This window comes from Arvicola amphibius, chromosome 17 (genome assembly GCF_903992535.2).
Source record: "Arvicola amphibius chromosome 17, mArvAmp1.2, whole genome shotgun sequence".
Classification (NCBI taxonomy): Eukaryota; Metazoa; Chordata; class Mammalia; order Rodentia; family Cricetidae; genus Arvicola; species Arvicola amphibius.
The window spans coordinates 12,915,913-12,988,001 of record NC_052063.2 but is presented as its reverse complement, the minus strand read 5'-3'; the positions used below and the strand labels follow the sequence as shown (position 1 = coordinate 12,988,001).

General features: G+C 38.7%; 1 protein-coding gene across 2 annotated transcripts; it reads right to left on the bottom strand.

Moving 5' to 3' along the window:
• Positions 1-22,755: 22,755 nt before the first annotated feature.
• On the bottom strand, positions 22,756-60,041 carry Dcn (decorin). Of its 2 annotated transcripts, none has more exons than XM_038314682.2 (8): positions 59,694-60,041; positions 55,805-56,056; positions 45,022-45,134; positions 37,286-37,499; positions 36,333-36,446; positions 31,209-31,302; positions 27,318-27,456; positions 22,756-23,448 (listed from the first exon to the last, which is right to left on the bottom strand). In XM_038314682.2, the coding sequence occupies exons 2-8, from the start codon at positions 56,022-56,024 to the stop codon at positions 23,254-23,256; spliced, it is 1,089 nt and encodes a 362-aa protein (XP_038170610.1). In that variant the 5' UTR covers positions 56,025-56,056; positions 59,694-60,041; the 3' UTR covers positions 22,756-23,253. The 2 variants fall into 2 exon arrangements, with proteins under 2 accessions (XP_038170610.1, XP_038170611.1); XM_038314683.2 differs by lacking the exon at positions 59,694-60,041 and adding an exon at positions 56,839-57,010.
• Positions 60,042-72,089: the final 12,048 nt, after the last annotated feature.

The following is a 72,089-nucleotide window of genomic DNA, read 5'->3' as shown; positions in this document are numbered from 1 at the left end:
CACTCTAGTTAGCAGTGGGACCTGGGGACTAGAACTGATAAAGTCTCCTGTATCAGCCAACTTTATTCAGGGCATCAGCCAATTTATACTCTGAGGTTTAAGAGGAGTCACGTGAGTAACGAGTTTAGTCACAAAGACAAGCCGCACGTGGTGGGCAAGCCTCACTAGGCAAGAACATGTTTATCCATAGAGGCATAGAAACAAATAACAGACAGTTATAATAAATAATCAGAAGTAAACTCACTCCTACCTGCTACTCCTGGCAGGGGTATGGAAGCACATTCCAAGAAAATATCTTAGTGGAAATATCTAGTCTAGTCTTATACTTGTGGGGTGGGTGTTCTATTTTATAACTGCTCTTGCCCATATTGTGTCCTATCCAAGTATCGTGGCAGTGGAGTCTCTTATAAAGAGTGGTACTGCTGGGCAGCCTGAGTTAAGCAGAAATAGAGATGGGCTGGAAGGAAAGGCTGAAGGGATGATGGGAAAGAAATAGGGAGAGACTGGAGCCACACAGAGGGACAGAATCCCTAGCACAGTGGTTCTCATCCTTTCAAATGATGTGAACCTTTACTACTGCTCCTCATGGCGTGGTGACTCCCAACCTTAAAATTATTTTTGTTTCTACTGCATAACTGTAATTTTGCTACTGTTGTGAATTTTAATGTAAATATCTCTCTCGCTGATGCTCTTCCGCAACCCCTATGAGAGGGGTTGCACCAAAGGGGTTGCAACCACAGGTTGAGAATCACTTCACCAATGAAAAGATATGGGCTAGGATGAGGGGGGCCTGACAGCTGGCTGCAATAGGAGTAAGGTTAGGCTTAGAGATACTGGAATGGAGGTCATGGAGTACCACCCAACAAGTCCAAGACCACACTACCTGAATCCCAGCCTAGTGTGGCTTTTCCACAAAAGAGAAGTGATTGCTAGAGAGTGGTTCTGAACATCAGCAGGAGACTCCAAGGATTGGAGATAGGATAAAAGAAAAGGCTAAAAGAATATCTAGAAAGATGTGGAGAGGGCCATGGGTCAGCACCAAGAGACTAAGTCCCTAGGGGATACACACCTAATAATGAAACAAAATAAAATAAAATGAAAACAGACATGATGGTGTCCTTGGACTAAGGATTCTTTCAGCATCATGATTTTACATAAGCCTGAAACCAAATGAAACATGTAAGGATGATCAATAAATACTTCAAATCAATAAATAAAAAAATGCAGGTTCAGGATTTCTCTTGCAAGCCATTTTGTAATTATGGGTTCACCAGCTCATTCTGTTCATGTAATTTCTATTCAAACTAGAAGTAGAGAGACTATTTTAGAAATCCATTTTATCTGTGAATTTTCTACAAATCATTGAAAACTTATTTTAAACATCTGTAGTTACTATAGTAGTTTGATGAAGTGCAATTACACTTTTTCATCCAAATATGAAAACAGCCCAGTGGAAAGTCTTAAGTGTGATTCTAAAATGCCCATGGTATAATCATATAGGGGGTTAAATACTTTTGTGCACCCTGGTCAGCATTTCACAAGTATTCATGCCTGTGTTTATTTTAAAGAACATATCTGGGTTGCTCAAGATTCCTTATCTTGCCTTCAAAATCCACTGTGTTACATAAATATACGGTTCAGTGATCAAAGAAAGATTTTCAAGTTTTTCATTGATGACAAGCTCCAGCAAAATCTGCAGTAGGAGATCTTTGCTGTAGCTCTTCTTAAATTTGCATTCCACGTCACCGCAGATCCCACTAGGATTTTTCCAAAGACTAAATAACCCACTAGTACACACAATCCACTTACTGCTGGCAGGATGGGGTTCTCCCTCCTGCCGCTGCTGAGAAGAATGTGCTCCACCAAAACTGCAGGGTTCTGAGTACAGAGCCAATCCAAAGAATTGCATTTGACATTTGACTCTCTGTCTCTTCTCTCTCTCTCTCTCTCTCTCTCTCTCTCTCTCTCTCTCTCTCTCTCTCTCTCTCTCTCTCTCTCTGTCTGTCTTCTCTCTTCCCTCTCCCCCCTTTCTCCCCTCCTGTTCACCTTTCTCTTCCCTGCATTCCTCCCTCCATACCTCTCTTCATTCGACCTCTTCCCATTTCTTGTGACCTCTCTTTGGACACTCTTAGCAGAATGGAAGCCATCTTGCTGAAAGCACAAGTTTCCATTGGGAAGCATTCACTGGTGCGGTGTCACTTTGAGCTCTGTCCATCCCCTAACCTTCCAATCCCTCCTCGATGCGCCCGCTCAGAATTTAAGTAACAAAACATTCCTTGAAGTCAACTTTTACAACTCCATTTATCCCAAAAGTGAAGCACTGGAAATAAAGACAAATAGCTCACACAGTTTTGATTAATAATTGCATACATGTTGAATTCTTGTCAGAATAAGTATACTGACTAAAAAAAAATCCCTTTATTGTTTAGTCATATCCTTAACATTCATTTGTTTATTTATTCAGCAACGTTGAGTTTCTAGCTAGAATCATTCTACTTTTGCCAACACAACAACCAAAACAGAAAATATCTCTCTCCTCAAAATTTATGTACGGGGAAGTAGAATGGTAATTAGCCAGTAAGCAATATATCTTGAGAAAATAATAAGTAATGCTATGAAAAATAAAATAGAATGGGATGGTTGAGAGGGGTTACCCAATTTATCCTTTATAGTTGAATAAAGCTATTTGGTAGAATAGGGAAGTACAGAAATTAGGGAATGGAAATATCAAAAAATATCATTCTAAATATTTCATAGCCTAGTTGAGAGACCACGGTGTTAGACAAAATGGTGGTAAAGCTAATAAAGACAAAACAAAACCCACTAAGCAAATTTTCTGGCTGATATCTGAATAGTATATCTGAATATACTTACTTTTGGATTATTCTAAAAAGCGTTTCTTATTACACATAAATAAATAAATGATACTGCATTACATAGAAATGCAAGAATTTATGTTTATTTTTTTATTCTAAGATAATATAAAGAACTATTATCTATGTTTTATCAAATGGTCAACCTTGGAAACATGCATGCAAGTAATATTATATAGACTTAACAAGTTATATTGAAGAATAAATATGCATATGCCTATCGTATATGCAAGCAATAACAATTAATAGATATGGGGCCATGAATTTAAAAGAGAATAAGGAGATGCATTTGGACATGTTTGGAAGGAAGGAAAGGAAATGAGGAATGCTATAATTATGATCTCAAAAATAAAAGAAAAGGTAAAAAAATAAATTGGTATTTTTATAAGCACTATTATATTTTCTTTGCCAAACAAAGCTAAGAATGTTAATAATGATTAGCCACAAGCAGAGCTGAATGCCAGGCACACTTCAGCGTTTAAAAATTGATGGGAACCGGGACGCATCCATTCCTTTCATTTCAAGTGACTGGCTATTTTTCAACTGATTAAAAATATATGCTTGCTGGGTGTTGGTGGTGCACCCCTTTAATCCCAGAACTCTGAAGGCAGTTTTGATATAAATCTTTATTCAGGCATTTTGAGTTAAGGGCAAGCGGTTGTTGTTAAGTTATATAGTTTATAGTCTTTTATGTTTTTGTAATCTATGTAGAAGAAGGTTTTTTATATTTTTAACTTAAAAAACAATTTTAAGAAGTTATAGGCATTTATCTTATTTTCATTTTATTTTGTAAATCAGTAACAATGATATACTATCCTTGAGGCACAGCTATAGCTGAAGGAAGCCCTGGTCGAAGCGCTCCCTTATCATGCAGTTTCATTAATGGCTCTCAAATCTTGTAAGAGCCTCCATTTTGCCGGGCGGTGGTGGCACACGCCTTTAATCCCAGCACTCAGGAGGCAGAGGCAGGCGGATCTCTGTGAGTTCAAGACCAGCCTGGTCTACAGAGCTAGTTCCAGGACAGGCTCCAAAGCCACAGAGAAACCCTGTCTCGAAAAACCAAAAAAAAGAGAGAGCCTCCATTTTCCTGATTTCTTTTTTATTACAAAAATTGGTGTATTATTAATAATTCTTGGATTTTTTTAAATGGTCTTTTTAAAAATTGGTTTTGAACTAAAGATTTTAATGTTTGTATTTCTTTTGTTGTTAGGGGTCATCCACACGGACTGGGTACATCCACACAGACTGACCATTTTTTCACTGAATGCTTAATGCCAGTGGCCCCTATGAAAAATTTTGCAGACTCAAAGAGTCTGATGTAACTAACTTTGCATCCATTTCTTCCACAATATCTCTTCCCCACAAGGAGAAGGGCAAAGAACTTATCACAGAAGGACAAAAGTATCCTTGTAGGTCTTAACATTCTCATTTTAATCTTCTTATACTTTTTACTACATTATTAGCTATTTTCAATCCTGGTAAGGTGCATAAAGCACTGGTAACAGGCCAAGCAGAAATAAAATCTTTGCCTGCTGTACAGGATCTTTCTGTTCCTGTATCTAAAAGTCCTTTTATAAGTCTTTTATTAACTTTAGGAATGGGGTGCTTGGGATATAGGAAGGGTGGATATGGGAGCAGGGAAGCATATATCTTAACATAAGGAGCTACCAGAGGGTTGTCAAGAGACTTGACCCTAGAGGGGTTCCCAGGTTTCCAGGGAGACGCCCCCAGTTAGTTCCTTGGGCAGCTGAGGAGAGGGAGCCTGAAAAGGCCAGTTCCTATAGTCATACTGATGAATTTCTTGCATATCACCATAGAACCTCCACCTGACGATAGATGAAGAAAATGACAGAGCCCCACATTGGAGCACCGGACTGAGCTCCCAAGGTCCTGATGAGGAGCAGAAGGAGCGAGAACATAAGGGAGAAAGTCAGGAACGTGAGGAGTGCGTTCACTCATGGAGACGGTGGGACAGAACTAATGGGAGATCACCAACTCCAGTTGGAATGGGACTGATGGATCATGCGACCAAACCCGTCTCTCTGAATGTGGCCAACAGCGGGGGCTGACTGAGAAGCAAAGGACAATGGCGCTGGGCTCTGATTCTTCTGCATGGACGGGCTCTGTGGGAGCCTTCTCAGCTTGGTCGATCACCTTCCTGGACCTGGGGGGAGTTGGGAGGACCTTGGTCTTAGCATAGAGTGGGGAACCCTGATGGCTCCTTGGCCTTGAGAGGGAGGGAGGGGAGGTATGGGTGGAGGGGAGGGGAGGGAAGGGGGAGGAGGAGGGAAGGAGATGGAAATTTTTAAATATAAAAAAAAAAACATGGGAAAAAAATAACTTTAAAAGGCTTTTTTTCTCATTTTTTATTAAAAATTTCCATCTCTTCCTCTCCTCCTCCCCCTTCCCTCCCCTCCCTTCCACCCATACCCCCACTCCACCCCTCTCCAAGCCAAAGAGCCATCAGGGTTCCCTTCACTATGTTAAGTCCAAGGTCCTCCCAGCTCCCCCTAAGTCCAGGAAGGTGAGCAACCAAACTGACAAGGCTCACAGTGAGCCCGTCCATGCTGTAGAGTTCATGCTCATCGCCGTTGTCCTTGGTTTCTCAGTCCTCCTCCACCGTCAGCCACATTCAGAGAGTCCGGTTTGGTCCCCTGTTCCATCAGTCCCATTCCAACTGAACTTGGTGATCTCCCGTTAGATCTGTCCCACCGTCTCAATGGGTAAACGCACTCCTCACGGTCCTGACTTCCTTGCTCATGATCTCCCTCCTTTTGCTCCTCATCAGGACCTTTTTTGGTGATTTTTTTGTGTCCATGTAATTAATTTTATAGGGCCAAACCCTTTTGGCCCTCTATATTCCTTTAGCACAGGATTGGGCAGCTTTACATAATTTAATAACAATATTTGTGTTGTTTTATGATCCTTATGTAACTGAATAATTTCTTTTAATGGTTGAATCATTACTTTTATAATGCCAGTATAATCGGAATCTATTACTCCTGGTAGAACTTTAAAGTTTTTTTATAATTAGAACTTTTGCTAATGATTAATCCTTCTAGCCCATCAGACAAAGATCCTTGCAAATGTGTGTCTACTAACTGTGTCCCATTTGTCTGAGATAAGAAATAACCTTTTATTACAGCTTTAAGGTGTGACCCTAGGCAAATCAAATATATTAAAAGCTGTGTGCTTTAGAATTAAGGCTAGATGCCCTTTACTCTGTATACCCTCATTCTTCTGTGTGGCTGAGGGCTTGCCCCTCTTCTCGTTTTTTGCATCATCAACTTTTTTGTGGTTACTTTACAAGTTGTCTTTTGTATCAAACTTTGATCTCCATTCTTTTCTCCAGTGCTTTCCTTTCCTGCATCTACTGCATAACCCTGGTGGATCCTTACTTTTAATTCCTTTTGGTGAAATATTCTCATTGTTATTATTACAATTTTTACTCATGTGTCCTGGTTGGCCATTCCAGGAGAAGCATACACCTCCAGCTTGGGTTTTTTTTTAAACTAAATCCTGATATATAGGTACCACTGAACATTTGTCCCTTAACTGTGCAGCATAGGCCATACCTTGATCCATTGCTGGGGGGGGGGGCATCATTACATGCTTTAATATAATCTTGTATCGTCCCTGTCTTTTTAATAGGTTTTATAAGCTCTTTGTAGAAGGGAAGTGGCATTTTTCCAAGCTAATTGTTTTAATAACATTTTAGTTCATTTTGAAGAAGGAAGCATTCTCTTCAAAACTTTTTTTTGGTCTAGCCACAAAATCCTCATATGGCTCGTCTGCTTTTTGTCTAATACCAGCAAGAACTGTGGTCTTGCCTTCCCCTACTTGTAATTTTCTCCAAGCTGTAACAGCTAATTTTAAAACTTCTTTTAAAAACTGTTTTGGTATTTTGCTTTGAGCTTGTAAAGTAGCATATTTTCCTTAGCCTGTAAGCATGCCCATAGTTGGTTTTGCTCCTCTCTTTGGGAGAGATTTTTGAACAATATCCTGTGCTCCACCTTTATATTTTGTTTTCCAATATTGTGCTGGAGACAGGATTGATTTTGCTGTCTAATAACAATCATATGGTGCTAAGCATATACTTCCTATCATATCTAAAATCTGTAGAGTATTATAGGAGGGTCCTATAGATTTAACTGACATCTGTAATTCCTTTAATGTTTTTCAGGGCAGGAGTTCGCATTGTGGTTGTTCATCATCAAATGCTGTAACTGGGAAACAGAAAGACATAGCTCCAGTCCTCCTTGCCTCTTGCACTGCTCCCATAAAGCCAAAAGTTGGAGGCAATGCCCTCCTTCTTTCTGTTTTTTTTTTATTATTATTATTATAAGGAGGGGGAGCAGAGGCTAGTGAATGGAGTTTTTGGAGGATCCTGATCATGAAAATGATCTCTTTCCTCATCTTCCTCATTATCCTCATGGTATCTAGCTGCCTCCTCTTCTAAATCCCAATAATTTATTTTTTTTTATTTTGTTATCTTCATACCCATCCTCCTCGGGATTTGCTTGAAGCAAGTTTGTCTTACTACCTGTATCATATTTAGTCATAGGGGTTTCACAAGCCTTTTTTTCTTTTTCTTCACCTTTCTGATAAGTATTCTTATTAGACTCTTTGTCTTGCTCCAAAGAAGCTTCCTCAGCTAAAATCTCCAGTTTCGGTTTATCAGTTAACAGATCTTTTATCAGGACCCAAATAGAAAATGCAGGGTTAGGGACTTCCCTAGGGCCATGCTTTAAATACTATCTTCTTATTTCCTTTCCTACTTTTTTTCCCCAGTTTTATAGAGAAGGAGTCCCCTCTTCTGGAAACCAAGGACTCTCAAAATAAAATCATAAAAGTCATTTAATGTTTTTTTTTTAGAAACTTTTCTTCCTCTGCTTTCAAGCATATGACTCAATACAGAAAGGAACAGATCTTTACTTTTGGAATGAGAATGCCCCATGATTTTTCTGTTTTACCTACTTCCCGTCTTAAGCTGGTGATCCTTTACCGATGAGCCTGAAATGCTCTAGCAAGGTAATATCCTTACCTGAAAATTTTTGAAAAAAAAAAAAAAAGAGGAGAGATAGCTTACCTATCCTGAGAGATGTCTGAAGAAATCACAGCTGTTGAGCCCCATGTTGGATGCCACCTGCGATGGGCCAGCTCAAACTGGAGCACTGGGGCCTACGGGACAGGGTCTCAGGAACAGGTGGGTAAGGAGTCGGCGAATGACAAACAGACACAAGACGCAATGGAATTGGATCTGGTTGCATCTTTACTAGGCATGGGGATCATCCTTTATACAGAGGAGATTGCTTAACAGCATGTATTGTTTTTCATATGGTACAGATTATTCTTAGAATCATTATATCAGATATGTCAGGATAGATTTTCATCAGACAGATGTACCGGTGTGAGTCTGCAGTTGGTCATGCTAGACATGACTTGGCATTAGTTTTGATATAAATCTTTATCTAGGCTATGAGTTTATGGCATTTTGAGCTAAAGGCAAGCAGTTGTGGTTAACAGTCACATAATCTATAGTCTTTTTATATTTTTGCAATCTATGCAGAAAACCTTTTTCTCTTCTCCTTCTCCATATTTTAAACTCCTTTTTAAACCTTTCCCAAAACCAACTTCAAGAAGTTACAGGCATTTATCTCTCTCATCTATCCTTATCCCATCTTTTGCTGAATCTGTCTTAGTTGCTTAATTAAGTTTGCCTTTTGTTCTTTATTTACTAAGCACTAAACCTGGAAATGTTTTTTTTTCCTTGAATGTTAACCCATCTTCCTCCATTAGCATCATATATGCCTGTATATGGCAATAACTCATCAGTAGACTCTGGAAACTGAAACATACTATCTTCCCTCCCAGAAGAAACCAAACTCCATTTCTTAGAACATAAGCAGGTAAAGCCTAAAGTTCAAGGGTTCCAATGCAGGAAGCATAGTACACACATAATTCTCTGCGGGCACTCTTCCTAGAAGCTTGTGCCACATCTTACGTGAGAGACCACGCAGACGCTCTGCAGGAGGTGGCATAACAATTTATGCTTTCTGGTTTTTCAACCATTACTTTGGCACGTCTATTGTTGCCATCCTTGTTCTACTCATGCTTGGGCAGTCATATTGGTAAGAATTTCTGCACATATATTCTGACATAACTAGGTCCCACAACAAACTCCCAGATCCACTAGCTGTTAATGCCTCCTCTAGCAAACAAGATTATTGCTAAAAAGAAAAGGCTAACTAAGACACAATTTGGCATTTGAAAGGGTTTTGCTACACTAAAAATTAACCTTAGATTTTTTTTTTAATTTATTAGTTTAGCTAACCAGTAAAGTAATGATGGAGTAATTCAGTGGTAAATATGAACCCTTAAATAATGTCCCATGTGCTGGTTTTGCAAAATGCTGTTCTATATCCTCTCTCAATCATCTTTATAAATGTGAACCTGGTTTGGGGCAAAATTTCTGGAATCTGATGGGCTGTTCATCAACAACATAATTTATGGTGTTTTTGAAAACTTGCTGCTTCTGGTAAAAAACCCATGAAAATTTATGTTTCTCTCTGAAATTCAATTTCTATTCTTGCCTTCAGCAAAGAAGATGCTACAGCTAATACACATCATGATAATATGAATGGCAGGAGTGGTTGCCATGTCCAGGTTCAGACATGTAGGAGATGGAATTAAATTCCTCACATTGTCCTTGACAGTGTGAGTATAAACCATGAATGTCCATCAGGGAATTCACCTATTCCTTCTATCAGTGAAAATAGTCAGGGTCTTTATTTGCAATAGGGGGAAGCAGTGGTACAACAACCTCGACTATCCATTTCCACTACTTCGTGAGCAAGAAATGTGTATTTATTCATTAAATAAATGGTCAGAAGACTTTCTTTTCTTTTTTCTAAAGTAACTGTCACCTTGTTTAGCATTTCACTGAGAAGCAGTAGAAGGTCAAATCAAGTGTTTTTTACTATGCAATGACTTTCAAAAGTACCTCAGAATGTATTATAAGCACCTAGAGTTTCTTCCTTTCTCTCAGCATTTTACACATGGATTGAGGAATACAACCCTGGACAACTTCAACTACATGACAGTCTGTCCCTAAATGTTTCTATGAATCTCTATGTCTATCTTGCACTTCCCTTTATAGACCCCACCAAGTCCTCTCCCCTTCTAAGTAAGCAGTTATACTACTGATGAGTTCAAGCTATTTCATGAAAGATCATCTCACGTTGGTTATGTTGGAGCATTAGGTTGAGACTAAAGAAACAGCTTTGATTAATAAGGAATTAATGCTACTCAGGTGAAACTTTCTATGCTGCACAAGAAGGAAGGTACCTTCTTCTTCTTCTTCTTCTTCTTCTTCTTCTTCTTCTTCTTCTTCTTCTTCTTCTTCTTCTTCTTCTTCTTCTCCTCCTCCTCCTCCTCCTCCTCCTCCTCCTCCTCCTCCTTCTTTCCTTCTTCTACTACTACTACTACTTCCTCTTCTTTTTCTTTTCTATTAAGTTTTTAATGTATTTTAACATACCAACAACAGTTTCTTTTCCCTCTGCTTTTCCCATTCCCTCTCCCCACCTCCACATACCCCACCCCCCACATCCTCTCTTTCTCCATTCTGAAAGGGGTAGGCCTCCCACGGGAGTCAACAAAACGTGGCACATTAAGTTGAGGCAGGGCTAAGCTCCTCCCCCTGCATCAAGGGTGAAGAAGGCATCCCACCATATGGAATATGGAATAGAAAACTGGTTGTTTTCAGTGTAAATGTTTTCTGTCTGCATATGATGTCATCAGCTAATGGACACAGATTTACATTTTTTTGCCCTATTTTTATTTTTCTAGTCTGGTGTACTGCTGAGGACTTTTGGATCAATGCTTAATGAAGATGGTAAGATTAATAGTTTAGTTATTTTCTGATCTTAAAAGATAAGGCTGCCTTCCTTTGTTTACAAAATACGCTAACTTGTCTCTACTCTGCATGATGGGCACCTTTATAACACTCTTAAAATTAAGATTGTGAAACTAATAACACATAAATCATATAAGCAGACGAAAAGACAGGACCTGGTCAATTCAGCCACAGCCATTTTCTCCTAATGACTCTTCTGCACCAGCCCAGCAGAAGCTGAACCATATCCAGCAGCTACAGTTCAGGCTTCCTCTCAGGCTCCTTGATCTTGTACCAATTGCATACCCTTCCTCTACTTCGAGTCTGCACTGGCCACAAAGCTGGACCTGATCCTCTTTACCATTCATATATCAAGGCTTTGCCTTTGTGGCAAGTCTGAGATGGAATGCAAAAGTAGGAGAAGGGAAGGTAAAGGAGTAGGAAGCTAGAAGGGACCCAGGAAGACTAGAGCTTGGAAAAGATCTATTTTCTTCACCAACATTTGTAGCTCCTCAGCTGCTTTCCTTGTAGCTAACAGAAGAAGCCTGCATCTAGCCATATAGCCACATTCATAAGTACGTCAACGCCCTTGCCAATCTCTCAGTCCTTGTCTCCTTTCCTCCCACAGTAGTACTTGGTTTCATTATTGAGAAACAATGAAAATGCTCCTATGAATACACTTGTAAACTGAGCAGAATCACACAAAAGGCAGAGTGTAGCACTTGATTGATGTTCTAGTTTACTCTGACACCCATTACCCAATAGAAGTTTGCTGTTTTTTAGGGTCAGAAGTTTCAGTTTTCCAACAATATTGTTGCAAATGAGATGTTTCTATTCTTTTTACTGCTTGTCTTCCTACTCAGGTATGATAACTCATACCTGTAATAGTTACATTTGTGAGACTGGCATGGGAGGACTGCCATGAGCTCCAGGCCAGCCTGGGTTCTCCTGTAAGATAATAAAACAACAAAAAAACAGGCTAAGGATTCCATGGCATATAAGGGAATAGAGTTGCAATGTTGTTGTCTTAACTGATGTAAGCCAGACACAGAGATGCACAGTCCTGCAGGCTAAGCTGATCTCATATAAGATGAGAGCAGAAAGGAAGCTGTTGCCAGAGCTGGAGAAAGAATGAGAAGTTGAACAGTATGTACTAACAGATAAAAGTCGAAAGTGCTGCTATGTTATTACACAAACGATGACCACAAACACCAGTAACAAACTGTATATAAAAAGCAAAACTGGGAGGACTGCGAATGTCTTTGCCATGAAGAAATGACTACTATTTGAGGAGTTAGATTTGCTTAAACTGATGTTTTTTCTTGTTTATTCATTTCTTTGGTTTGTTTTTCTGAGATGGGGGTCTCACTGGGTAGATCAAGTTGGCCAGACTTCACTGTGTAAACCAGGCTGGCCTTGAACTTATAGCTCTTCCCTTGCTCTTTCCTCCCAATGGCTAGAGTAGCAGGTATGCGTCACCACAGTCAACCAACATTTTTTTTTTTTGCAAATTGTACATTGCAGATGTGAAACAAAGTATCACACGACATTGCAGATGTGAAACAAAGTATCACACAACATTGCAGATGTGAAACAAAGTATCACACGACATTGCGGATGTGAAACAAAGTATCACATGACATCGCAGATGTGAAACAAAGTATCACGTGACATTGCAAATGTGAAACAAAGTATCACACGACATTGCAGATGTGAAACAAAGTATCACACAGTATCTCCTTATTACTTTCTTGTGTTTTGATACATCCATCAAAAACATAGAACTTACTAAATAGAACAAAAATCAAAAGGGCTTTAGCAACCCGCAAGACACTCTTCTTTGCATTTTTACACCTGTAGTTCAACCAGTGTCGAAAGCAGTTTCTGTTAGAAATAGACATTAACATCTGGAGAAGACATCTGCTCTGTAGAAGAGACAACAGCCTGGGAGCTGGAGCTGAATCACAGTTACCAACTTAGCTTCAGAAAACCACTACTCTATCAGCATCCACCTTTGCAAAGCAGAACTCCCACCAGGGAGAGTTGTGGAATCTCAGAATCTTGGAAGGAATAGCTTTCGAAATCGCCTGTCAATTCAGATGGTGTGAGAAGAGTTTTAGTTTAAAGGAGCACCATCCAGAAACACCTAGAGGAGTGGCTATGTTTGTCCTTTCCTGGGTCCAGGTGAAGGCCATCTCTTGACTCAGAGGTTGCCTAGCATTTTCTACAGTGTTCCAGATGACTTCCCTGAAGTAGGTTAAACCACAGGAAATTTATATAGCATTATCCTTTATAATCGCCAATGGCTATGCTATGCTTTTGACTTTCATTTCCTCTGAGGACCTTTTTAGATACTTTCACTTAATTTGTTTTTAAAATTCATTGCAGCTGGACGTGGGGCTGTGTGCCTGTAACTCAGGCCCTAGGAAACTGAGGTAGGGGGGTTATAAGGTCAAGATCAGTTTCAGCTGCATAGCAAAATGCCCATCTGAAAAGAGAAAGAAAAGAAAAATGAAAGAAGGAAGGAGGGGAGGGTGGGAAAATATTCACGTACTCTCTCAAATTTCAAGCCTACCTGTTAACCCAAAGAAAACAGACAGGTTTTATTTTTATTTTCTTGACATTTAGCACGATTTCTGCAATATTCTAGGGTCTCAATAAACACGGAATTAATTAAATAAATGACTAAGTTGTCAGACAAAGATTTAATTTCCATTTCTGTCATAAAACATGTTCTGACTAGAAGAGTCCACACCTTGCCTACAAACGGGTATCCCTTCTTTTACAGAAAGAGAAAGAAAAGCAAATTATTTCAAGATTTCTTTTTCTTTATTTCTGTTGCTAGATCAAGTGATCGTATGTGTTCTTTATAAGCCAGCTATTAATGTAAGTAATAAAAGAATCGTATAAACGTTCCTTCTAGTTTTCCATTAGAAATCTCTTAAGTTGTGAAATTCACACATTTTTATGGTTTTATACACATGGTTGCATAGTTAGAACCTGAACCCGATTGAGACCACCTACAGTTTTAGGAATACACTATTTTATCTTTAAATATTATTTATTTGTGCCTGTGAAACCACTAGCAAGTTATCAAGCAACATTCAAGACAGCTCCAGTAACGCTTTTGTTAATGGGACTCTTGAGGGAACAGAAACTAGAATACCTTTAAACAATTTGAAATTCACAAGAGAAAACCACTTGATGTTAAAGCAAACAATAAAACCCTTAATCAGGAAATTTTTCTTTCTTGGTGTGGTCCAGCAAGGCCAGTTTGGGAAATGCTGACATGTTGACAGCAAAGGCATCCAGAGGGACGCATATACTGTTTATTTATCCTAGCAACCACGGGAACATAGCAGACAGCCAGAACTGGCCCTGTAAAATGTGTTACTAACGTGTACAGAATGACTGTTTAGTTTGGATAAAGTCAAGTTGTTTCTGTGCCGATAAAGAACAACCATGGTTTCTATTTTGTCTTTGCCAGGATTTTTAACTATAGCGAAAGCCCAACATCCAAGTTCCCCTTGATAAATCCACATGCAAGTTGAATCTTTGCCTCTAAAAGCATAGATTCCAAACCAAATGTCTGGCTTTCAGTCCTTCCATCTTAACCTTCCCAATCTTTTCCATCTCTGCGTATGGTTACTCCAACCTTCCAGTGACTCAGGCCAGAACTCGGAGTCATCTCTCTTCCCATGCCCCTTCTCATAGGTCAGCCAAACCTGTCATCTTCATTTTCCAAACACATCTGTGCGCTGGCCCTTTCAGCACTGTTTCTGTGCATATCCAAGCCAAAGTCACCGTCATCTCTTGCTCGACAATTTGAACAACAGTCTGCAGATTCTTCCTCTGCCCATCCCTGTGACCCTTGAGTCTGGACAACTAAAGGAGCCTATCAAATGCAATTTTTATCAAGTCGCCCCCCCCCCCAGAGGCCACTTGAAATGCTTTTCATCTTGCCCAAAGTATATGTGAATCATGGGGCTGGAGAGATGGTTCGGCTGTTAAACATGCTTGCTGCTCCTGCAGAGGGTCAAGAGTGTGGCTCGCAGTACTCAAGTTAGGTGGCTCACAACTGCCTGAAAACGCCATCTGCAGAAAATCCTATGCACACAGCAACCAGCTATGTTTCTTTTAAAACTAAGCTGTACGTAGCATGGATTAGATAAATTTGCTTTAGTCTTTAATAATTTGTAAAATTACATATATGTGTGTGTCTGTGTACCAAAGTATTATTTTATATTTCTTCATGATTTATTACCAGTGAACGTTAGCTTTGTATATCTGTGTTATGTGCCTCTATGCCCACTATTCTGTCAAAATGTCTCTGGTTAAGAGAGTTCATGCATGAGAATGCTGAAGAAGTCCTGCCCTGCAGAAATGGCTCCAGCCATCTCTCTAGCTTTATGTCTTGTCTTTTTTGCTCACATTGCTGGGCTCACAGTTTTCTTCTCTGCGGTTTATGGAGGCTTATAAGCACCTTCCTAAACTGAGTGTCCCAGTCTCAAGTCACCCTTTCCATCCTCCATATTTTTGCTCAAATTTCACTTCCAATGAAAAGGCAGTTCTTCCCCCATTGCGCTAATATAGGACATAGCGAGCCCATCTTCTCTTGCTGTGTATTATTCAATCCTGCCTTTTGTCCCTCCATTCCACATCTATGATAGGATGGTGTTAACATCTTGTGTATGGTTTAAATTGATTTGTTCTCCTATACTTGTTGCTGATGACCTGGAAATATGAACTAAGCTCTTAAAGTCTCCAGGGAAGTAAGTGTCTGAGGAGACTACCTGATGACATTGTTTGGGTCTCATACACTCAGATGAGGCCTTACGCTGTCCTATTCTGGTTATTTATTATTGGGCTCAGAGACATATATATATATATAGCTAGATAGCATTTCATGTCATTGAAGGTTAGTTAACTTTGCAAAATATTTATGATTGGGCCGGGCGGTGGTGGCGCACACCTTTAATCCCAGCACTTGGGAGGCAGAGGCAGGTGGATCTCTGTGAGTTCGAGGCCAGCCTGGTCTACAAGAGCTAGTTCCAGGCCAGGCTCTAAAAAAGCTGCAGAGAAACCCTGTCTCGAAAAACCAAAAGAAAAAAAAAGAAAAAAAATATTTATGATTGGATGTGAATTTGCTAATAGTGTGTTGTAATATCCTTTGATTATACTTTGTTCTCCATTGTTATGCATGGTAGTTTGAAACTTGCTCTTATAAGCCTGTGAAGTATTTTTGACAGGTGATGTGTTTGCATACGTAAACAGATTCACTAGAAGTGTTTTATCAATAAGGGTGGAATTCTCAAAATGATGGCAATGGCCCCCTCAGCAGCTTATAATCCCTGTTTTATAGAGATTGGCCTCTGAAGGACAGATAGGACTTATAAAGTCCAGAGTGGCAGCCTAGAAACAGGCATGCTTAGAGTTGGGGATGCATGAGAAACAGATGGGTAGGATGCTTTTAGTTTACTCAAGGGATTAGATGTTTCGCCCTTTCCAAAAAGATAAGAGAGCTATGTCCTGCGTCTGCAGCAGCAGTAAACTTGTGGGTGGGAAGGGGTCCCTTGGCACAGTGTTAGGAGGAAAAGTAGGAGGGAGAATGAAAGAGGATGATGATGACTCAGAGAAATGAACGCTCCAGGTGGAACGCAGAGACCTGGCTAATCGTAATTTTCTGTGATGAATATGACATAGCAGCATCCCTTGCCAGGTCAAGGTCATGGATGAAAAATGCATTAAGAGATCCTGTGAGCTGTTTTCTGGAACAGTGTGGGTCCTGTGAAACAGACAAGACGTGATGCAGAGTAGTGCAGGACATGTGTGAGACCCAGCAGTCAGAGGCAAGTGCACGGTTTTCAGCTTTTCTAGAAACCATATGTTAATCCAATTGAATTGTTAGTAAAACAAAAAATAATTATTTTTAAAATTAAAATCCTTGCTAAGAGTTGATCTGTGTATCCTCCTAATGATATTTAAGATTAAGCAGCACTGCCTGGAGCTACAACATCAGTGGATGATGGTGTCTGCAGATGTGATCAAGCGACGGTGAGTTCACACTAAGTCAGAGAGATCTGTAGTCCAGTACTGCTCATGGGCCTATGTGAGCTAGAGATAAAACCAGCCAATGACAGTCATATGAAGAGAGAGAGAGAGAGAGAGAGAGAGAGAGAGAGAGAGATTGTAATCAAGTTGTCTCAAAAGTCCTAGAACTTGAAGAAATGAGGATGGGTTAATTAAAAACTTTAGAAGGAGCACAGCTAAGTCATTCCGGGTTCTATTACTGTAACAAACTACCTATCGTAATCAGTCTATAAAGAAATCGAGATCTATTCTTAATGACATGGTAGAGAACATCAAGAAAATCATGATGGTAACATGTTTTCATCAAACCGTTTATCTCTTGATTTGAACATAGAAGGTGGTAAGAAGGAGACGGGCTCCCATAATCCCCTTCAAAGGCAAACTGCTGTGGCTACAGTATCCCACTAGGCTTTGCCGAGGAAAACTTCCATTTGCCTTACAATTGTACAAAGCTGAAGCTAGATTCCTCTTTGGAAAGGGACAGTCTAGCTCCAAATTATCACTTTGGTTGAACCAACACTTTTATTTTCAATGTTTGTCCTCTGAAATCATAATAGAAGAGGAAGAGATTTCTGTCCTAGCTTGGACTGCTCTGTCACAAAAGGCTTTGAAACCCCAGTAGTGGAGATTTTATATATAAGGGGACAGGAAGAACTGTTCCAACAGGAGCCACGAAAACTTCCTGTTGTCTTCTTCCTCAAAGGCTAAGAGTAGAGCAATGACTCTCAATCGTCCTAACACTGCTACCCTTTGATACAATTCCTCATGTTGTGGTGATCCCCAGCCATCAAATTATTTTGATAGCTCTTCGTAGCTGTAGTTGTGCAACTGTTGTGAATTGTAATTTCAATATCTGTGTTTTCTGACGGTCTTAGGCAACCCCTGTGAAAGATTCCTTCACCCCTGCCAATGGGATCACAGTCCATGGTTTGAGAACTGCTGGCCGAGGGCATCAGCATTCCTCTTCTTATCTCAAATGCAGAATCTCAGATTCCAACTGAGGTCTGGACAAAGGAATTTCCCTAGAGAGGACTGAAGCCCAAGTTATGTGTCTGGAGAAGGAGAGCAGCAACCTCAGCAAAGTTCTCTGCATTTTCCTCATCTTCAGGATTCGGATACTCGTCTAAACACTGCTTGAACTTGGTTGTGCCACATACCACACTATAAACAACTGGGAAATGAAACGCTAAAATGTTTGCTTCCCTCAGACGTGCAAACGTGGAGTTTGGAAAGGTTGGTGATGAGTTATATTGCTCTTCATTTGAAAGAACAAGAAAGGAAGTTGGCTGGCCTATAATGATGAGTTCTCAAGCGTCAAACCCTTCACCCCCCCCCCCTTTTAAGAAACAAAATTATAAATAGCTATAATGGTAGGCGATATGTGTTAGATAATTTTATTTTAATGACAGTCCAATTCTCTTCTCTCCCTTCTATCTCAATGCATCTCTCACCTAGTTTTCAGCCAAGCAACGGGGCAGCCCTAGACTTTCCCCCCGATAAGAAACAGGCTATAGCATGTGGAGAGGGTCATTCAATTAGAACATAGAACAGGAAGCATGTCATTCAAGGTCCAACTTTGTGACAGATATGGCTTTGAATTAAATGTCCTCGAAAAAAAAAGTCTCTTTTCTCTCCCCTTCCTTGGAAAATATTTGGACATTCAGAGAGAAGGAAAGTGGTGGCTTCTCCTAAGGCCATTAGATCTATCTCAAATGCAAATGTGTGTTTCTTTAGCTTCTTCAGAGGATAGAGAAGTTGAGTATGGCCTTTGTATTAGTTACTGGTCTCATAGCTGTTGCCAAATGCCTGAGACAGAAAAGAAGGGTTTATGTGGCTCATAGTTTGAACACCCAAGACATCTTGGTGGGAGGAAGCCAGTGGTGGGAAACAGCTCCTGGCTACTGTGGCAGGGGCATGAGTTTGCTCACATCAGGGAAGATGACAAGGAACAGAGTCACACTATAAACTTAAAGGTTTGATCCCTAGTTGTATGTTTCTCCTAAAGGCTACAGGACCTCCTCAAACAGCAACTAGCTCACAAGTGTTCACTACGTGTGCCAACAGGGGACATTTGACACCAACCCTAACACTTTCCTTTGGGCCCAACTGTCAGAGGGACTTGTTCAGGTATAGTGTTTTTTTCCAGATGCCTCCTTTCAGCTCTGAATAGCCTTTCCCCATCCAACCTCCTTGATGAGGCACTATCAGCTGCCAATCATCTTGCCAACTGCCAGCTTCCCCTTGACATCTGCCACGTTCCTTTGTACTTCTGCTGTGACTGGTAGAATGTATCAAGTTCTTCTTGGTCACACTGTGAGTCAGTAGATCTCTATGAAGAAATGTGTCTTGATACATTACAATCACTTTCTGTATGTCAAATATATTGATAAATAAATTCCAGAAATTCATTCTGTTGTATTCAGTTATTATATCCTCTATTAAACTACTATGGCCTTAACTTCAAGTGTCACATTTTATTCATTTTTTGTATCATGCGTCTGACATTAACATAGTGAATATTTTTCCTCTGGCTCAAGATCCACTCCTTAAAAGTGGTATTTAAAATCACTAGAATTTCCTGACTATATTTACCCAAGCCAATATGATGTCAATTAATTGTATGTTCTTATTTAAATTTAAATTCAGGGTTGGGGAAATGGCTCAGTGGTTGAGGTGCTTGCCGAGCAAGCATGGGGACCTGAGTTCAAATCCTCAGCACCATGTAAAAAAAGCCAGGAGTGAAGTTTCTCTTTCATTTCTGATAGACACAGTCCCATGGAAGATTCCCTGGGCCTCTGACTTCAACAATCTCCCTGGTCCCTCTTCTGCAACATCCTTTGAGCATTAGGAGCAGGAATTGTACTGTAGATAAATTCACTGGTACTGGGATCCTTCCAATCAGTTGATCTCTGCATTGTAACCAGTCCTGGTTTTCTGTATCTTTTTTTTTTTTTCTGTTGCAAAAAGAAGCTTTTTCCATTGCTACCTACACTTGTCTGTTGGTATAAATGCTTATAAAGTTAGGAATTATGCTGGTTTAGTAAAGTGGTAGTAGTAGATTTTCCTCTAAGATATATGACCTCACATGTCCCATGTCTTCGACTAGATTTCCAGTACTCAACATGATTTCCTTCTATTATATGTTCCTAAGCTCCAGACAGATGCTGGTTACAATTAAGAATGAATGCCAGCATTGCACATTTAAGGACATCTTGGAATCTTGATCATTGTGGTTTGTGAGGTTCACAACTGGGTAGGACTTGGGATTGCTTCCTTCCCTTGGTAGCTTCCATAACATTGTCTGGGGCTATGAAGGTTAGTACACAGTTTAGAGGCTTTCCTGTCAGATACAGCCCTGAGCCTCCAAGTCCTGTGCCTGAATACATGGATTCTTTAGCAACAGGGATTTATTTTTAACTTCTGGGAGGCAATCAAGACAATTTATTGTTTTGGTTGTCTCATGAATTATCCTAATCAAGTACATTAAGGAATTTCTCATGCCTGGTACTGAGATTTTTATTAGATAGTTTGTGGACCTTGAGGATAACATGGTCAGTCCAAGAGGCCTAACTTTATTTAGATATATATGCATATGCTTTTACAAATATTTATTGTAAAGAAATTAAGTCTAAATGGATTAATGACATTAATGTGAACTCTGAAATATAAACAATATTAGGCAGGACCCTGATGAGATACAGGTGTAGCAAAAGAATTTCTGAACGGGTCTTCATTTACTTGGGAATTAAGGCTAGCAATTAATTGTTGGGAGCTGTGAACCCCCAGATCCTGAATTCTTGTAAACAACTTGTTTTCCTCTGTTCTGAGACAACATGCAGCTGCGCTGAGCACGAGACCCTCAGGAGTTCCTGATGGCAGGAGAGTAGTTTCTGGTGCGTTTGGCTGGGGTGTGGTTATCAGCTAAGGATTCCTAAATAAACTGCCCCTGGACACAATAAAAGGGCATTCCTGTTTCAAGGATGACCGTGTCTCTGTCTGTGTGCCTTTGTATGTTTCAGTCTCCAGCCCATTTGCCTGGTTCATGAACTGTATGGTACCACATGGAGCGCAGATGGGCGTGGTGTGCTACAATTAATAAGTGGAACCTCATAAAAATAAAAGGCTTCCACACAGCTACAGAAACAGTCAGTTGAGTGAAGAGGAGGCCCATGTAGCAAGAGACAAACTTTTCTAGTTCTACCTCTGACCGTGGATTAACATTCAGAATATATAAAGAACTCAAAAAAACAGTAAAGCGCTAAATGACCGATCAAAATTGGGCCATGGATTTGAACAGAGAGCTCTCACAATAAGAAATAAGATGGCTAGGTGCTATAATCACATCTGTACTCCTTGCATTTCCTCTTCTGCAGCTTGTCCTTGCATGTGTTTTACCAAATGAAGAAATCAGTGGGAGGAGCATGTGAAGTTGGGATGGAACAATATGGAGGAAGGATGTTTTTATACTGATTATGTCCTTCCCTCCACTCCTACTAGGTAAGTGGACTCTGCTCTCTTCCTAGCGTATGCCTCAGTGATCTTTGCTGAATGAACACGGGATTATGAGGTTGATCACTGGCCTGCTCACCGGGTCATTTAGACAATAGAGCCATCTATCTCTGGATTTTCTGCTTGGAGCTTGGAATTCAGATTCAAATTCGGCCGTGATGGCATACACCTATAACCTCAGCATGTAGAAAGCAGAGGCGGGTGACAAGTTTGAAGTTATACTGGCCTCATAAGGATACTTCATTGCTCACAAAGCATATGCAAAGCAGTACAATCATAACAAAACTGCACACACACACACCACCACCACTGCCACCGCCACCACCATCACCACCTCAAAAAAAAGACAGAAAGTAAAAAAAAAAAAAAATAAGGGAGAGAGGAAGGGAGGGAGGTGAAAGAATGAAAGAAAAAAGAAAGAAAAAGAGAGAGAAAGAAAGAAAAGTAGCCAAGAGTTATTTTCTTTTCTTTTCTTTTTTTTTTTTTTTTTTTTTTTTTTTTGGTTTTTAGAGACAGGGTTTCCCTGTAGTTTCTAGAGCCTGTCCTGGAACTAGCTCTTGTAGACCAGGCTGGCCTTGAACTCAGAGATCCGCCTGCCTCTGCCTCCCGAGTGCTGGGATTAAAGGCGTGCGCCACCACCGCCCGGCCCAAGAGTTATTTTCTAAAAATTATCCTTGGTGATTAAGAAAATGCAAATTAAAATAACTCTGAAAGTTCATCTTAGCACAATTAGAATGGCTAAGATCAACAAAATAGCTGAGAACAAATGCTACAGAAGATGTAGAAACGGGAGCCCTCATTCCTTGTTTCCGGGATTGAAAACTGGTGCTCCTTGTGCTTAAAGCCAGGTTTAAATTACTGTCTTACGATTGCTGATGATAAGACATCTATTCTGTAGCTGACACAGACTGTTCTCCCATCCTTTCCCACTAGGTATTGCTAGCCCAAACATTCCAAGTCATAAATTCTCTAAGCCCAGCCGTCCACTCCTGAGGCATGCTTAATTGCCGGATTCCATAGCTGTTTCAAAATCTAACTCGAAAGAATGTTTTCACTGAAGTCAGAGGCTAACTAAAGGCTATGTCGATTTCCAGGACATCAGTAAATGTAGAAATGTCTAGACAGTAGCCTGATTGTGCTCATAGTTCTCTTAAAACTGATTTCATAAATGCGTTCGGGAAATAGGAGTTCTCTATGCTAATGAAACGAATCTGTTCTGTGCTTTGCAAGATTAACACTGAACGTAGAGACTACTCATTGCCATTCCCAAACGAAAGTATAAAGAGTAGAGGAAGTGTTAAGAATTTGAAAATACATACCATTACTATCAACTGCCCAGAAATTTCAGGAATAGTTAGGATTAAATATTTATAAAATATCCGTTTTGAATGCATTTTCAAAGTTTTATTTTTTCAGTACAATGGCAGTGAAAATTTTACAGAGCCTGTATTGACTTTACATATTCAAATGAGGCGTTACCAATAATAAAGGAGACTAATACATTGCTAGAGTTTGGCATTTGGCTTTGTGTCAAAAGAGTTAATTTAGCTCTATGAATTACAAAAGACTTTATAGTTGGTTCCTTTGAAAGCTTTACTAAATGGTTGACCTCTATGGTTACATCAGATTTTGATAGCCTAGTTTACATCTACAGAAACCTTTAAAAATAATTCTGACTATTGCAGGCAAAATACTTTTATTGTAGGCAATTATTCAATCTGCGTATTTGGCTTGATGCATAATAGGTCGTGTGGAAAAGGCATTCACAATATGCTTGAGTTTCCATCATCTAGCTTGCTTTTATTTTTTTCCTTTTAGTAATGATATTGACAGATTGGATTTTGGGGCTTTCTTTGCCAGATTATATAAACGAGACTTTTCGGGGAGTTACTTGTAGTTTCCGAGCTGAATGGCCGAGCGCACATAGACACATCTGAAGGTGGAGGGCTGGATCTCCCAGTACTGGACGGGGTTGCTGAAGAGACTCACTCCGGAGTAAGAAGCCTTCTTAGTGTTGTAGCCCGGTGGGCAGAAGTCATTGGAGCCCACTGCAGAGATGTTGTTGTTGTGCAGATAGACAACCTGCGGCATTAAACAGTGCAGAATGGTTAGCCTCCGTATGTGTGCTGAGGTTCTTCACATAAATATTATTTTTAATTGAACCTTTTGGTGGTATGCATGCGTCACGACTCCTTGAACCAAATTTTGATTCCTGCCTTCCCTTGAGAAGTGGCTTTTCCTTCCTCAGCATGTCACACTCTGTAAGTTGCACCTCAATCCTTCTAGATGCTCAGGTTAAAAACACTACAATTGCCCTTGCACTCAGCTTCCTCACACGCTCTCTACCTCATCATCCTGTTTAGCCCTCATCTTCAAAGTGCGTTCATCGTGCGATCCTCCTAATGTTTACTCCCACAGCTCAGTCTAAGTTTCCAGGGCTTCTTCCTCAACTATTGAAGCAGCCGGTTGCTCCTCCTAGGTTCCCTTTTCTTTTTTCAAAAGTCCTTTTTTTTAAAAAAAAACAATTACATCCAAGATGAACTTCAAAACAAAAGAACAACAACAACAACAACATAAAGGTGAGAACAAAAATAAATTTAAGAGAATATCCATGTCACAGAAACAGAAGCAGGTGAAAATTATCCCTTGCCTTTTCCTGGAGGAAAAAGAACAACAAAAGTTCTCACCAGGGCCTGCCCATCCTACAGTCTGACACCATTCTGCTTCACTTCCTCATAACATACAACCCTTCTCCCAACATCCCAATCTATATTAGATATGCTTTTAGCATATACTATCTTTATGGGACATTAAACATTTAGAGCAAAAAACCAAAATATTAAACCACTTAATAAGAATATATAGAAGGAGAAAATAATGTATGATGAATTAAACCAAAAAGAAAAATGTATGAATTAGAAGTTAAATAAAAACACAAATTCTTAAGTATACTTAAGTATTGCATTTACTAAAGCAGGCTTAATAAGGTTTTCCTTTTATTTGTTATTTTGTTTGTTGGTCTCTGGGATGGTCTTTCTGGGTAGTTCAAGTTGTCCTCCAGCTTTAAATTCTCCTGACTCAGCATCTTCAATTCTGGGATTACAAGAGAGTACCAACATAATACTCTGCCGATATTTAGTTTACAAACTCTATTCTAAAAATATTAAACTTCAACTCACCAAAATGTTTTATAAAATACATTTTGTTGTCATGCTTAATAGAATGGCAATTTGTTCCTAAATTTTCTTAGTGTTGCTAGACACAAGGTTTATTTAACAACTAAACAGACATCAACCAGACATGATGGATATACTCCTATAACCCTAACACTTGGGTGATGGGGCAAGGGGCTCATTTTTTGAGTTCAGTCTAAGCTATATAGTGAGATAATGCAAAATAAATTTGGCGTTAAGACTTTGGAAACAAGATCTTCAAGTGATGTTTTGCAATCTGTTTCCAACAGGGAAATCCATGTCTCTGTAGTGTTTAAAACACCCTTATGCCTGTAATTGTTTAAAGGGACAATGGCAGATAGCATTAGAAATCAGAAAGGAGTATTGTTAAAACCAATGCAATAGTTTTTTTGTTGTTGTTGTTTTTTTTTTTTTTGTTTTTTTGTTTTGTTTTGTTTTGTTTTTCGAGACAAGGTTTCTCTGCAGCTTTTTTAGAGCCTGTCCTGGAACTAGCTCTTGTAGACCAGGCTGGTCTCGAACTCACAGAGATCCGCCTGCCTCTGCCTCCCGAGTGCTGGGATTAAAGGCGTGCGCCACCACCGCCCGGCCCCAATGCAATAGTTTTGATAATTCTTTCAGGGTTTGTACATTTTGAAAATGTTGTATTGTTATTACTGTCCTCGATTCTAGCAGAACTTGTCAAGAAAAGTGAGTAATACTTAGTAATAATTGATAGATCGTGTTGAAAGTGAGAGAATAAGTCAAGGAATATGGCAAGCAATAAACTGTGAACAAAAAGTAGATGCCACATCCTACCAGGTAGGTGTTTTCTAATACCAAGGCCAGATTGAAAACTTAAAAGAAAATTATAGTCTAATAAGCACAAAATTTTAAATATTAAGTGAAATATTAAGAAGCTATATTTCACAATATACAGAAAGAATATATACTATTTCCAAGAATGATTTGTCTCAAGAATTTAAAGCTGATTTAACACCTTGTAATGAATTAATCTAATACACTATACGGACAATGAAATACAAAACGTCATCTCAAAAAGCACAGAGAATTATGCCAAGAAAGAAAGCGTTCAAAAGTGCAGCCAAGCTAGATACAGAGGGGGCATTACATAACTTGATCGAGAGCACTTGCAAATCAGCTGCAGCTAGTGTCTTCCTTAGTGGTAAATGTGAACAGCTGGCCCTTTTTAAGACAAGAAAGTTACCTCCCTCTCTAAAACTGTGCTGTAGTGGTTTTATGACTGTATAGGTCTCTGCTGAAGTGCTGGGATGACTATATATGTCTGTGCTTAGTGGTCATATGACTATACAGGTCTGTGCTGCAGTGGTCAGTTGACTATATATGTCTGTACTGTATGTACTAAAAATTATAAAGAAAAATCTGAGAATGCTACTTTCCAACGATAGGTTCCTGCAGAATTATTTCCTTAAGTTCAACAGACTTCAAAGGGTCATGTCTAATTATCTATCTCTGCAACTCACAAAACAAGTGGGCTACATCTTCAAGCTCAGAGCAGAAACATATGAAGCAAAATTATAGGAGGTGGCATCAAAATGGACAAATGTTTCCTAACGAAATGCGTTTCATTCCTTAATGTTCCTGGTGAAACAATTCCACGCTCTCCATAGTGTGTGCTCATTTGATGAGAAAAACAGGAATAAAGAAGGTGAAAGAGGGGTCAAAAAAAAAGCACAATGAAAACCTTACCAGCAAGAAGTATAGCTAGTTTTATCAAGTCTAAGTTTCATATATATATGTGTGTGTGTGTGTGTGTGTGTGTGTGTGTGTGTGTATGTATATCCACTACCACCCTACTGAAAGCAATACTCCAGAAAGCATGTCAGGCTTCTTGTTCACATTTATGTCAAGCACTTACTAAATCCATTTAATGTCAAATTCGCTGTCAGTTGGACTTGTACTTGCCTGTCCTGGAACTAGCTCTTGTAGACCAGGCTGGCCTCGAACTCAGAGATCTGCCTGCCTCTGCCTCCCGAGTGCTGGGATTAAAGGCGTGTGCCACCACTGCCCGGCACATATGATTATTTTTGCTACTACTTAGTATGCATGCTTTTCATTTTTAGATACACAGAGGCTATCACCCACTGAACTACTGGGTCCTGTATTCCTATCTTTACTAAGCTATGTAATTTGATAATTTGCATCAACTTAACACAATGCATGACTTTTGTCAGCTGTGACTATATAGTTAAAATTAGTTTCTTCTCTCGCTCATTATGCTCTCCCTGCCTTATACAACAGGTACTGTTGAACTGAGGTAGGATGAGAAGCCAGCCTAGCTCATAAGAAATATTTATTTAGCACTGAGTTTTATAGTACAGTCAAGGTATCGTTATTTTAAAAATTAATAAGTCAAGCATGTTTTCTATGCAGTAAGACTGTATATGCAAAATATTAAAAGTTCCTTTCTATGTAGTGACTTTGTATATACCCCAATTCATGCCATCCCAATAATGTGGGGTGAGGGAATGGGCCTTTGCAAAGTGGCCCTGCTCAAATTGGGATTACTGTCCTTACAAGAAGACACTCTTTCTGTCGTGTGAGGCTGAGAGCTGACATTAGGGGTTCAATATCCGGTTGAGGCCCTCACCGCAACCTAGCCATGCTAGTGTGGGATTTTGTTCTAGCGGAGGGCTATGACACTGAAAACTATTCTCGAAAAGAGTTCCCTTCCTCCCAGAATCACACTAGGAGATTGCGCTCCAGGCGGTTCTCACAAGTACGACTGGCTTGCGTTACCTGGATGTACTTGTGCTCTGCCAGCCCGCCAGGCACTCGGATGAGTTTGTTGTTGTCCAAGTGGAGTTCCCTCAGATGAGGAGTGTTGGCCAGAGAGCCATTGTCCACGGCAGAGATGCTGTTGAAACTCAACCCCAGCCTGCAGAAGGGAGCAGAAATTGAGAAACTGGTATGCACAGCTGTCAAAATTTCCTTTCTTAAACTGTAGAAAATTGAACTATTTAAAGATACAGTTCTTGCTTTGGCATGGACTTTTCCTATTGAGTGTTTTTTTTTCCAAACTTTCCGAGTCTAGACCAAAACTATTCTCTTTGTGTGCATGTGTGTGCACGTGTGCAGATGTTTGTGAAGTTGCAAGAGCATGTGTATCTGTGTGTGCATATATGTGTTTGTGTGTGTGTGTGTGTGTGTGTGTGTGTGTGTGTGGCACAAGGGTTCAGAGACCAAATATTCACACTGGTTTTCCTTGTCCTTAATTTTCCAAATAAGCTTTTGAGACAGTCTTTTACTGAACCTGGGGCCCACCAAAGTGTCAAAACTAGCCAGTCAGCAAGCACCAGGGATCCTTTTGTGTCTTTCTTCCAGGGTATGTGACACAATGCCCAGGCTTTTAAAGTAGGGAGTCTGGGTTCAGGTATTATGATTGCATAGCAATGATGTCACCAACAGAACCATCTCCATCACCCCAAAAGCCTACTCTTACCATCTGAGCTCAGGATGACCTTCATGAAGACTCCTGGATGGAACCTCTAGCAAATATCCTTCTGTAGCATAATGAGATCATCTTAGGAAGTGTAAAATCAGTGTTCTAAGTTGATTACTCGAATACCTCTCCTTTGGAATAGCAACTGTCTTGTAGCAAATCTAGTTCTCACAAAGAATCAGCGTAGACTCTGATATAGTCCACAAATAATCGTGAATTGATTTCTCCATTTAATAAACATGCACATTCAGTTGGGAAAGGGCAAAAAGAAATAGGAGGAGCCTTTTAGTCTCTTTGGAAATGAAGCAACTGTTCACTTATCGTATACATTTAGTCATGGAAATTAAAGATAAAACATTCTAAAATGTCAGGTAAGCCTACTTTCCAGAGCAGTAAATAGAATTAGTGTGTTATATTAGATAAAAAAAAAAAGGGTTCTCCAGTAACCCTTTACTTGCACCCTGGACCAGTTTGGTATGTGCTTCACTTCCTCCCACTCAGACATCTGACTCATTTCTCTGTTTTATAAGTTTCATTTGGTTGAGCTCTTGGTTCATATTTCTTAAATTAAAGACATAACAAATGAGGTTTCTATGATATTAATGGGATTCCAAGCCAGAAGAATTTGCTTTAGAGGCATGACTAATCCAGTAAACATTCTAGGGATAAAACCACCCAAAGCAGAGAGATGTTAATCCATAGGGCAGATACCAGGATGAGGCCACAGCATAACAGAAGAGAGCTAACAGCTGCAAGGAAAGAGGGGAATGTTTATCAAGCATCTTAGCATGCAAAGGGCTGGTCTGGATGCTGCAGAATGGTTTCCCTAGCCTTCAGGTAGGCCCAAGGCTTGATTGAGCAAACTGGACCTCAGACGCTGATCTTACATAAATAAATTCTTCCAAGTATAGTCCTGGATGTATTTGAAATAAAGGTTAAAATATGCCGATTTTGGAACATGAATAGCATCGCTGATAATCTTAACTACTGGTTACTAACTTGTCATTTGTGCTAAAACTGTTTAGATTTCACCTTCATTTTACATGTCCATTTATTATTTATAGTCTTTTGTTTTTGACTTCATAATTATGTCTCCTATACCTTGTGACATGCCAAGTCCCAGTTATCAATATTGCAATAGACTATTTCTTAGACTATACAATTCCTAACAACTTTTTCAAGATTAATGTTTTTTAAAGCACTTGTTTATATATCCAAACAATAAGCATTTTGAGAATCTATATTTCTCCAGGAATTTAAAAGAACAGTGACAAACCTCAAAAAACACATTTACCATTGCAAAAATATTTCTACTAATAAAGGACATGATGTCATACATATATTTGCATATGATTGTATATATGTACATATACATATATGCATGTACATATACATATATGCATATATATGACTATATGTGGGTGTGTAATGATTGCTTATATTCTGTACCTTAGAAGAGGGCTGTGTGGTAATTTCTCCTAACACAGTACTGATAATAAACTGAAACTCTGCCATGAAAATTGTTTCTGGTTTCTTTTCACAGGTTTTATTGTTTTTTAATTTTCAACACTAACACATTTATTGTGTTCACACATCACTGAATAATAAGGAACACAGCGATTTGAGGGTTTATTGAACAATTTTCTCTGGATTTGATTCCAAAAGAAATGGATTTGATACATTCAAGAATTATGAAACTTGAACCACAGATACAGTATTTAAATGGAATTCAGAATCCACTTACCATGAAACCTGACTTTTTATTAGCTTTTTCAAAATTTATTAGTACCTTAAGGTTCTGTTTAAGACAGCACATGCAATCAATATCAATGTTTAATATGCCAGAATCCCTTTACTGGTTTTTATAAAACATAAGCATCATTTCTTAAGAAACACACATATTATGAATGATTTGTCATTCTTAGAGGTTTAAATTATTTCTTCTCACAATATTGCTATTAACCATCATCATAATAATACAAAAATAAGGTCTTAATTACAAATAAATATAATACATTTGCAATTTATCTGCCTACATTCTTCTGCAGCTAGAAGGAATTAATTGATAAGGAAAGATAGAAGATGCATGATGTAAATTACTGTGAACAATGATTTCTGTATCAGAAACTAGGGCTAAAACTCTAGATGGTATATATCTTACTATTTCAAATACCAGGAAAACATACCTATATTTGCAGTGTTGTATTTATTCTTTCCCTTTCCCATCTACTGGATCACTTGGACACTACACATAGAAACCTTAGGAACCTTTATTGACTTGGTCACTGATATTTCTCAATGATAAAGAGATGTGCTCTGTGTATTCATTCTTCTATCACATAGACTTGACATAAGGCTACAGCAGTACATTCTCTGTAAGAATATTCAGCTATATACATGGCAAGGAAGTATTCCTTGCTTGATTTTTCTTATGTAACCAAGTTTAAATACAGGAGGGTTTGAAACCAAATTAGAAAGTAACACCTACCGATGTACAAAGAAAAAATACAGTTAAACAGAGCCACAAAAATAAAAAAAAAATTTGTTTGTGAGTCTGCAGTATATGTGCAATGACATATTCTTTTAAATTCTTGAGAAACTAGGGGTTAGATGATTCCTTTACAGCTATTCTGAAAGTAGTATTTCTATGTCTATATAGGTGCCATTTGAATACATTCTCCAATATGGATTGAATTGTTACAGATTTCTTAACTTTCTCCTTGATGACACTAAATTAGAATATATTTAATGGGCATTTAAATCCTGTTTTAGTTGAACACTTGTACAATTTGTCTATAAACAGCAAAATATCCACCAAATATTTTATCAATCTGACTGTCTATAGTAATTATAATAGTTCATTGACTTTTGTCAAGAATTTGTCAGGTAAGCTGAACTGTTTCTTTGAAAACATATTAACTTGAGATAGTTTAAAAAAATAAGTAGAACAGCCAGGTGGTGGTGGCACAGGCCTTTAATCCCAGAACTCGGGAGGCAGAGGCGGGCAGATCTCTCTGAGTCTGAGGCCAGCCTGGTCTACAAGAGCTAGTTTGAGGATAGGCTCCAAAGCTACAGAGAAAACCTGTCTCTAAGAGCCAAAAAGAAAAAACAGTAAGTATGACGTTGTGTTTCTAAAGATGAATAATACACCCCTCATCATTTTGATAGAAAGCAATAAATTATCTTACTTAGCCAAATTAGTCAGTCCTTTCAGGCTGGATGCATCTACTTTGGTGATTTTGTTTCCATCCAGATGTAATTCAGTGAGAGAAGGAGGGAGACCTGGGACATGAAATTAGCCAAAAAAACACATTATAAATACAAATTTTCAATGCGCACCCATGCTGTCAATTTGTAAAAGTCATTCCAAATAACTTTGGCTTTCATCTTTTTCTTTTTTTCTTATTATAATAACAATGCACACTTTCAAGTGATGTGAAACTTTACTGCTTTTATCTCATAGGGACTTATGAGCTTACAATCACGAGCTCTTTACCTCCTGTGATAGATTTTTGTGCTGGCACCCATAGAACGGAAGTCAAATACCGACACCCCCCCCCCATTGTTCTTTCCACCTGCATCAGTGGGCTTCCACTGTTGCTGTTTTATAAACACTTCATGATGCAAAGACAAAACAAGATGATCAATGGAACTGCAATGCAAGGATCGTGTATCCAGGTATCATCTAAGTCTGTATGAAAATGCAAGCCGGTATTTCATTTACATGTATTATTCATAACTTGCACTAGTGTATTGTGCTGATGTTGGCGGTTAGACTTGACGTCTCTGTGAGAGCATTTGTTGCCTCTACACCATGGCTGTGCAGCAATAGCTAATGCTTATAATATAAATTGTTTTCAATCTTCTGAATTAATACAGTTCCTTGTGTTGCATTAACCCAACCATAACATTATTTTCATTGCTACTTCATAAATGTAATTTTGCTACTGTTATGAATTGTTGTGTAAAATCTGTGTTTCCAATGGTCTTGGGTGACCCCTGAGAAGAGGGTATCATGACCCACAGGTTGAGAATCTCTGACTTACACGGCTGTATTAAATTCAGCTATTTTAGTAAGAGGTGTTTGAAAAATCCTATAATCAATCAACTTGACATATGCAGAGCACCTGGTTAAAATAATCTAAGACCCAAAGGGCCCACTAAACTCTCAACAATACTTCTTGAATAGCTATGATTTCCAAATATTTAGTAACATAAGTAGTAATCAATACTAGAATTTATTTTCATTTCTTCGTGTCTTCTATGTGTTTATGTAGGACTAGGTATAATATATGGCCGTTAATAATGTAGTAAAAAATAGGAGCAGCTACAACGATTACAGTGAATGGATGCATGTTGACTTAGTTCCTGGTTGGAGCAAATTTTAGGGTTTTTTTGTCTATAAAGACTCATAATTAGGAAACAGCAGATTTCATAGCTATGAAATTTGCATTGCAACCATCAAATTAAGTTAGTGATTTTATTTATTTCAATAACTCTTCTATGTTGGTTTTAAAGTTATTATGTTTCTTCATAGATGAATGTTTAGAGTAGCAAGTAACAATGAACATATGAATAGATAGATAGATAGATAGATAGATAGATAGATAGATAGATAGATAGAGAGAGAGAGAGAGATAGAGAGATGATAGATGGATGATATATAGGTAGGTGGGAAGATAGAGAGATTAGATAGATAGATGATAGATAGATAGATAGATAGATAGATAGATAGATAGATAGATACTTCCCATATCTTTGTTATGTACAAAAAATTGACCATGTTACTTTCTCAACTACATTGACTTTCTCAATGTGCAAAATGATGCAAATAAATTCCTGTTCTTAGTAAAGAAACAGAGACTCAAAGTTATAAATTTGCAAATTTTAAACAGGAAGTGTACCATGCTCCCATCTGGACAACAGAATTTGAAATAACATTCTCTAAGCCAGAGGAAATTAAATAATAATTGAATTTTCTCATGAATAAATATTAGGAAATCACAACTACTCTTGTAATAAAATGTTTTAACCACTGACTTCTTCTAGACATAACAAATAAAAATTTAGAAGTTTTCCTGGAAGTACAACAAAGGTGTATTTCATCAAGAAATTTTGAGATGCCTCCTTCCTTCTATAACTAAATGAGTTTTGTTGCTGGTTTTTTTTTTTTTTTTGCCATCAGAACACCAATAAACAGTTCCACTATTACTGCTTACTGGCTGCTAAATGCCTCTCTTTCCAAGAGCACAATTTCTCACAAGTTAGCGCCAGGAAGAAGTTTGTCTATAAAGGAAAAAGTTGCATTATTGAAGAGGAATGAATTAAAAATGATCTTCATCATCCTTCCCCATGGTTACATTTGTCAAAAGAATCTGTTCCCTTGTGACATGCTTTTTGTTTTCTCTACCTTTTTATTTTAGAGACAAAATAAATGAACATTTATTTTGGTATTGGTACTTTACCTATACAATATGAGCCTTACTTTTATCTGGTAAATATCACAGCCCTGCTAGAATATCCTTGATATTAATACTTCATTTGTAGTTGACTAAATTCACAAACTACAAATGTAAATATTTAGCCTGAAGTCAAAGAATAGCTACAAGACTGTGTGATGGCGTTTACTGGACTGACCTAACTCAAAACTGCAGTGGGAAAGTATACGACATTGACTTTGCATTTCTATGAATTATGGAAGAAAAGATAATCAAGCATCAGAGATGTGCAGGCATAAGGGTTCCAGCCTAAGAATGACAGATTCACGAATTAGAGACATGTATATTTGCACAAAGAAGAAGGCTTAAGTGAAATAGTTGACCCTTTAAACTCTGAGATCTCCCATCAAAACATCAGCTCCCTCAAATTCTCATCTCTAAGATCCTGCTTGTTTGCGTCAACTTTCTAAGCCATGATTTTCTTATAAACAGTAACAGTGCTACGATAGAGGGACGCTTGAATCCACAAAATGTGGTTGACACAAAATCTATCACTTGTAGATGCCTAATTAATTGTACTTGTAACTTTTGTGTGATTAAGCGGAAGTCAATAAAATCAAGCCATACGTGATGATAGTTTGTCCACAGGATAGAGAGGACAGATGCAAAGTAAAGGAAAACAGACACTGCATGATGAGATCTGTCACTGAGAGACCTTTTGGAAGATGCATTAGCAGAGATTGCAAAGTCAGAGTCAAAATTTGTCACTAATGCAAGTGACATGACAGCAAGTGATGGGGAATTCTCAGCTGCTTCATTTCCTAAAGCTTTAGGATATTATGGATAGATTAGTTATAATTCATAATATACATATACAGTACATATACATATATATGCACACACATGGATGCATACTTCTCCATGTGTTACATACACACATTTGTCCATCAGTATCTGGAGGATTAATGCAAAATTTGCAGATGTTCAGCTCCATTGTATAAATGATAGGTTTGCATAAAACCTATGCTCATGTGCCTTCATTCTCTAAATTACCTGTACTTATAATTCCAACACAAGTTAAATGTTGAGTGAATAATTGTTACATTTTACTGTTTCCAGAATAGTGGCAAGAATAGTTTGTCACTAGAAAAAAAAATCTTTTATCTATGTTTGATCCATGGTTAATTGAATATATGTGAACATATTATTGAATTTCCTTTTACTTCATAAAAAAAACATTTGTTGCATGCAGCAAAGTTGAGTCTTATTAGAGGCTCAAAACAAACATACCTTTTAAGTCATTAATAATTTGTGCTTATCTAACTAGCTATCTTACTTGTTAATCTATCATTTAACACATGATATTGGATTCCCCTCTTATGCTATGAATATATTTTATTACCATTTGTTAATAAAAAAAGCTGCTTTGGTCAGTGGCTTAGCAGAGTAAAGGCAGGCAGTAAATCTGAACATAAATAAAGAGAGAGCGTATGCAAGTCACAGAGACAGCATGTAACTGCCAAAGGAGACAGACACTGGATGAAACCTTACTGGTAGGCCACAGCCTGTTGGTGATACACCAATTAATAGAAAATGGTTAATTTAAGTGAGATGTAAGAGCTAGCTAGGAATATGTCTAAACTATTAGACAGTAGTAATTAATATACTTTCTGTGTGGTTATTCAGGTCTGGGCCTCCAAGAAATGTGAATGCAGCCTCTGCTTACAAGTATGTACCTGTGCATGTACATACATACATATGTATGCATGCATGCATGTATGTATGCATGCATGCATGTATGTATGTATGTATGTATGTATTACTTATCTATCCCAATAGTTATTTCCCAGGACACCAAAACAACCTCTGTATAAAAAGCCTGGAGTAAGCAGGGATTATAAGAAAGGTTTCTATGATGTAAAAATAATGTTTCCTATAGATGAGAATTTTTACCCTGTATCCAGTTACAGAGGAAGGCACTTGTGTTGAAGAGGGCAGGGGTGAGAGACAGTGTCAAATATGGAGGGACTTTTGTAAGATTGACCTTTGAGGCAGGAGGAAAGTGAAAGTCAAGGTAATTCTTTTGGTGTTTTGCTGCTCTCGCTGGCTCACCAGGACAGGACTCTATGTGGCCTGGAAGCAGAACTGATGACAATGATCAACCTTCTGGCTATGGCTGATGGAAGGAACAGTGTCTCTTACTCCCAGTATGTCTCCACGGTACACTGTGTAAGCTTAAAACTTTAATACATTTTTCAAACAATAATAGAAGGCAATATCAGTTCTCCACTTAAATATGCTCATAGCTTCTACTTAATTTTGAGACCTTAACCCTGAGAATTTGAGTGCCCTTGAGCCCATTAATAACAACTTGAGCCCAAGCAAAGACTCTGAAGTCACATTTTTTTTTATGATGACCAACATTACGTCATCAGTTGGATCTCCTTATTGAGATACTGATGAATGGAAGGTTTTGTAGTGAAAAGAGTTCTCCATAGGATGAGAAAATCAAAGAAGAATTTGTCTCGGTTTCAGAGTTACAGCCAGATTTGAGTACTTTTTCCCCTTCATTTTTTTAAACAAAATTATACTACTATACTCTTATTAACTGGGTGTTTTCTTTAGGTGTCATGAAAGCAGAACCCGAACTTACAGCGTCCTAAGTTAAATCTTAGAAGGGATGTATAGGGAGTCTCTCTGTGTCTGCATGACAAGTGCATCAATTAGGCCCAGCAGAACCCCTTCCAGGTACTGAGAGTTCACCGAAACCAGGCTTTCCACATGTCCCAGTGTAAACATCAACAATCATTTTTTTTAAATGTCAAATCTATCAGAGCTTTGTTTCTCAAATTATTTTATAGCATTTCCTGTCACCTTGAGGAATAGCAGTGATGTTGGTGTCTGCGATGCGGATGTATGAGAGCCTCTTCATTCCCTGGAAGGCTCCGTTTTCAATTCCAGAGTTCTTCAGTGGGTTGGTACCCAGTTCTACAAAGATAAAAAGTGCAAGGCTCTTAGAGGACATTTCAGGATGTCTGTATCTGTATCTGCTTCAGTGAAGATTCTAGAAAAAAAATATTAGTTTTTAGTTACTTCTAGACTGGGAAGTAATTAGAAAAAATAGTAAGAAAGACTACATTCTTCAGAGAAACATCAAAATGAAATAAATCTTTATCCTACTAAAACTGGTGTGATGGCATTGGCCCCAATACCCAGGGACCTCAGGCAGCAAGATCATTTACTATTCAAGGGCAGATTGTCTTATACAACGAAACCTTGTATGAATGAATGAATGAATCAGTCAATCAAACAATGAAAATAATTGTTAATGAAAAATAATAGCCATGGTACTATTAATAATTTCTCCAGAAAAGCTAAGCAGGTGTTAATAAATCATACTTTATTTTATAATTTTCCTAAATGTTGCTAAAAAATTTAAATCTATAGTTTTGCAAGCCAATTGTAAGATCAGATTTAATAATCACACACCCACCAAAACCTTATAAAATATTTTTTTAGAAAGGAACTAATCTACAGATGGTGAGAAAAAAAAAACTCCGCTATGGAAAGGTTTCCCCAAATCTCTCTGATTAAACACTGTCTGTCCTTCATCCTGCTCATGAGAACAGATACGCTGTCTTCCCTTCCCAGTGTCAGATCATGGAAGTCCAGGGAGACTACTCCCTTTCTCCTGCAGCTGCGACTGCTATTCACACAGCCTTCAGACTCATGGGTGCTGGCCCATCCCCTTCCTGCAGCTAAGGATTATTGGAAATCCCTTCATGAACCCCCGGGGCCTGGTCCCCGAGCTACAATCAGATCTGTACCTATGACGATCATCTGGTTCAGTCCATTGAACACGGCTTTCCTCACTTTGCTGATCTCATTCTCGTGTGCACGAAGCTCCTGGAGGGTTTTGGGCATTTTGTCGGGCAGCTCCTTCAGTTGGTTCTTAGACAGATAAAGCCGCTCCAATTTCACTAGGGGTGTAAACGCCCCAGAGCTGATCTTGCTGATCTTATTGTTGACAAGAATCAAGGTCTGTAGAAATGGAGCGAGACAATGCCTGAAATTCAAATGTGCCCTCTCATATACATGTAACATGTATTCATTCTTTTCATGAAACTGGCAGAGAAATTTGGAAAATGGCAAGAAATCAGGAGAAATGTGGAAATATTCTCCTTGCATGTGGATATGTCTGTGTATACATACTAACAAGTTTTTAAAAATAAATTATAGTGTTATTTCAATTGTATTTTAATAAACGAAGCTTGCCTGAGGATCAGAAAAGTAAAACAGACACACTGGCTGGTCTTATAGACCAGGCAGCAATATTACACACCTTTAATCCCAGTAGACATACTAACTTGCCACAGAAACCAGGCAGTAGTGGTGCATGCATTTAATCCCAGAACTAGAGAGAATTATAAAATTGGAAGAAGACAGCTCTCGAACAAAGTCTCATTCTGCGATTCCTAGAGGCTGGATCACTTATTTTCAGACAGAGATCAAAGCAAGAGCCAGTGGGTGACTGCTTTGCTTTTGAGGTCTTCAGGTTGAACCCCAATTTTACTCTCTCAGTTTCTGTTTAGCCATGCTTCCATAAATGATGTTAAAGAAATCATTAAATAACACCAGATTTCTAGAAACCATCAATACCACAGATCTCACCCCGCATCAGCCTTTCTGCCTAAGGCCCAGACTCACTGCTTGTCATGAGGTGCCTGCCCTTAGGTTAGACTGGCACCACAACTGAGAATCCAAATGTAGCTGAAGTCGGTGACTCTAGAGAGAGGGGAATCTACTGTCACCCCTACAGGAGGAGACTTCAGGGAGGCATGCTTAGTTCTCCTTTGTCTCAGGTTTGCTTCTTTCCTGCCGTACCCTGTGTAGAAGAGGCTTGTCAGATCTAGAAGGAAGCTTGGCTTGACTTTAGTGACGAGCGTCATAAAGGAGTAAGCCTTACTTTAACAGAGATACCACTTGTAAGGCAGGATTGTCTTAGCTAAACTAATAAGAAAACTGGAGATCCAAATAGGAAGAGAAGTATCTTTGTCTGCAGATTTTATGCATAAAATACAATAAAGATGCCACCAAGAAACTTCTACAGCAAATAAACACTTTCAGCAAGGTAGTAGAATATTAAATTAACACACAAAATCGAGAGCCTCCGTATATTGAAATAACAAACCTACCGAGAAAGAAATCAGGGAAAGAACACTTTTATAATAGCTCTAAAAATATTTTTGAATAATGAAACCAGAGGTTTCTCTCCCACCTGCCAGTTCCCAAATAAGCACCCTGAGGCTTAATATTATCTACAAACTGTTTGGTCTATTAGCTCAAACTTATTATTAACTAGCTATTACAACTTAAATTAACCCATTTCTATTAGTTTATATTTTACCACGAGGCTTTTGGCCTGCTACTTCACATCTTGTTTCTCTGGTGGTTGTTTGCACCCTCTCGACAGGCCTTCTTTCTCCCTGTATTCAATTTAGCCTTCCCACCTAGCTAAACAATGAACTAAAGAAGTGAGCATAAAGAAAACAAATAACCCAATTAAAAATGGGTTTCAGAGTTCGGCCTCCTTCAACATATGTGGCCTCTTCCAACACATGGTGGTACATGCCTTTAATCCCCACTTAAAGGAGGCAGAGGCAGTCAAATCTCTGATTTTGAAGCTAGTCTGTTCTAGAGAGAGAATTCCAGGACAGCCAGATCTACATGAAGAAACATTATCTCAAGAAACAAATGAACAAAAAAGGTATCATAGAACTAAACAGAGAGTTCTCAAAGGGTTAAACACAAATAACTAAGAAACACTTAAGGAAATGTTCAATGTTCTTAGCCATCAGTAAGATGAAAATGAAAACCAGAGGTTTCATCTTATCTCAGTCAGGATGGCCAAGATCAATAAAATACATGGCAGCTGGGTAGGATTTAGGGAAAGGAAAACATTTATTAACTGTTAGCACAAACTGCTAAAGCCACTGTGGAAATCATCACAACGGTTCCTTATAATGCTAACAATAGATTTACCGCAAGATTCAGCTATACTGTTTCTCGGCACATACCCAAAACTCTACATCTTACTACAGAGATATTTGCTCATCTGTGTTTGTCGCTGTTCTATAATAGCTAGCGGGAAATTGGAAAAAGCCAAGCTACCAATCAACTAATGAACAGATAATAAAAATATGGTACATTTATACAATGGACTATTTTTCAGTTGTTTAGAAGAATTAAATTGTTTGCAGGGTGTGGAAATGATCATCTGAGGTAACACAGACCCCCAAAGGACATTGTTGCTTGTTTTCTCACATATGGATATTATGATATCTCAAATATGGATATTAGCTTTATGTTTTAGATAAGTATGTTTCCATTAAAATAAAAACAGAGTAACCTTTAGGTATCTAGTAAGGGACAAGAGGGAATCTTTTAGTAAAAGAAAATAGAATATAGGATTTTAAGAAAGAAAGTAGAAACTAGAATAAGAAGTTTAAGTAGGGAGGAAGATGAGAGAGAATGGCAAAGGAGAGGATATGGGCAAGGATAAATAACAATAAATGTTTTTTGAACAGCCATCTGGAAACCTACTACAGGAGAAGCTTCCTAAAATATATACACTTACGAAAGAAATTTTAATGGATTCGCCATACAATAGAGGAGGCAATGCCCCAACAAGATATCTTACGCTACCAAGTAAAACCCTCTGTGTCATGGATAGGTTACATCCTGTTGAATCTTCAGTTAAGGGGGTCTCAAAGATGCCTGCCCCATGCCCTTTTCAAAAAAAACTAACAAACAAAAGACATCAAAGGATATTGTGAAGATCACCCTCCACAATGGTAAAGCCCTATTCCTGAGACACTACGTTCTTATGTCATCAAACAAGGAGAAAATGAATTGGTACCCAACTAAAAACTGCACCTCTACTGACTAGCATTCATGGCATTGGGAGGTATTATACATGTTATTGGAAAAGAAATACAATAATCAATTCCATCAGCTACAAGCCCTGTGACCTACAAAAGAACCTAGCTATAAGATGTATTAGTGCAATAGTCACATGTATGTTATGAGACTAATCAATTGCTTTTTAATTGTATTTGAGACCCACTCAATAAGATGGAACCCACACATAAAACAATTACCTACTATTATAATCCTACTAAAATATAATAGCAATAAAATAACTCCTAATGATATATTGCTGTACCTGTAGACTTAATTTTAATCAGAAAAATTGCTTTTTGTAGTAGATGATAATTAAGAGAGACGAACAATTGGATAATGTACAGAGAGTGAGAGATTTCAGAGTATTCAGCCCTAATGGGGATGCCTTTATCAACCACACCCCTCCCCCAACTCAGGAATCTATGTGGAAGAGGAAGAAAGATTGTAAGAGCCAAAGGTGCTGGATGACTTCAAGGACACAGCATATTCCAGACACAACAGGACTTTCTCACAAATGAATTCACAACTGAGGTGTAACTCATAATATCTGCAGAGTTTCAAACCAGACAAAATCCCAGAGCTGAGCGGAAGTAGTGAAGACAAAGGACCACCCCTAACTAAGAAGCTCTTTGTGGGTGAGATGTGCTGGGAAGGTGAACATCAGTTTTGTTCAATGGAGGGTTACTGGATTATCAATCACACTCAGACCACACCCCATGCCCAAGAGTAAGTGGCCGCCACAAAATGGACTTCCTATCTTTTGTTATATTTTGATACTTTTGTCATATTGTTGCTGTATTTTCTGTTTATGTACTTCTATTCATCATTGCTTGTTTATTTGTTTGATTTTTGAGAGAGAGGATGGAAGAGAGAAAAAGAGAGAGAGAACATGAAGTTGGGTGGGAGATAAATGGGAGGATCTAGGAGGTGTTTTTGGAAGGTAAAGAACATAATCAAAATATAATATATAATTTTTGAAATAAAAGTTTTTTTGAAAGAAAAGCAATCAGTGATGGCTTGAGCTAGAAGGACAGAATAAGGCAAATTTCAGCATTTATATGTCCTCAAGATTGCAGAACTTTAATTTAAGATGAAACAGAAATCTTTAAATGCCCGCCATAGAAGACAGTAATGAAATCTTAACATTGTTACATGTATGAATACAGCCCCAAAAATCTGTTCTGCTCTGCTGAAAGTTGAAATATAACTTGTAACATTGTATGCCTTTTCCTCTAAAGATGTTCATGTAAGGTTAAACTGTCCCAGGTACTGCTCTGAGATTCTAACTGGGGACGCTCACACATTCATAAGCAATAACTAGTGCCCATGTTGGTAAAGAATGCTCCTGACCTCTGTAGTCAAAATCTGGCTCTTAAGTGCTGTGTGACTATGAAAAGCTACCAGCATCTCTCAGCCTGTTTTCTTATCCATAGAGAAGTGACATAGTGAGACTAGCCAGGGGGATTAAAATAAGGCTCCCTAAACTGGAAAACTATGACCACAGTACCTCAAGCGCTAAACAGATATTTGTTAGTTTTCAGAGGTTAACAGATTTTGTTGATTTTTAATTTAAAACCTACTTCTTACTGTGTTTATCAAGCCGTAGTTTCAGACAAGCATATTAAATATGGCACTATTATTATATAAAAGTTATGTATATGTATACATCTAAACATATATATGGTATATAAAACTACTCAACAATAACCCACAGAATTGTAAATGCAGATAACAACTGGAGAATAAAGACTTTTGTTTTTCCCCTTAAACCTTTCTATTTTAATCCTTACTAAACTTTTGTTTCTTTCTTTCCTTCCTTGTCATTCTGGTCCAGTTTTCCCAACCAAAATTATAATGTCTGTTTGCATAATAACAAGGAAGGAAGAAATGGAGAATAAAAGGCTGAGAGAAAAAGAGCTGTTTGGCATTCCTTGCATGATCACAGGCTCTAATGAACTCGCCTCTTCTTCCGACGGACACTTTGAAGTAGAAGCAAAGACTTGCCAAGATGAAGGCTGCTTCAAAAACCTTCCAAAAAGAAGCTTATGAAAGGAAGTAACCTATAACAGCATTGAAGAAAGTCTTGCAGAAATCAAGTCTTGCAGAAACCGGATCTCTCTTTACAAATAACTTTCCAAAATTACTCAGATTATATTTTTATGTCTTAGGAAGTTGTAGCTATCATAAGGGAAGTTTCCTTCCTTAAAAGAAAGGAGATTTGTAACACAATTTGTGAGAGAAAATTCATATTTTAAATTGTTTCCGTTAATTGAAATTATACTGGCCCTTTATCCTCCCTTTAATGGGATTCTTTGAGTAATGACTGGGACCATCACAAACAAATTCTGCTTGGTTTTCTGTCAACTCTGGCAGAGACTGGGAGCGAAAGTGGTGAGCTGGGGAGTGGTGCTCCTCCTTATGCTAGCAGGGAAGAGCTGCAGGGCTCCTGGCTCTTGCTCAGCATCTTTCCGCAAGCATGGAAGCCTGTAACTTCCATTCAGGCAGCATTCCTTTTTATTGTCAGTTGTTCATTTACTACTAACTTTCCTTTGCTCTTATACAACAAGCCCTCATTTCTCTTTGCCTTTCTACACTCCGTTAACCCTTTAAAGCGACTTTGTCACATTTTTCTCAAAACTGCTGCTAGTTGAATATATGATGGAATCTGATTTTTCTCTTAGCACTCACCACTTATATGTGTATGCTGGGGCACAATGACAGACTTTTTTTTTCATATATACTACTATTTTCTGTATTTGATAGAGGATGTTTTGAAAGAACGTTGCATCCTAGAATTCTTTCTTTAATTCTTTCAATTTACACGTTAGTTAGCAACATCAATATAGAATCTATAATTTGAGAAAACTATTTGAATTCTTTTACAAATCTAGTATAGTGTTTCATTAATATTTATGGCTATAGTCATCTTGGGTGTCAAGTAATTCACTACTAAATCTTTTTTTGACTATATTAACCCTAAAATGTTTCAGACCATGTATTCTACTTTGCATATCATTGTTAATTTTGTATCTATAATTTCTATTCTAATATGTAACAGCTAGATGGTGTATTTTATCATATATATTGCTTGTCTTTTTGTACATTTACTCAGTTCTACAATGAGCATAATAAACAAAAACATATGAATTAAATGCTATAGGCCTCAGAATTATATTACTATGACATTCATTATCAAATTAAAATGTCTATGATCCTATATCATAAGAAGTTCTACTTTCTGGAAATTCTCTTTAAATTAGATTTTAATGTGGAGTGAAAATGTGCTTCCCTGAAGTCTCTCCCCAGTAGAACAATTGTTGTCTCATTATTGACAAAAGTCATTGTAGTTCCTCTTCCTCATTTAGGCGTCTCAAATAAATTGTCACCTTCACTCAGCGTAGACACAGTCATCTCTATCTATTGTGTTGTGGAAACAAAAGTCATATTCTTCCTCCCAATGCCCATCCGTCTCTTGCTTTTTAAGGCCACCTTGATTTGCTTTGTCAAGGATCATACCCAGTATGCCGAAAGTTGCTCTGCAGCGGAGTCGTTGATATTTTCATAGGGCAATATGCTTTAGACATTGATGCCGGGGTTACCTATATTAAGTATGCACTGACATTTTGAGAGGAATCATATGTATCCCACAGGTATCAAACTGAAAACCTGATCACAAGTTTCACTGTGACTCCAGTGACCTCTGTAGATGACCTTACAAAGGTTGGCTTCAAGAAGCTTGACACTAAGCTGATCATGACACACTCCCCACTACAATGACCATCATTCTTCGCTGTTTTCGGTAATACACTGTGTACTTGGAAGGTGACCTTGGCCTCAACCTAGTGCTCTTACAACCCTCTAAGAAGATTCAGCAATATAGAAAACGGAGAGAAGCCAGCGGTGAGATTTTCTTGTGTTGTACCCCAAGGGTCTTGCACCTTCTATGTTCTTCAGATTTGAATGTTTCACAGTCCCTTGCTCTTTGCCAGCTGGTGTAGGAACAAGGCCAAGATTAAGTGTTCTCCTGAAACCCATTGGAAAGTGTCTTTCCTTTTCTGGTATACTTGTGAACATCACATTAGATATTAAAGCACACATACGCACCTAAACACACATACACACACAATAACATGAACATTCTACATTGGGTATTAGAGTAGAGATAAGTGAAAGCACACACACACACACAAACAACATGACAACCTATAAGTTAGAATATAATAAGTACATATACGTGTAGAATTACATTTACTAAGCAACAGGTTGATTCCTTATTCTATTAATACCAAGAGAATTTCAAAGGTTATTCACACCTCTTTAGAGAACGGATGACAGCAAATAAAAGAAACAAAAGCATAAAATAACAATTAAATACTGATGACAGGGATTATACATAGAAACTTCGGTGTTTTTTCTCTTTTAAAGGCTACATAATAGGTTGCTCTGCTTACTCACCATCGCCAGAAAGAAAGCTTGAAAAACACATGCATGGTTACTATTGTATTACCACATCTAAGTTTTGGTCTTATTGTGGGCTTGCTTTGAAAAGATAATTCAAGTCTGATCTTATGAACCAAGGAAAAAGTAAAACTGTTCTTACATGCAGGTTCTTCAGGCTCTTAAAGTCCCCATCTTTGATCTCAGTTATCTTGTTGTTTTGCAAGTCTAGCAAGGTTGTGTCAGGCGGAAGGTCCTTGGGCACTTTATCCAAACCTAGCATGAAAGAAACAGGGATACATAGTCTATGAGAAGGAACTCTCAATACAGAATCACAAAGGATCTTTTAAAAACAATTTTCAGGCAATATTCACCTTGTAGGCTACCCTTACATTTGCAATCCTCCTGCCTCAGGCTACCAAGTGCTGGAATTACAACTGCCTCTGACTTTAAAAAAAAATTGTTTACTAGGAAATGAAAGTTTCAATGATAGGTCTATCTGCAACGTGTTTTTCTCCAAATCTTACATCAATTATAGTTGAAAATATTTTCAAACCAAATCAAGGTTTTTTTTCCCTTAGTCGTAAACTGAAATTGCTTTCAGTATAAATGTTTTTCTGCATAGAGAAAGATTGCATTTCTTTTAGGATGCTGCACATATCACCCACTATATGTTGTGTCTTAATGACTGTTTCATAAATATCTGATAGGAGAGCAATGTAAAGCTGTCCCGTCCATACAAACACCTTATCAAGAGAGTGCTGCAGCCATGTTTCTGGCTCCTTTGTATACATCTGACACTGACAAAGACTTGCATTTAAACTTACAGTCATTTGAACTTGTCACCAAGCTCTTTGTTTTACAATGAAAATGAATCTAATCTTTAGGGAGAGCAATTAATTTCCTTTTAATTAGAATGCCAGGACAATATGAGTTTTAATAGTCACTTTATAACCAACTGATCTATGGTATAGTAGTATAAATTTGTGTAAATATTGTGGTATATGTGAAATTAATTTTATGAATCTTCCATTTTGGAATGCAGATTTTCAGTATATTAATGTACACACTTAACAGCCAAGTGGTCCTTGGTCTTAAAAAATACATTTCATAAGTCATTTAACAATTTTGTTAGATATTTTTATTTTCATTTTGGGGAAGTGTAGGAAGTAAAATAAAAACTAGATATTTGAGTCCAGAGAGGTGGTTTGGTGTTTAAGAGTGTGTACAGCTTCTAAAGAAGGTCTGTCTTCGCTTTCCCACACCTATGTCAAGAGATCATAGCAGTCTGTAAATCCAGCAGAATCAAATGGCCTATCTTGAGTCCGTGGAACTTATACACACACAGTGCAAATTCACATAAACAGGTTGGCACCTATGCACATACCCTCTGCCTACACACACACACACACACACACACACACACACAGAGAGAGAGAGAGAGAGGGGGGGGGGAGATCTTATTTTCATAAAGTAAATCAACCTGAAAATTCTATCCTCACATAGAGTGTCAATCTCTTTATTTCAATACATCACAACAAAACACTAATTCTGTAATATTTTTGACAGAAATAAATTTCCCATCATTATACAACCTGAAGTATTACAATCTCTGACTCTTTTGACAATTCTCTGCTTCTTGACTAGATATGCAGTTGGAACAAACACGCTCTACCCACTTGGAAATGTAACTCATAAAAATATAATTTGCCGCAGTTTTCAATTAAAACTAAAATCACAAGAAAATATAATAACTACTATGTTGGGAAGAGAGATTTCCAGTTCTGTGTATCTAATGAGCATGTACTCAGAAACCACATGGCAATCCAATTTCAAATCTCTTCATTTCTTTCATGAAAATTACATAGATTTAAAAGCACTTATTTCTGAGGTCTTTTTTTGTTGTTATGGTTGTTGGTCTTGTTCACAGACCAACACTCCAATGACAACAGGGGAATTAGTGTTCATATCCATGACCAGTATCAGATGCTGTTGGTACTCACCTGGCATCATATGCTCTATAAACACAGAGCTCATTACAGGCACGGTACCCATAATGTAAGACGGACATGTTTTCAATCCTGAGGCGTAAACTACACAGCAGCTACCTTGTAGGAGGATGTGTGAGGGTATCCCCACAATCATAATCACTACCACTTTCAAAAATGTCAATCTGCCAATTTTGCTAATTGCATGCAACTAGAGGAGGCAGACTTTTGCCAAATCTTGTATAATTAGTGTGATCCAACCACGAGAAGACGTGACTTCCTTTCATTTGGAATATAGTGCCGGGTCTCATGATTACTCATTTTCTCTTTTCTGGCAGGGATTTTATTTCCATACATGCTTCCTTTTGTATAACTGGGAGCTAAAATTCGAGAGGCTGTCCTAACACTTGGACAATGTCAGGATAACATGAAATCTCAGAGGTGTAAGGGAAGAAGAGTATATTTGAACGGCTGACTGTTTTATTCATATTGTCACCCTTGAACTTTGTAACAGAAACTGATTGATTCAAGTTATAAACTTTAGAGATGAAGACATAGCATAAAAATGCACTTTCAGACTTGTGATATTTGCAGATTAGATCTTGGAAGTCCACCTCAGTGATAAAAATCCCAACGCTTCTGTATCTGCTCTGCATTACTAAGGGACACATACGCATTTGACAAACTCCTGTATTGATGTTTATTATTATTACTATGAATTAGATTGCATTAGAGATTATTTTCAGTTTAAACTATGTTATACTGTTCCCTTCACGGCAGTAGCGTGATAACATATTAAACTGTTTTGCGAATGTTCTTGATAGAAGCTGAAACCATAAAGCAGTGTGGTAAGTCTCCTCCACCTAGTGACTTTCAGGAAGGGTTTAATGGCACGAACAAAATTCTAGTGTGGAGTAGAGGGTGTGGCTAATAGCCAACACTCCAGGCTCCCAACATGATATTTGTGTGTCAAATTTATCCGTGCCCTCAAGGAAAATAAGTTCGCATATCCGATTCCCTCCAAATTCTATACATTTCGTGTCTTAAGAAAGTAGCATACAGTTAATCACCATGTTAAAAAAAATGCTAGAAGTGTAATAGGTTAGTTACCCAAAATATGAGTTCTTAAAATGCCCCAAAGGGAAATAATCTTAATTATCAGCTAGTCTATTGTTTTGTGTATACTTTATGATAAAGTTTTTAGCAGACAGCATTAAAATAAGAAAAATAAATTAGTTAATCTGACTAGTTTTTTTTGTTTTGTTTTTTTGTTTTTTTTTTTTTTTTGTTTTTCGAGACAGGGTTTCCCTGTCGTTTCTAGAGCCTGTCCTGGAACTAGCTCTTGTAGACCAGGCTGGTCTCGAACTCACAGAGATCCGCCTGCCTCTGCCTCCCGAGTGCTGGGATTAAAGGCGTGCGCCACCGCCGCCCAGCCAATCTGACTAGTCTTGATGTTAGTTCACACACAACTCTGAGAGCATCCTATGCTTTTATTTCATTTCTTTGTTTTAAATAGCTCTCCTTTTAAAATTGAATTGACAGCTGCTGAAAGGCTGTGTTATCTTTGTAAATTTTGTTTTAACTGAATTAAGTGATAGACTATTTTAAAATTCAAAATGTAAAAGTATTTATTTGGCTTAGCGTGGGGGTAGATATGTTTAATCCCGGAATTTGGAGACAAAAATGGAAAAATTTCTAAGAGTTCGAGGACAGCCTGGTTTATATATCAAGGTTCAGGTCAGTCAGTGCTAAATAGTGATTCCTGTCTAAAAGAAAAAAAAAAATGTCTCAGAAGCAAAAAGGGAGGAGGATAGCATAACCTAACTGAATTCTCTTTTAATTTTTTCCTAATAAACAAGACAAGAGAAGTAAAATTCCCAAGATAGTTTGCAGCTAAACGAGACCAATAACCAGCATGGTTTGAATCCTCACTCCACAAGTATCTGGTATGGTATTCATATATGTGACCACTACTTCTCTTTGAGCACTTACGGTCATCCCTAGAAATTCATTTTGGTTCACACCATAGATCTTCGTTGGGAAACTCCACCCAGCCATGGCTCTAATTCTGGTGCCCTTCAAGAGTTTATTCATCGTCCTTTATATATTCTCATCCACATCCCGCCATGGAGCAGCGATGCCTTGAACCCAAGCTCCTTCAAACCACAGACTAATGCACGCACTCTTATCATGTTAGAACCTTTGCACGTTCACCTGCAAATTCAGAGTAGACAGAGAAGTGTTGTTGCTATCGTTGGCTATTTGCTTTGTTTCCCATTATGAAGGGATGCTGGCTATACGCAGGTTTCCTTCTGACACATCAATTAAAACATCAAGCTTCCTTGTGATCCTACACTGAAGAGTTCATCAGTGGAGCCTTGAATGCTTTTCTCCTGTGTTGCATTGTGAAAACTCTCTAGATCCTATTTTTCTTAAGGTTTTCTTTGTCCTCCGATGTATTAGGACAAAACTGGCTTTAGAAATTTTCATTTTGGTCCTAATTTTCAGTTATTCATTTTTTTTCTTCCTGTCAATTCTGTCATTTCTGTTGTTCCCAACTATGAATTGCTCTCTTTTCTTTGGCTGTGGTGTATTCTTAAAGCATCTTCAGTCACATGTGCACCTGAGGAAGATTGTTCTTTCTGTTTTATCTGGCCCTGGGTCAGGGTTAATAGCGTCTTTGTGTCAGGTGGGTGTGGTGCACACTTTGAATCCCAGCACTCATGAGGCAGAAGCAGGTAGATCTCTATGAGTCCGAGGCCAGCCTGGTCTACACAGGGAGTTCCAGGACAGCTAGGACTATTACACAGAGTAAACCCTGTTTTGTGAAACAAAAAACAATAATAAAAATAAAAAATAGCTTCCTTGCATAGTGTGTTATTTCTCTTGGAGGAGGATAGACTATAAGCTGTTAGATGGAGAAGAGATACACATTTGTGGAGAGATAGTGACTAAAATCAACGCACAAAATTAATCTTGAGCCCGGCGGTAGTGGCGTGCGCCTTTAATCCCCAGCACTCGGGAGGCAGAGGCAGGCGGATCTCTGTAAGTTCGAGACTAGCCTGGTCTACAAGAGCTAGCTCCAGGACAGGCTCTAGAGCTGCAGAGAAATCCTGTCTCGAAAAAAACAAAAAAAAATTAATCTTGAATTTGATTAATAGATCTAAACCTTCATTTGAAATGAGTCAAGATAATATAACAAATTTGCAACCAATAAAAAAAAACCACAAACCTTTTTTTGGGGGGGGAATGGCTTAGAAGGAAGATAAAGGAAAATTTATGGAACTTCATTTTAAAGAAGACTTAAGAGTTATTTGTAAAAATGGTAAGTAGTCCCAGTTCACAGTTTAGTGGAAGAGCATGTACTTTAGCACATGAAAGACCTTGAATTTGTCACAGGTAATACAAACCTCTTCTCAGAAATGTTCAATGTGTGAACTAGATTTGGATTATTTTAAACATTAATTGGGTGTATAATAAACATTTCAGCATTTATATAATCATTGGAAATATGCACAGTGAGAGATTGTTAATTTTAGTTGTTAGCTAGTTATGACTATTTTATTTAATTTTCATTATTGACTTCATTATATATGGCAAAATACATTTATTTGATATATATTTTTTGAAATATCTAGAATGCACCTCAAAGTTACTTGAAAGAGGAGAACATGGTAGTGTAATTCCTTGAGACTAGTTAAAGCTCTCCAGGAAGTTAAAAGACAAAACTTTCATCTTTAAAAAAAAAGTTAAGGTTTATTGATTTTATTTATAATTATGTGGATGTTTTGTCTGCATGTATGTTTTTGTACTACATGAGTTTTTCTGCTGAAGTGAACATTGGATCTCTCCTGGAACTAGAGCTACAGAGGGTTGTGAACTACCAAGTGAGAACTGGGAATTAAACATTACCTGTCAAGAACAAGTCATCTTAGCCTCTGAGATGTTATCTTATTCTATGCAATTGGTTATTTAAAGACATTTACATAATTTCATTCTTGTGATTTCAATTTCAATAATTGTTTTTCATCTTGGTCATATTATGGCCAAAAAGTAAGTTGCACAAGCTGTCTGTGTCCTGAAATGTGTACATGGATGCCACCATTTACAGGACTTTGGTGAGAAATCAATTGTTTAGCACAGCCTAGAGCCAGTCTCAATTCTCATCATCTATGATTAGCGATGGGGAACCTCCTTCAGTCAATGGCCTTTGAGAGGCCAGACCAGCTTGAGGCGTGGCTTTGAGGTACCAAAAGGCCGTGGTCTGCCTGCTTGCCCCTCCTTCCTGTGCTCTGCATCTTGATGTTGGACCCCAGTTCCTTTTCCGTGAGTTTTTCCTCTTAATAAAGAAAACCTTAAAACACTCAATTTGGAGTTAGCTTGGGATTATTTGATTCAAGTTCTCCCCATTAAATGCATTCAGCATCATATTAGTGTCGATAAGAAAGAGTTTAGACTAATTGTTTTGCTGTTGATTAGAGTCTGTCTCTCCATTTTTATCTTCTGTACACTACAATGATGAATAAATATTATCAGAGAGATTACCATCTATTTTGCAAGTAGGTCAAACCCAGATTTTTCATGCAAACATCTCAGCCCTGTGTTGGTTTTGGTTCTTCTTGTCAGTAAAGACTAGTATTGTGTTGATTGTTGTTCCATGAAGTCCAGGTCTTCAGAGTTTATCTACATAGGTCCATGTGCATATAGGAAACCTTCAGTTCAGTTAGCTCATACTTCTTAGCAAATGATTATAGACCAAATATGCTCCTAATCAACTTCATTCTATTCAATGGAGACAAAGGAAGCCCCAGGGTTTGTAAGTCAATAAAATATCAGCTATATAAAAACCACTTTTGACTTCAGAATGATTTGTATTAAAATTAATCCAACCATGAATTTGAGATGAATGAACCTCCATGTAACACACTTGAGTTTCTCTGTTCTCATTTGAAACAGAAAGATGGAAATACCTTAGAGCTAAGGTTCAATTTGATGGCTAACTACTGTCAGTTCAAACCAAAGCTAATCCTCAATGAATATAAAAGCAGGTGATAGGTCACGGGAGCATATCTTTATCATTATTTGGATATCTCCCTATTTGCCTAGGATGACCTTTGATCTGCTTCCCTAGGCCTCTGTCTCTCTCTGTAGCCCAAACCCAAATAGGCATTGAAATTACAAACCCTTCTTCATGGGTATCCTGAGTAGCTGGGAGTAGGCTTTTACCACTGTTGGGACCAATTGAGTCCTGGCCTTCAGCTGCTTTTCCCTGTCTAGAGCCTTCTAATTGAAGTTACTGGAAGCTGTGCCTAACCTAGAGGATCAGAGGATGGGATTTTCACCTGTTGGCCATTGACTGCAGGGTATTTAAGCCTCCATGGTGCTATTAAAGAAGAGCTTTTGTACCAGCGATTGGAGGTCCGTATGTTGGTCTGTCTCTGCGTGTATTTCCTCAACCTCCAGCCCCTTGACCCAAGCTCATGAACTGTATTCTAGCACATAGAATGCAGATGGGGGGAGGGGTGCGTGGCATACCACCACACCTGGCTTTGTACAGTTTCATGAGCCATGCACATATGAGATAGTCAGCTTTTGCTTATCAATGAGATTGTATCCTGAATATAAAAGTTATCTTTGTAAGAATGTTTACATGTAAGCCAGGCGGTGGTGACGCACGCCTTTAATCCCAGCACTCGGGAGGCAGAGGCAGGCGGATCTCTGTGAGTTCAAGACCAGCCTTGTCTATAAGAGCTAGCTCCAGGACAGGCTCTAAAGCTGCAGAGAAACCCTGTCTCGAAAAAAACCAAAAAAAGAATGTTTCCTTGTATTTTCAGTTATTTTCTAGCAAAATAAAAATGTATATCCATTCACTAAATAAGAAAACAGACTTTTTGGATTTTTGGAGCTCCTTTTATGTTCTAGAAAAACCGTTTTCCAATTGTATAGCTAGCAAATATGTTTTCCCACTGTGTAGACTGCCTCTTCCCTCTACTGATTTGTTTTCTAAACCAAAGCTTTAAAATTTGTTACAATCCTATTTCTCCTATGCATTAAGTGATGGATAGTTAGGAAAACTGTGTTGCATGTATAAAAGGGGCAGCTGCTCATTCAAAATTGTGAAATTCTGTCTTTTGCAACATGAATGAAATTGGAGAGTTGCCTTCAGTGAACAAACAAGGAACAGAATTACAGATATTGAATGATCTCACTCCTGTATGGAACATAAGAAAACTGGTCTTACAGGAAGTTGAGGGCAGAAGGTGATGACCAAGGGCTGGGCAGAATGGGAGAGTGAGGACAGTCTGAAGATCTATGGTTACTAAGTTCAGTTAGGGAAGAATGTTGAAGGATGTTATACTCAGTCAACTCTAGCTATCTACATTGTACTACATATTTCAGAAAGGAAAAGGAAAGATTTGAAAGGGTTTTTCATGAGATAGGAATAAATGTTTGAGAAGATGGGCATGTTTAACAGACCTACAATTCACTCAGTGTATGTGTGTACCAAAGTATTACACAGTACCCATAATGTATCCACATTTTACAAAATTATATATTTGTTTTAAGAGTAAATATAAAAGAAACAAGTTTTACTTAATGTTTATTGTTTTAAGATAATGACTGGACTTCTTAATTAGTTAAGACTACATTTGCTGCTTGGTTTTTCAATAAAATGATCTTCATCTGATAGGTAGAAGAGAAACTTTGGGACTCACACTGGATTCTGGTTCAACTCAAAAACTAAATTGCAACAGAATCTGCAAAGGAATTTGACCACTATCTATGGCCAATTAGTGTTTACTTTCTCAGTCCTCTGTGCCCTACATAAGCTTGTAATGAAATGACGGTACCGTGAGGAGAGATAACTAGGGCCCAACATTCTGTGCATCGTCCAGAAGTGTTTACATTTCCTCATAGACATGTGAGAAGGCTTTAGTTTCTCAATTTTAATTTCTCGCCTGTGAAAGGAATCAATGTTGTTTAACATCAACACAAGGAACTCTTAGCGGTAAACACAAAGTCAAGCATTTAATCTGAAAACATCTGCTTATACTGAAATCACATATAGGTAATATTGATCAAAGATTGGACATTGTACCTCCTCTATCTTGTTAAAAACCTCTGACAAGGATAATCCTATGGAAAACTTAGCCATGGGAACTGATAATAATTCACGGGTCCACACCTAAAATGCCATTGATCCATCATAGGGTGCAATGTACCGGATTAATGAATGGATCAATGCGCCATCTGTAGCCTTTGGAAAGCATTCAAATGCAATCTCATTGGAGTGTTAAAGTGAGGTACAGTTTGTGTCAGCACTGAAGATGACTGAGATAAAATGTTTCTCAATTATTAACATTGAGCCATTTCAATGTTTTTCTGAGCTCCTTTCTATAGTATATTCCTTTGGTTAATATTAGTGGCCACTTCTTTTCAAAATATGGCTAGGAAATTGGCCTGAATAAATCTGGGGCTTCTCAGAGACACACCTTCTTAGGTTGTGATATCCCTTTTATAAGGAAAGATGCACACCAAAATGCTAGTCCTGGGATCATCTTTTCCAGAGCATTGGACTGAGCTCCCAAGTCCAGTTGAAGAGTGGAAGGAATGAGAATATGAGCAAGGAGGTCAAGACCATGATGGGTACACCCAATGAAAGAAACAGTTTGCCTGAGCTAATAGAAATTCATCAACTCCAGCCAGACAGGTAAGGAACAAGCATAGGACCAAACTAGTTACTCTGACTGTGGCTGACAGTTGCATGGCTGCGGCAGACTAAGGGGACACTGGCATTGGCACCAGGAATATTACTGCATGTGCTGATATTTTGGGATCCTGTTCTCTTTGGATGGATACCTTGCTCAGCCTAGATATAGTAGGGAGGGCCTTGGACCTTCCACAAAGCAATGTGCCTTACCCTCTCTGAGGATTAGATGGGGGTGGGGTGGGAGGGTGTGTGGAACGAATGGGAGGAGAGGAGGAAGTGGGAACTTGGATTGGTATTTTTTAAAAAAAAAATCTAATAAATTAAAAAAAAGAAAAATATACAACTGAAGAGGAAGAAAGGAAAAACAGCTGACATGGGAATCAAGCTCACTGACCTTTGACCCAACCACTGAGCCTTCAAACTCTCTGAATATTTATCTTTTAAGCCTGTGGCTCTTGGAATTCCAGCCTTTTTTTTTTTTTTTTTTTTGCTTTTAGGGGGATAAGCCAGCTGTCTTTAGTGTATTAGGTTAGAGTTTCATGCTCCCAGATTATTTTGGATATTTACTTTATACCTATAGCCGTAGTTATTTCTTTGGAAATTTTCTAAAGATCATAAGCATCTAGGCTGCAAACTGTCAAAGAAGAAGAAAACCAAGACCGGAGGATAAAGGGAGAACTTATGTATCTGGAAGAGAAATTTCTGCTGCACAACCCAACTCATTTTGTCTCTGACAACTGCATATTTTGCAAGTTAGTAATGTTTAATTCTGTGGTATGGACCTCGTAAAGAGAAAAGGGCCTTTCCAGGCTCTCCTAGTATCTACCACCTTAAGAAAACAAATCAAGAACTAAAAACAAAACAAACAAACAAAGCACCAACAGAAAAAGAATCCCTGGAAACAGACACAAGAAGAGGCATTGGTAGACGTTTTACTTTGTAAAAGGAGGTCTATTAAAGTCAGAATGACTTTACTTTTAAGAGATTCATTGCAAACTGCAGAACTGATGGAACCGATTTAAGAAGAGCTTTTGTGTATGTGTGGGAAGGGTGTTGGTTGCGGTGTAAAGCAAAAGCATAAGGAGTCCTAGTCCCAGTTCTCTTTATCCTTGACAGCTTTCTTTACTCCTCGTTAGGTGGCGCTGTCTCTCACTTCTGGAATCACAGATCTAAATCCTGAAACTGCCATTCACCTAGACTTTCTACTTCCATGAAAAAGATGCACAAGATTGACTGGACTTACTTACCCAAGTCAGAACACTGGACCACTCGAAGATGGCATTGGCAGCGGAAGGGACACACAGGTCCCAGGGGCTCCAGGTGTGGTAGATCAGGAGGAAGACCAGAGTCTTCAGGGCCTACCCCAGAAGCCTCATCTTCTAGCATGAAGTCGAATAAGCCTCTCTGTTCAAATGGTCCAGCCCAAGAGACTTGGGCCAGAAGGAGTAAGAGGAGAGTTGTCTTCATGATGATCTCACGTATTTTCACAACCTGGGGACCTGAAAAGCAAAGTGAAGGGATTAGGAGGAGCAAGATTGTCAATTCATTCATGCATTATTTTTTGTTTACAAAATATCCCATAGCAGAGTGAGTACAGAGAAAAATAAGAAAAAAATATACTAACCAAAAAAAATAACACTATGATGAAGTCAGGCATTCAAAAAGTATTTGAAAGGCGGTAAAGGCGACTACAGAACACATCAACCATTTGCTTACCAGTAGCAATCCAAATGGTACTAAATCACTTGCTTCATTTAGTGGCCTGGATTTAAATGATGAGTTGCCACATCACTGGCCAGTTGTTTCTGAATAAGAAATCATGTCGGTATTTTCCATGCTCACTCAGCAGTGCCGTACCACGATCAAACCTCTGCCTATACCCTGAGACATCTCCAAGTCCTACCAGAGACGCCTCATCAAGCCATGTTCGACTCCAGATGCTCCTGCATTTTCCTTGGTCTAGGGTTTCTCACCCCCGCCTTAAGTTGTTGTGAGAGGCTCCTACACATTTCTGCCCTGAACATTTCTGTTTTCCCAGGCCGTCGTCCACATTGCTGCCCAAGTCATTGTCTAACACTTGAGCTTCACCTTGGTTCGTTTTGTTTGTTTTCATCTCATGACTTAGCAGTGATAACCATGTTTCCTGAGTTATCCTTGAAGCCGTTCATTATTTGGTACCAATTAATACTTAAAGCTACCTTTCTCTTCATGTCTTTCTCTCTCTCAAGGATATACTCAATCCTGACGCACAGACCCCCCTCTTACCATTTTGCTTACCTACCTTCCGAGGAACGTTAATGGCTATGTGAGATTCTGGCTTTCCCTCCTGTAATTCCTGACTCATCCAAGGAGGTTGCTCTCTGCGTCTTCTGGGATCCCAAGTATGCTGTTCTGACTTCTTTTAATGAACTTATCACATATTATAATGTGTTTTGTGTGTTCACTCTGTCCCCCACATTAGCAGATGTTCTTCCTTGGGGCGTGACTTATTATTCCTTGTTCTGTATGCCTTGCACAATATTTTGAACACGAATGACTCAGCTAACCATCAGTTTATTAACAGTACAGTGTATTCTGCTGGTTCCAAGAAACCAAACAGGTCTGAAGCATTAAAACAATGTGTATATGTACACCAAATGTCAAGTTATTTAGATATGAATGAGATAACTCCAAATGGACAGTCTAAATAACAAAATACATTTGCTTAAACGGAGATCAAGCAACCTATTTTGAGATGGGATGGCCAAAGATCTCTCTGCACCTCTTAGAAGTCATCACCAAGCCTATTGTCAGTGTTTCTTTTAGACTCATGATGGCAACTTAGAATTATACATTTACTCTTCTATAGCTGTGCCTATGTAAATGCAAATACAGCTGCTTGTGTCCCAGTTGCCCATCATAGCTACCAAAAAAAGAGAGAGAGCAGCATCTTTCACCAGATACAGTATCTATAACCTAGACACTTTTATCTGACCCACTAGCAGAGAAGCAAATGCTTTGTAATAAAAAAAAAATCTCCTTTTATTCTTAGTTTACTGGAATATGTCTAAATTCTGGAGCATCACTCCAGGAATACTGGAGCATGTATAAAACAGCACACCCCATCCAGGATGGTGATTATCAATGAAAAAGGCCATAAAGATTGTAATTCACTTAACTGCCCCCAAGTTCAATAAAAAGTGTCCTCAGGCAGGCCATTCCCACTGAGTTACTGGGTCTCTCTTAAAGGGAGGTTATTGTTTTGGCAAGAAGTTTACTTGGATGGCCATAAAGGAGATGCCTCTTAACCGTTTCACATTGAAATACAGTGTTTATGGTTTACCACAGGTTTGCTGGCCTCGCATATTTAATGTCTTATAATTTTCAGGGGAAAGCATGAGTCAAAGTAATCTCAGCTTTAATAAAGGGTAAGGAGAGTTAGTGCAGATGTCTCTTGGTAATCCGTTCTCCAGAGCAGAGATGCCTGGAGCTTCCCTAACAACCCAAAAAAGGAAATGTTGAGCCCCTGGCTCAGAGGAACCCTCATCATTTATATTTGTTTACCCTTGTTAAAATAGTGAGAATTCTCTGCACAACCTTCCTTTAGATTAAAGCTGGATACAGTCAGACTGCATACCATTTATTCTTCTCTCTCTCTCTCTCTCTCTCTCTCTCTCTCTCTCTCTCTCTCTCTCCCCCTCTTTCTGTGTGTGTGTGAGAGAGAGTATGCATACCTAAAATTTTTATTCTAATTTTCACAATTTTATATATTTTACATAACCTTTTATATAATTTTATAAAATATTTTATAATATTCAAAGTTCCAGCATGTTAGAGCAATTAATAAATATTTGCTAAGGGTCTTCACCATTGTTTCAGTGATTTTTTTCTCAGGTGATGAGTAGCAAATAGAACATCAAAAAGAGGTTGTCCATACACAAAGAAAGGAGGTTATAACAGATGAGACACACTTTTTATATCTCATGGGAACTGTTATTCTCAAATATTTATAAAGTTGCTCTTCCACTAATAACAGTTGCTGTAGTTTAGATATGCCTCATCAAAAGTATTATTTCTGGCCCTTATTTAATTAGGCATATCATCCAGAGTAACATCTGGATAAACATGTTTATACTTTTCATGGTTGCTTCAAAGTCAAAACTTAACACTTAAGAGGCAAGACAATGCGCTAATACAGAACAATTTTTAAATGCCCCAGTATTTGGGAGATTTCCTTCGGTAATTATTTAATAGAAATAATATCTTTTAATAGAATTAAAAGATAAGCAATCAGAGTAGCACTTGTCTATAAGAAGAGTCACTATAAAATGCAAGTTTTGTTTTTCTTTTTTTTTCTGGCAAAATAAACATCAACAGGAAGAAAAAGTCATTGACGCTGAGATCACTGGGGGCACACTTAACCCATCTGGTTACACTGCTTAACCTTAAAATGAGAATCAACCCCACCCTCACCTCACAGTCACTGCACCGCCTAAGAAAGTTCCATTTGCACTGAATACATCGACAGGAACATTTATTTATATCCAAGAAAGTATGCCGCTGTACCATCTCAGATCTTTAACGTAGCAGTGTTAAAGTTAACATTATTTTGAAGTTATTTTCAGCATAGCTTTTCACCTCTTTGGTAATAATTCCCATTCATTTTTGGTGTTGCAGAAATAGACTTTATATCTCTATAGCTAGGCACTTGCTGCTGAGGCATTTTAAGATTTGTGAAGTATGCAAGAATCCAGGAGGGGAATCAGTCTTAAATAGCTCATCTAGGCACAAGCAGTGGGCTAGCTTAGAATGCTTTTCTATTAGCAGCTCATAACGAGCAGAATATTTCATCAGTACAAATGCAAAAACCTCAGCATAGGCAGTCATGGTGTTAAGTTACAGGTTTTTAATAAGCATCTTTGTAAAAATAGAAGAGAAAGCACTAAAACAATGCATTCAAACGATTATTTTCCCGAGTACTTAATTTCTGTTTTCAAGCAACTCCTGCTTCTAAGGTTGCATAAAAATAGTCAAAAGTTTAGCACGATTTCTTCCTCGCTTCTCTCTCTCTCTCACCGGGCATTTCTTTCTGCCCTCCACTTGACGGAAGTTTTATTAGTCTGTAGCAAAATTCAGGACAATTATTGAAAGCCATACCTTTTAATCCGGGTATTTGCCACGGGAGCCCTCAGAGCTGAGATGGAATTACACTAGATATTCAGCCCGAGCAAAAGAGTTCGCAGGTGTGGAAAGGAGGAGGGGGGCGTGCTGCGCTGTGACTGTCACTAGGGCTGAAAACCTCCAGCTTCTACTCCATGGCAGAGAGAAAAACGAAGGGTTTCACTCAATGAGCACAGCCAGCTGACACCCACATTAGATCATATGGTAATGATACGTCTCTTGTCTTGTAGCCAGAAACTTTATCGGCCTCCCTTTTCCCCCCACTCACGTTTGCTTTATTCCTTTTGCATCCGCCTAACATTCCAAACCGCTTTTGTAGTCTCGAGGAGCAACTTGATTTGAAATTTGTCTTATTTTTCTTCCTCGCCCCCCCCAACCCCCGCCAGAAAAGATTGCAACTGAAGGGTTTGTCTCCCCACCCCCAACCCCATTCCGTTCTCCACCCTTTCCAGCCTTGTTTGTAAGCTGTATTTATTTTCCTTCGGAGATCACGATTTTTCGTGCTTTGGAGATGTGTGGGTCTGGAAAGTGAGTGAAATGGCCCTTGTCGCTGTTGTAAATGTGGTCTTCCTAGCAGCCTCCCACGGGAATGCCTCGTGGGCTCTGAAGTCCCAGCGCGCGGCATTTCTTAGTGCTTTCTGAATGTATTTCTAGGGTGTTCTGGAAGGAATCCAGAATTTAATCTGGAAAGTGTGTCATTTATTATTTTCATTACCCACGACTTAAAAATCTTTCTTACTGTCTGCCCATGGCTGTTGCTAAATAAAACACTAGAAGCTATATAATATTGTTTAGTTTGTAAGTTAAAAAAGATGATTTTTTTTTTCTATAGATGAGACCTTTACGTAGTCGGGGCTTTTTGTGGCTGTTTCCAAATTTCAGTAAATAGGAAGAAAGAAGAGAGAGAGAGAGAGAGAGAGAGAGAGAGAGAGAGAGAGAGAGAGAGAGAGAGAGAGAGAGAGAGAGAGAGAGAGAGAGAGAGAAACAGAGAGATAGAGAGAGACAGAGAGAGAGAGAGAATAGAGGACGAGATGTTTATTTAGCCACTGGAAAAGGTCTTAGAGATTTTATGATTCCATCTCTGGATGCCGTAGCTAGTTCTCTTTGCCTCTCCAGGTCCCGACCTGCATCTTTCTGCTCAGGCCCCTAGGCTCTTCCCAGGTGGGAACATGAAATCAACATCTGTGAAAAATGAGAAGATTCCCCTCTGCACCTCCTCTCTCCTCCCTCTAGCCATCTAAGGATACGCTTTTACAGTAAATATTCCTTAGCTTTACGAAGCTCAAAGGGATTAGATTCTTGAGAGGCAATCTGAAGTGTGGGGGGGGGGAGATGTAGCTACACTTACTTTGACTCTGTTCCCAAGTCTAACTGCTCGTCTTTTAACGTTTCCTTCCACCCAACCCCTTCGCGCAGTGAGTGACAATACACTGGGTTATTCTGGGGCCCCAGAAAGAGGCAAGTGCAAGCATTAGCTGACACTGATGTAAAATCAAGGACCTTTCATCATCTGGCATTAATTTATTTTCTCCTCTGGATGCTCCTAATATTTATCTTTCTTCTTACATATGATGACTCCTTGTCCATATTACAGTTATTTATGTGCACGTCTTTCTCCCAAAGAGCATACAGGGGTCCCTCTAACTACTATAGTTACAATATTTAGGGAATTATTTGAGAACTATCTGTGAATTACCGGAGACAGTTCAATATTGACCATACGCTGCACTATAACCGTTATCTTTCGGGATCTCTGGCTTGTTTCTTTGCAATCGTGAATGTCACTGGTGTGAACTGTGGCAAGCTACAGCAGCACTTATTACCTAACACAGAAGCCAGCCCGAGAAGAACGAAAGGTAAAGGAATAGGAAATGAAAGCAAAATACAAATGACAATAGGAACAGAAAGATACACACATCATTTCATTGTTACTGGTAGAGGCACTTGGTTTACGGTTCACATCTGGGATCTTCCCTGTGACAACAGGTTTATGAATTAAAGAACTCCCATAGCCCCCCCCACCCACCCCCCCACCCTCCGCTCTCCAGTTTCTGCACCTGTGGAACGCGTAGTAATCATTACTCAATTTATAGCCGTAGATAGAACATGAACGAATACAGTAGACAGAAGAATTCTTGCTTAAGGCCTTGCCTTTTCGGTGAAAGCTTTCCATAAACATTACCTTCCTTTATTTTCTAGTGTGTTGCATAGTTTTCTCTTGAGTCAGGCAGGGGGAACAGTATTCACTCTTATCAATTCACAAATATGCAAGTTGGAACCCAGTGACCTGTCCAAGTCTGTGAAGCTAGTAAGAAGCTAAGCAAAAAGCAACTATCAGGGTTCTTATTCTGAATCACGGTTGCATAGCTGCACTGGATCATAAGGGAATAAACATTAATGCAGAAGGTCTCACTATTAAATCTGTAAGATAGCATGACTTCTCTATCTAGCAACCATGCTACCATTCGATACTGGAGCCAGAAAAAAACAGCCATGAAGAGAGATGTTTTTATTCCTCTAGCCTGTCAATGTGAATTCAACATCTGGAACCAAGGTAAAGGTGGAAGAACCAATTCTTCAAGCACATATCAACCCCCTCCCCCCCACACACACCACTTTAATCATTATCATCATCTACTTTCTTAAAAGTTTTAGGAATTTACAATTCTGCGTAAACCTTTATTCGTGTATTTGTAGAAACAGACATTTTTTTTGTTTATGAAACATTTTCATCCATTGTCATGATTTTGGAAGTTTAGTGACAACTTTAAATTTCCACGCATTTATGAAACTTCATCTACTTTTTTTTTACAAATTACGTATTTTATTATTTCCTCTTTTAGATGCAAGAACCTAGATCACAGCAAAGTCATACACAGTTTTAAGTCAAAGAAAGATAAGTGGGCCATCAGTGGAGTCTGTGTCTCTGCGTTCTAACCCAAAGAGTGATGCTGAGCCTGGAAATAGAGCTTTGTAGAGATTGCTTAAGCACCCCCTGCTCTGCAGGGTTTTGGCATTGAATTCCCTGAAACCCCGGCTGCCATATAGATATGTGAAATATTCCAGCTTAGAGTGAATACCAGAGCTGTTGCTAAATCCGCTCACACGGTGATATGTTCCCACTGACAGCCCACCAACTAGCTCAACTGCAATCACATAAATCAAATAAAATACTGTAAAGGTGCATTTTAAGGCTAATCGTACTTTCTCACCAAAATCACATATAAGCAGGCTAAGTTATGAACTGCTGGTGAGCTGTAAAGAAGGCTAATGGGCACGACATTAAGAGCTCTGTCTGGCCATCCCTAACAATGCACACACTTGCACTTTGTTCTATTGCTGTGGCCTTTGGAGACATCGTTTCCTAAGCCTTGCTTTGGGCATTCAAGGTCAAAACGGAGGACAGCATCCTCTCTGTAGCCCAGCAACTTTAAGTTCTGACAACTCTCAAAGCACCGACAACGTGCTGCAATTGGAAGTGTTTCTTCCTTAGCACCTGAGTTAGATAAGCCTGTCTCTATTACTGTACTTTATTGATAATGACACTGCTTTCTTTCCTTTGTGGGAGAGGAAAGCTTTGAGAGAGAGTTTCTCTATGTACCTCTGCTTATCCTGGAATTCACTCTGTAGACCAGACTGGCCGCAAACTCACAAAGATACACCTTGACTCTGCCTCCTGAGCGCTGGGAATAAAGGTTTGTGTGCCACCACAGCCTGGAGACATAGCTTTGCCTTTGGAGATGCTAAGATGCATTTAGGCATTTCATAACCTTCATAAGCACCAGGTTAAGAATCTGTACTCTAGGCCATGACTCAGAAAAAGGGAGTACCCTGATGCTGATATAAACAGTGTATTAAAAAAATATACAAAGATACAGCCTTTCTCTGCAAGGCCATATGCTGTCATTTAACTATACGACTCTTCTATGCTTAAGAACTTTTTTCTCAGTTTGTGTCAAAATATTTAGTTTTCTTTCTGTACTACTAATAAATCAATATATCCTTGGACAATCAATGAACATTTATTAAACTGCTGGATATCTAAGCAAGGCTATAGAGAAGGAAATGTCTAGTAATCTATCCATTGATCAGTGAGCAAATATAGGCTCAAGAACGGCTAGAGGAGAAACCATTGTTTTCGGGCATGAGAAGGGCACAAGAAATACAGAGAACAACTCAAAGGTCATGACATCAACAGATTTATATGGTCTAAAGAAGTAAGAGGCAGCTACATATTTATATAAAAGCATCTTAACAATATCATGCCAGAAAGCTTACATATCAAGCACAATTCCTGGCCAAAATAAAATAGGACATAGTTAACAGAAATTGTCTTAGTAAGTCAGAGGAGGAATAAAGTGGAGATAGGTTTACACTTGAGTGGTTAGATAGTTGTTTATGGAGAACAGGGTAAAATTTGAGCTGAAGCTGGAGGGATTAAAAAGAATGCATTTGGCAAGAACGAAGGAAGTGTCTTAACTGAGGCAAGCAGAGCATCAGCATTAAAACCTTGAATGCAAAAAAACAAAGGATAATATGTAATTGAGTGGAAGTTTGATAGATGTTTTCTTTAGCAACCCAGAGCTCTTTTATCTTCCTTTGAATGCTCAAGAGTTGCCTTGAGTTTTCAATGCTTATGGTGAGAGGGTAGAGCCAGACTACAGGACTTTGAAAGTCTCCCATGAGGCACTTGCCCAAGTATTCATTCATTTCTTCATCAAATATTCACAGTTAGTGATTAATATGTTCCAGCTACTGTGTAGAAGCTAGATTTTTATCAAAGGCACTTAAAGGACATCATAACATGAGAAAACCATTATCTCTGCACATCATATCCACCCGGTTTGTCAAGGGCAGGAAAACAACAGTCAAATCCAGACTATAATTGCAGGACCCTGCTTTGGTCTTGACAATAACATCTTGGTAACATGATAAGCTTGCCAGACATCGGGATGCTGCTCAGGAAGCTGATATGATATAATAAAGATAAATGTTTGTATTGCCTGTTAGGCCAGACCTTGTGGTGCATTTTTTAAAAGAATTATCCCAATCAGGGCTCACGTTGATCAGTTTTAAAAGTAAAGAACCACTGTGCAAGGAATTCATGTATTCCAGTGTTTGTATCACTCCAACTGTTTGTGCCCCATGGGTGATTGCAGAAGAGTTGCTTTGCTTGCATTTCCTTGAATGAGAACACAAAGTGGAGAACAAGGATTACAAAAAAGAAAAAGAATAAGTGAGTTGGCTAAAGCTCTTAATTCACATGAGAATCTTAAGAAATTAGTCATTCTATATGGGTTTAATTCTTAAGACAGTGAAGCAGTACACATTCTCAGTTGTGAGGCTGGTATTACAATGAAGAGATAATTCAGCCTGAAATATACACAGTTAAGCAAGGATTTACATAGACCGTCATCCCTCTACTGAGTTTATCAGTGGGAAAGACTTCTTTCTGAATGAAGGTTTCTCTTACTAAGTGTTGTAAGTGCTGGCATTTCACAGATGAAACTGCCTTTGGGACTACAGGTATTAGAAATGAGTATAAACTTTAATGGGAAGAGCTGGAATCCAGGTGTTTGCTGGAAGATAAGATCCTGGGCCTTTGCCATACCTTCTTGAACTGACATGAGCTCTGGAAACAAGGCCTTCCTCCAGAGTTCTCCTTTGGTAGTCTTCAACAAAGACAAGTGTCCAATGCTGTAAGGAAGCCGCTAGTTAGTTCCCAGATGCTTAGCCCCAAAATAATCACACAGAAACTGTATTAATTAAATCACTGCTTGACCTATTAGCTCTAGCTTATTATTGGCTAACTCTTACATATTAATTGTACTCATTTCTATTAATCTGTATATTGTCATGTGGCTGTGGCTTACCAGCTAAAGTTCCAGTGTCCATCTTTGGCTGGGCTACATGGGTTCTCTCTGACTCTGCATCCTTCCTCCCAGCATTCAGTTTAGCCTTTCCTGCCTATATCTGTTCCCCTATAGCTTTGCTATAGGCCCAAACAGTTTCTTTATGAACCAATGGTATTCACAGCATACAGAGGGGAATCCAACATCAGCATCATGTAAAGACTAAGCATTAGGCTAAGCATGGAAATGATGCAATAGAAGAGTCTTTAATAGCTGGCCTGGGGACAGGGCACACTGCTCAGGGGCAGAGTAGCTTCCTAGCATACGCAAGGCCCTGGTCACTGAATTCATTTTAGTTATAATATTTAATTATGGGAATGAACAAAAGTACTGAGTTTGAGCTTTTCTTGAACAAATGTTTCTTCTTTGCACTATGCTATACAGAGTTAGCAATAGGAAGATGGTAAGGACGCAGACTCTGGGCCCAGGCTGCTGATGTTTGATTGTGTTCTGCCATTGGCCATCTATGTAACTGTACACAGCATCTCCACGAATGAGATGAGCCCTCTCACGTATGGATAAATATGAGTCAAGGGTGTGAAAAGAGTCTAACAAAACCTGTCACAGCTGACAAGTCTGCAAGTTCGTGTCAAGCAACTGATTTTAGAGTGAACCATGGATTTAAGGAATTTCTGTTTCCTCCTGGCCTTTATTCAGACCCGTCCCTGAGAGCTAACATCCTGTTGACTTTGGAGCGTTCAGATGCAGGTCATGTCTGTAGTGTTTAATTCGGGGCGCCTATTTGGTCTGTAAATATTCTCCTTTTGGTCCACACTGCAGCCTTGCAGAGTTTACAAAGGCAAATGAATGAAAACTTTTATTCTGATCCCAGTACTATAAAATAATGACTTCATTTAGGTGCGTTCTCTGCAGCCCCTTGAGAACTATCCCTTGACTCGACTTGTCCTGTCAATGGCAATAATGCACTCCTTGTTATTCAATAGGCAATATTCTTTATTGAAGGTATTACTTTAATAATTTATGAGTCGGAATTTCGATGCAGAAAGATATTAACATGTCAACATGAAACAACTTCTAATTTGAATTTAGTGCGAGTTCTTAGTGTGGAGACAATTCTGTGTCTTGAATAAATCTGTTTCAAACACCTGAGCAAATATTCCCTCTTGGAGCTACTTTATGTGTCCCTTCTTTAGAAAGCTGCAAGAACTTATCATATTTATAAAGGCACTAAATCACCAACACACAAGCTTACTTTGTAATTAGGGTGCCTGTGGGACAGAAGAAACTTGGAGCATGATCACATTTGGCGTGGCGTTTCAGTTTTAAATCTCTTTGGCGCTTCCTTCATCAAAAGATTGGCTTCTCATGAAACATCTTTCCTCCTGGAGGCCAGTTTCAATCACTTCTCCCGCATTACTAATGGTCTAAGATAATACAGAACCCAACTAGAAAGAGAGTGCTTAATTCTTCCCACAGGCCCCAAACCATCGAAGTCTCTATTATCAAAACATTCTCCAAGTAGGTGACTGGTCTACCCTCTAGAAGATAAGAATGCTTTGTGCCACATAGTGAAAGCTGCTGGGAGAGATTCATTTTGTTTTTCATTCCGTTCCCTGGAGTCGCTCATCTTTAGTGTTACCAGCTAGCGATTAAACGGTGATGGCACCAGGATTATGGCCAAGAGTGTTTAATGATGTTAGTACAGATCTGCTGGCTGTGAAAGAATGCTCTTCTTTCTCTTTTGTTGGTTTTCCCTTTACTGTGGGAAAATTGCACAGCGTAAGTAACCCCATTTTATACTTGTAGCGGATGAGTTAGCAGGATAAAGTACATTTCCGTCAGCGTGGTCCGTTTTCAGAGCATTTTCATATACCCTGTGCAGAATATACCAATACTACATTTCCTTCTTCCCCTAGATGCTTGGAGCCTCCACTCTACTTCCTTATTCATGAATCCTCCCATTTAAGGACAAATAACAGACTGATAATAAGCTTTTAATTTGGGGATAAGACAAGCTTTCTATTTTGTAAGGGAGAGGTTAAATTTTCTTTTCAAAATTAAACAAGAGGAGGATGATTTGGGAAGGAACTGACCTAAAAGAAAGGAGCTGGTGTTCTATGACTTTCAGAACAGGGGCTTCCGGAAGATAATCCTGGTGTCAGCCAAAAAAAAAAAAAAAAAAAATCCCAAAGGACCAGAGATATCAGAACTTAATGTCCTCATACCAAAGATGGAATCTGGAAAAGCTTCTCAGTCTTTATGGAAATAAATGCCAAAAGTAACGTAACACCCAATATAAAGATTTTTTTTTGTAGAAAACAAAACCCCAATGATACCTTAATGGCATCAAATGTGTATTTACAAAATGCCTGCATTTACCAGCTTGTGCAGAGAGAAGAAATTGTGGACTCTCTATTTGCAGGTTAATATAGTCTACGTTCTCTTACTACAGATAGCAGAGCTTCAGGGATATACCTGTCTTGTTTCAACAGACCTGTTAAATGGGGGAAATGTATCTTATGACTATACAGAACAGCTGAACAAAATGAAATAAAAGATTAATTCTTGACCTTCTTAGAAACATTTTCTACACGAGTTAGCATTTTATAAAACCATTATAGTCTTAGGTCTTCCTAAGAAATAACATCTGCTAAGGCTTTAAAATATTTAAAAGAATTTTTTACACTGAAATCATAAACAGAATACATAAATGTTTAATTCTAAATAACAAATAATTTAAATATTATATAAACTTTCTTACAAAGTTGTTTTTGGAGAAAATTAATTACGTCTCTTATTTTAAACATTTACCTTTTCATTTTACATATGTGTATGAGTGTATGCTTGTTATAGTATGTATACTGTGTGCATGCACATCTCTGCAGAGGCTAGAAGGGGGGCTTTGGAACCTAACGTGGAGTTAGAGGAAGTTTTGATTCACTCCAGGAAGGTGCTGGAAACTGACCTCCATTCCACTCCAAGAACAGAAAGTACTCAGAAAGTACTCTCAACCACTGACCCATCTTCATAGATCCTTCAGTCTCAGTTTCAAAATTATAATTTAGTTCACCCCAAGATTGTTGCTGGTCGTCTCAGAATGCATTCTCTGTAAAGGTGGTCTGTTTGCTCCTCTGTTGCTTGTCAGATCCATCTTGTCTGCCTGGCATTGGTACACAGCTGAACTGGGTAAATTGAATGTTTCTTGCCTATTACCCTATATGACCTAAGGTTTTGCATTTCCAGGGCACAGGCATTTGACTTTTCTGTGTTTCATCCTTCAAGCCTCTAAATAACCGTATTCACAGGCAGCTACATTGGCATACCATCAAATCCGAGTTTGGTCCAAGCTGAACGCTGCCTCAGAGTGTTAATTTTGGACATCTTAGCTCTGGCTTTCCTGTCACATTCCAGAGCTGAGACTTCAGCAACCAGAACTGCTCAGAAAGACCCAAAAATGACCCAGTCAGCTATGTTGCAAGATGTCTTCTGTCTGTTCTTCCTCCTCACCTCTCCATTTTCAACCTGCATCTTTTCTGACACCTCTACTATTTTGCCTAAGATTTAATGGTGCTGGAATATGATTTAGCAATTGTGAGACTCCAAGTTTAGTTCCCAGCACACATGTCTGGCAGTTCACAACCACCTGTAACCCCAACTCAAAGGGAAACAGATGTCTTCTTGACCCCAGTGGTATCTGGCCTCACATATACTTATCCCCACACAAACACAAATTTACATAATTAAAAATGAAATAAATCTCTAGCAATTCAGTCTATCAATTACTAGTTTTATAATGTCTCCTCTTCTTATTTAGTTATTATGTCTAAATAAAAAGTCTTTAAAATGCCACTTTGTGGCAGTTAAAATTTCTACCACACACACATAAAAGAACTACATAATTATTATAATTGCCTGCAACCCACTGTTCTGAAGACCAACTTCCAAGTTACTTTGATAGCACCTAAGTCCTAACAAATTTTAGGCAGGTAGACAAATGGAGGATTTCTATCTGAAAATCAATTAAGTTTGTAGGCTTATGTTAAACATCATTCTCTATACTCAGGAGGTCATTCAAACTGTGTTCTCAATGTTGCAGAGGATTCACAATGATGCCAAATTGGAGGCCAAGGGAACATTGTATCTTCCATCATATACTCTGTATCTCCAAATGATTGTGCAGCCTGACCCTACTAGTGAACTTATTTCAAGATAGTGTTCAGTGTTGATGGAGGACTCTCATTGGTTAATAAGGAAACTGCCTTGGCTTTTGATAGGGCAGGATTTAGGTGGGTGGAGTAGACAGAACAGAATGCTGGGAAGAAGGGAAGTTAGTCAGTCATCATGCCTCTCCTCTCTGGGACAGACGCGCGATGGAGCCAGCCGCCAGGTCAGACATGCTGAATTTTTCCCGGTAAGACACCTCTCGTCTGTTACACGGATTATTAGATATCGGTTAGTCAAGATGTGAGTAAGAGGCTAAAACTAATGTGCCAGGCAGTGTTTAAATGAATACAGTTTGTGTGTTGTTATTTTGGGGTATAAGCTAGCCAGGCAGCCGGGAGCCAGGCGGCGGGAAGAGGCCCGCAGCTCCTCACTACAGAGTGTATCCCACACTATTGCTCCCGTGATAGAGTTTCCCTGCTGTGTGCCCTGTCCCAGTCTTAGAATCCCATCTTATATTCTCCGTGGTACTTAGGACTCTTAAGTGTCTGTCAAATCAGAGTTGCTGGGTTTGCCATAAAGCAAACTCTGGGTAAGACTCTCTCATAGGAGGTCAAGCATAGAAAATTTGGAAGTAGTGTTTATTATGCAGCAAAGAAAGATTGAATCAGAATGTTCTATACTAGATTGACATTATGGGGCCCCAGGAAGCTTTGAAGCTTAGATAAATTTAGGGTGACGTAAGTGTAGAAAAGAATCCCATCTTCCACGTTTCATGAGCATGACAGTGTGGCAGTGACCCCAAGGTAAGGGTTACCATCTTGCACATGGGAGCTTTCTTCATCCAAGGGACAAAGCTGTGAAATATCAGAGGTGAAACCTTCTGGCATCTGGAGAGCTCTCTTGGCACCGAAGACAGAATTAGATACTGACATCCATCAGAAGACCTTTCTGTATAGCCATGGGGAAAACATGGAACCAAGCTTTTGCAGAGCAGACTCAGTGTTCTTGTGGAAATGTCTTTGTTATTCTTTGTCTCCTCAAACCCAACTGGGGGAGAAGCACACGCCAAGCCTTTTGCACAGTTTGTCTTAGTTACCCGGCCTAAAAGTATTACAGCCATTCTACAACGGTTTGCTAAATAAGCAAAAATTAAGTAGATATGGAAAACCTGGGAACTTGCTACAAGTGGATAAGCTCTGAGTCCAATTGCTTGGCAGTTTCTAACACAGTTGTGTGCATATGCAAGTCCAGCACATGGGAGGTGGAGGGACAAGGATGATGAATCTGAGGTAAAAGGGAAAATGGACAGCACTTTGTCGTATTGTCTAATCAATGGAGCTGCAGCTATGGTACCACTTGAAAGATACATGATTCTTCTCCAAAGCGCCCTTTTAACACTGATATTTTACAGATTTTGGCGTTTGAATTTCCGTTTTCATTTATTTTAGATACTTAAACCTTTTGCCCTTAGCTGTCTTTTTGATCTAAATGTTACTTCAAGTATGTTGCCTAATATCAGATATTTCAAATTGGACATCTTCATTTCTATTTCAATTCTGTTGAGACTGAGAGCATTTGTGAATGTTTTCTGTTCTTTTGGTCTCTTAAGGCTTATTTAGTGGGCCTGAATGTGGTTAGTCTGGCTGAATGTTCCATGTGAGCCTGAGAAGCATGTGTTGCTGTTGGCTATAGTCTTCCAGGAGCGTCAGTGAGATCCAATTGATTGATAGTTAGTAATGTGGAGACTAAATACACTTTACTTTCTTGCTTGATTATCTGCCAGTGACTGAAAGGGGTGTGTGAAAGCTACCAGCTATGGTGTGGGTTAATTTTTACTCCTTTCAAGTTAGTTAACATTTGTTTCATGTTTATCGATAATGTTTTAGGCAGGACTATCTACATGTAAGAAATTTTAAAACAGACTCTTTTACCAATATATAGCATCTTTTCCTCATACTATTCATGCTCTGAAGTATTTTTTATGTCGTGTGTGTGTGTGTGTGTGTGTGTGATGTGTATAGGCACAATGTGTGTGCCATGTTGAGTCTGTAGAAATCAGAAGACAACTTTTAGGAATACATTTTCACCTTTCATTATGGTTCTAGGGATAAGCCCAGGTCATCAGGCTTGGATGAATGTATGACAGTACATTGACTTACTCAGACATCTTGCCAGTCCAGGTAACAAGTGACCTTGTTTAAACATGTGAACGTGTGTGTGTGTGTGTGTGTGTGTGTGTGTGTGTGTGTGTATTAAGAGACAGATACTGCGGTTCAAACTGAATATCAGAAAAGCAAAAACAGTCAAGCCAATAGAGAGTTCTTACCTCTTTGAT

What these genes read in the sequence shown, in the direction of transcription:
- Dcn (XM_038314682.2), bottom strand. Translation starts at nt 56,024, where the DNA reads ATGAAGACAACTCTCCTCTTACTCCTTCTGGCCCAAGTCTCTTGGGCT. An exon ending in GGTCCAGTGTTCTGACTTGG is followed by an intron (nt 45,135 to 55,804) that starts GTAAGTAAGTCC and finishes CTTTCATGCTAG; the next exon opens with GTTTGGATAAAGTGCCCAAG. An exon ending in CATCACTGCTATTCCTCAAG is followed by an intron (nt 31,303 to 36,332) that starts GTGACAGGAAAT and finishes TTCATGTCCCAG; the next exon opens with GTCTCCCTCCTTCTCTCACT.